Here is a 52432-nt window from a genome sequence, read left to right as displayed (position 1 = left end):
CTCACTTCTCCTTTTTAACCAGGTGTTGATTCCTAATAAATAATATAATTAATTCGTATTTGGACCCTGATTCCCATTTATAAACTTACCATTCTCTGAAAAATCTGCGTTTGCTATTGGGCATCGCGATGCTCAGACGTTTGGGTGACTAGTATAGACTTTGGATTGTCTAGACGCTGGTGGGACGAGTATTAGCTATTCATTGAAATAACACATCTATATGTGCGAGCAGTAGGTGTTTGCTGAAATGCCCCAGACGAGTTGCTTTCTGAGTAGCCGACTCATACTTATTTCTGGGGGGTGTAGGTAAATCTGTGATCATGGTTGTTCAACAAGCAAAAATAAGACCGTGACAGTATGATGGAAATGTGTTGTTCCAGATAGGCTATTGACTATCGAGCACTATAGTGATCCGTCAATAACATAATGCTATTTCCCTGAGTGTAGCCTGTGCATTTTTACTCTTTGCTGTGTGTCGAGTTGGACATGGTGCACAAGTTTGAGTGGCGGATCATTATCAGCTGATTTTCATTCCTGAAGAGCATAGGCACTCTGGGTGTTATTCTTGAGAACATCAAAGTGTATTATCGATGCATAATTGCCATTATAGAATGGGTAATGTCTCGTGATTGAATTTATAATACTCCCTCCGTCCCAAAATGTAAGACAATTTTTGGTACTATCGTAGTGTAAAAAATTGTCTTACATTTTGGGAGTTGGGACTGAGGGAGTATTTCTGATGCAGAAGCAGTGGCATATCATTCAGTATACTTGTTTATTTTTTATATGTGAATATTTTAAACTTTTCTTAGGATATATCTGACACAAATGACTAATTGTACATCACGCAAGTGCCCAAATACCTTTACAAGTACTATAACTTGCTGCTTATATATCCATTCTTGTTGAATATTCAGTGTGACAGGAGGATCCAAATGTCATGATCACTGCTTTCTATTAAGTAAGGTGTTCTCCGATGGCTCAATTCATGGATTTGCGGGCTTTCATTTTGCGTGCGCGTGTCCTCAAATTTTATAGGCAGGCACTGCGTATGACTCGCCGAGCCCCTGCACATGCTCGTGGTCTGTCATGTTTAAACCTTGCTCTTTTATCTGCTGTGTGGTGTTATCTTTGAAGTTTGCTAATTATGTTTGTCATTCTTTGTCCAGATGAGTTGAGGCAGACAGTACGGGCGGAGATTGAAAAAAATCGCAATTGTGATGATAAGCAAAAGATTAAGTTTTTAATTAGTGAAGGACTACAGAGATTGAAGGGTCTTGATGAGATGCTTGACATGACAGGAAACGGATAATTTGAGATGTATCATGGGGACTGTTTCAATATTCAGTTATCTCCATTGAATTCATGGAAACAATTGTTTGACTTGGTTCAGTTTTCATAGACAGCAGAAGCTGAAAATTAGGCGTGCTGGACTTTTTGTGCAAAATCTGTGCAACCTTTTTTTTTGAGAATGCAGATCAGGTCAGATGGGCAGCGATAGAGAATGCACTTGTGGAGAGTTACAAAACAAGGTCCCGATTACTTTTCTTGTAAAACACTGGGATTGAACCTGCAATTTATCGCGACAACCCTTTCTTATTTGTAATTTAATAGCCTGATGAGTGTTTCCTCTGTGTGATGTATTTGTGTTCTTTCTATTGAAGTCAGATGCCAGACAGGTTGTATGGTTGTATGCTGGTGTGCCCTAGGCCTCTCGTGCCCTTCAGTTATGTCATCGTATTTACAAGCCTGCTGCGTATGCGAAGTATTTCCATGTTCAGAAATATTGTAACCGGTTTACCTGTGAAATCTGCTAGGGATGCAATGCTGGGAATCTTCTGCAACGATGGCAGTTGGTTTTGTTGTTCTTTGTACCATTATCAGACTGGGAAATTCTAGCTTCTACTGCATATATTGTATCGTACATGCATAAATTAGTGTATTTGCCATCATGTCGCTGTAAGAGGATACAACAAAAGCTGGAAATTACTTATTTTAGTTGGATTCCTTGCATAGTGCTGAATGTTCATATACTTTGGATCTTTGTTGAGTTATACTACCTTAGAACTGCAAAAAAGTACATGTTATATTAATGTTCTGCTCTATCTGTGTGTTCTGCCCTTCGTCTAATTCCACATTTACCTTCTTTATTTTGTTTTAAGTACTAGACCTGGAATGAAACTTTTTTTTTATTGTACTTCGTTCAGCTTGAAGGATAATCCTGGATGAGAGTCAAATATTTCCTTGGGGTTATCACACAAGCAATTTTTTCTCAGATTGGTAACAAGTTCATGATGCTCTTGTGCCATTCATCCTTCTAATTTCTTTTGGCAATCTTTCTGCTTAGCTTCTGTGTTCTACTGTTCTCTCGTAAATTCCTGTATGGCCAAGAACTCAAAATTACTACTCCCTCCGTTTCAAAATAAGTGTCGTGGTTTTAGTTCAAATTTGAACTAAAACCACTTATTTTGTTATGGAAGGAACATGTTTTAGATTGCAAAAGGTGTATTGTCATTTTGTTTTTGTTCATGACTATTTGCTTGATTTCACATACTAGCACAAACCCCATCAGTTCAGTAATTTGTTGGAGAGTATATCATGATTTGGTGCTCCGAACTTCAAGCACGCGTACGTGCACTCCTATCATGCATATAATGGGTGTCATCGAAGGGCAGTGATTCAAATAAATCACGACTCATATATGTTAGAACTTGCATTTTACTGGTAATGGATATTTTGAGTGTCTGCTGTCATGAGCAGAATATGCATTCTAGTCAATTAGCTTGTGATGATGCTTTGGGGACCAACAAGTTCTTGTAGTCTAAGCAACATAAAAGAGCTTCATTAAATTCACTGCATCCCCAAACATACTACTTGTATCGTAAATGATAAGGCTGTTCCATGCTTGACTCAAGAAGTACCCTTTTCATCAAACTTATTATCTGACTCAAACTCATATTGAGACGCATAAGGAAAATGCATCCCTATGGTTCACATTATCCTTGGTATCAGCATTTAGAAGATCCCGAAAGCAGTCACGTTCATCTGGTAAACTGCTGGCGGGGAGCACCTAAAATGCATCTTCTGCGGAATATATCCGGTGTTCTCCTTCCAACTGCTGTTGTCATCAATGGATGCTACTGCTGGTTGATTTAGATATGCATAACTGCTTTTCCTCCACCTGCACTTTCATAATTTCAGAAGTTAGTATGCACTTCCAAAGTTTCAGTTTTGCATCCATTTTTTCGAACCATGCAGGAGAGCCAGACATTGTTAAGGTGTGCGCACCATATCAAGATCACCAGTAGAGTGAAGAAAGAGAGATAGCGCGTAACATCAGGAGATGGGAGCTTACCAATCCTTGATGCCAATTTGTATCTCGATGTTCCTGGCGATCTCTCCCTCCTCCATCATCTCGGCTGTCTCTGTTTTCTCGCCTATAATCCCGTTTATCCTTTGTTCAAAAAGCATGTATTCTTCTTGCTGCTCTTAACACAGTTTGACCGACCCAAATTAATTATACAAACACAAACGGCAAAGGTATCAAAATGACTCGGCCATACAATATTCTTTCCATGTATACTTGTATAATACTCCAGTCTCATACTGAGGTTTAAAGAGGTTATGCAGTTTTTATTTTTGCGATTAAAAGAGGGTATGCAGTTTAGCTGTATAAACTAGGTAGTGAATGAAATGGGATCATCAAATTATTACACAGATTATTCTTGACCGATGAGAGGTAAAAGTATACTTGCCTTGAGACTCTTGGCTTTGATCCTTGCTGCCTCCTTCTCGTCATCGAGCGGGAGTTCCTCTTCCTCCAGCTTCTTTCTGCGCCAGAAATGGTCGATCTCTGCCCTGGTGATGCTCTGGACCGGGCCTGCCATCCTTCCCCGACGAACACAAGGACCATGAGGCTGACACAGGGGCGCACTGCTCGCCATCTTCATTGCCGCGCACCCTTTGATCATCTTCTCCCTCTCTCTAGAGTTGAGCTCAGCTCAGCAAGCTTATGAGGAGAGTGACATGTCAGGTGCCTATCCACTCTTCTCAACCATCAGTCTCTTGAGCATCTTTTGCTTGCTTTGGGAGTTGGGAGTCACCGGTGGAGAGCTTCTGTTCAGGAAGGCACTCTGCTTCGCCACCCCCTCTCCCCGGCTCCCCTGCCGCGCCGCCGCCGGAGGAAACCGCCGGGCGAAGCCCGCGCGGCGGACGGCGGCGGCGGGGCTTCCCGCTCGCGCGCGCGGCGTCGTTCCACGACGGCGACCGCTCCAGGTGGGGAAGGCTCGGCCTCCGGCGCTGCGGCCGTCGCGGCGCTCCCCGGCGGCCCTCTGCTTCGTCTCGCGCTTCTCCTTCTCTGGGTGGGTGGAGTGGCGTGGCCTGGAGCTTGGCCGGCCGTGGCTGCGGCGTAGGCGTGCGGGTGCTTAGGCGCCAGATTTAGTCAGCGCCCGATCTGGCCCGCCGGCTGCTGTTGGCGGCGAGGAAGGGATCTGGCGTGGTGGTGACGCCCCATAGCGCCGCCGCCGCACCCCTCGCCTCCCCTCCCTATGCTGCCGCCTAAGGGCCTCCCAATGATGCGATTTTGATGGTCGGGATCCAGATCGGGGGAAACCCGGGTCGGCTACGGCCGGCCGCGACGACGCCGCCGCCTGCGGGCGCCGATTTCTTCATGGAGACGTCTGTCAAGGTCTGCCCTTCCACTCCCCACCACCTAGCTTCTCGGGTGAAAACCTAACTCCGGTGGGCGGCGGCGGCGTCTTTGGCGCCGTGACCTTCTTGAAGGCGCCGCCTTGAGGGCTGGGTGGTGGCGGGCGCTGTTTGGGGTGGGTAACAGCTGCTGACGGCGTGCCCTTCTTCGCCCAAGCCTCCGCTTTTCCTCCGACGCGTCCAGGTTCTCCTGGGGGTGCCGTTTTGGAGTAAGCGTTGGCTGGGGGGAGGGTGGAGCGGTGCTCCATCTCACTCATTGATGGCGGCGGATGTCGGCGGCGAGGCGCTGTGGAGGCTCGACGTCCGATGCACGGAGATGGACTCGCGCAGGAGGAGGTTGCTGTTTGGCGTCATGGTGGCGTCAATGGCGGAGTGGCCAGACATGGTAGATGCCTCAATTTGATCTGAAGACGGACCTGTGGAAGATGGCGGCGACGACACACGAGTGCGTCTGACCGGATTATGCCCCAGACCAGGCATGTGGCTCGACTGGGGCTTCCGAATGTGTTTCGGCTTCCGGCTATTGATGTTAGGATTACGTGAGTGGTCTGGGTAGTGGCCCGGCTAGCTCTCTTTCATCATATTGGATAGGAGTAGTGGCATATGTTGCCAAGATGATGGATTCAGGCACATTGGTGTAATACTTTGTATGGTCATCGTGAATAATCAATAAAGTGGCCGTATGCATCTTCCAGATGCAGAGGCCGGGGGTCATCCTCCTTTTCTAAAAAAAAGGAAGGCACTCTGCTGACATGAACCCCCTCTAGCAAGCACCAACCACTGTATGTGTACTATCCAACTTCCGTCTCCTAGTTAGTGGAATGTTGCTAGCGGGATGTACATGTACGTACCGTTTGGAGCACTCTATTCTAAACTCTTTCACTTTCGCGTAATGATTTCATCCGAGTTTGGATCATGAGTATGCAATTGCTTGTCCTTATGGGCATAGGATATAAGGTTGTCGTGAGTGCGTTAGACTGCTGATGTTGAATTGTAGCCATGCCACTGGGTCATGGACTTCATTGTAAAGATTACCAGAAATATCTTAATACGGGCTCCTTTTCAAAAAAAAAATCTTAATACGGGCTAAATACACATCCCCACTGAAAGTGTGCTGGATAATTATCAAGAAATGTACACCCTCTGATGACCATGCGGCATGAATGATGAGCTATTTCAAAAAACAATGAACAATACTCGCCCTCGATGAATAATACAAGCGCCGGATCATCGCCACACAATGCTTTGCAAAGTTCACATGCTAACACGAAAGTTCAAGGGCGACAAAGGTCTGTCTGTTAATCCATAATTCGAGAAGCTTTTAATTCAAACCGCCTTATCCAGTTTGTAGGAGTATTTGTTAAAAGTGATCGTCTTGATCTATGAATGATAAGAACAGCCGCTCAGGAATCCTACTTCCCCACTTCAAAAACAAGCTCTACTTCAAGCCGATCAGTGAGGACATTGGTTAGTGTAACAGAATAATACATCATGCAGAAGTATGACTGTATGAACTGTACCATTGGTGATCAAATACCTGATTAAAAAGCATCTAAGATTCCCATTTTCAGTAGTCAGTACACTTAGCTGAACCAGCGTTCATTTATCTGAGCTAGATAAGTCTATGTCGTTCGCCTAACAAAGCAGGCTGCAGATTGGCTTATTAGACTGAAAGAATAGCACGGGAGGGCAGGCTGACAAAGCAGCAACATGTCCAAAACCAAGAAACTTCAGCATTGCCTTCTAAGAGCTCATGAGCTCCATGACTCATTCACACAAGTAAACTAAATTCAGAACCATCTGACCATACCTAACAAACCACAGATAGTGATGCCCAATTCTGAACAAAAAATGACATTTGAGGAAACCCAACATTATGTAAAGGAAATTTAAGCTTCAAGCTCTGCTAGTACTCATAATTCATACATATCACAAGATAACCAATATGCCACAGAACAAGAAACAAGAATCGAACTATGGAGCATTTGATCTGAAAATTAATCCCAAATTAACTAAAGCAGAAGAGTAACCGCTGATCTTCTCATTAAAGAACCATGAAGGCATAACTCTAGCACTGTTGCAATATCAGGTTGCAAATGTTAGTAGACGCTTCAGATTCTGAACCTCACGTTTGCAGTATGTTTTCAACCGACAGCTCAAAGGAAGAATCAAAATTGACAAAATCAGAATTGGAGAACGTCGGATTAATAGGATCGATGTGCTATCCAACATCAGTTTGTTATCTTCACAGCATATACTGCTTCTCGTTCATCAAACAGACCCAATGCGGCCAAATGTGACGATCTGATAGAAGAAAAAAGACCCAAATCTGCAAAAAGTCTACTCATTTCTTTCTAGAATCCTAGTAACTACATGCAGTCTCCCGTCCAAGAATGCTATACACAACCATGTAGCAGACAAGGACTCACAAGAACCGCTCTCCTGAGCCAAGAAAACTAACTAGAGTTGGTCAAGAAGGCTTCTTAATCAGAGGTTCAGAGGCAGACCAAGAATCGTCAAGAACCAAGAACGCGCGCGCGCCGCGCCCATGTCAGCACCCTGGACCCGGAGCAGTCTTGGCCGCCGTCGGCGAGGCCCGCGGCGACTGCGGCGTGGCCCAGATGTTGCACACGGGGCAGCGCGGCGAGATGGCCAGCCACCGGTCGACGCAGTCCTGGTGGAAGGCCCGGTTGCAGCCGGGGAGGACGCGCACGGCGCGGCCGGGCTCCATGGCGTCGAGGCAGATAGGGCAGAGCGCCTCCTCCTCCTCCTCGCCGTCCGCTGGCTCCGGCTGGACGACCCCGCCCAGCTGCCTCAGCTCCGCCTCTGATAGCCCGTTCTTGTCGTCGTTGTCGTCGTCGACCGTCTCCGGCGTCTCGGGCGGCGGGGCGGGAGGCGGGCCCAGCGCCACAGCCTGGAACAGGTAGCAGAGCCAGACGCCGAGCACCCCGAGCATGCCGATGGCGAGCGACCCCACGGCCAGGAACACCGCCCAGACCTGCGCCATCTCTGTTCTCCTCTCGTCGAGCGCGTGTTGGTGGCAGTTACGGGCTCAGGCGCGTGGCAGACGTCGTGGAAATAGCACGGATGCAGAGGACGCAGGTGTGTGTTGCATTTAAATGCCGTAGCACTGGGCTGTCAAATCGTATGGGCCGAAAAGGCCAGGTAGAGGCGAAATGAGCACCCTGTTAACCCGGAGCAGTCTTGGCCCATCCCACCTACGGCCGAAATTTTTATTATTAATAATTAATAATCCAGTAATTAAGAAACTGGTGACGGGGCAGCCGAAATTTTAGAAACTAGATGATACCCCGCGCGCTGCTGCGGGTACCTATAGTATAGGCCTCCTTTGGTTCATAAGATAGGAATTTCGTAGGAATAGAAAAAGTATAGGAAATGAGGTGGCATGCATCTGAAATCCTACAAATGCTCAGACTATAGGAATAGAAAACAAAATGTCATTTGGTTTACGGGATAGGAACACAGATAGGAAACATAAAGAAATAATGGCATTTGGTTCATGGTTAATAATAATGTGAACAATCTCTCCCTAATAATAAAGCACGGATTGACTTTGTCGGGTTCACCGTCGCAATACGCTTTCTTCTCATGTCATAATACGCTTTTATAATTTATATGGACAAAATCGTAATACAAACGAGGTGATACTAATTTGGGGTCCGTACGTCTTGTGCAAAAAAGGGTCACGATCCTATAATACATACAAATTGTAAATATAGACCCTGCCAGCATAGTATATTGTCATGTAATTGGAGTATGAACCGAGCAACTAGTGCAGGCAATCATCAACTGAGTATACAGGCTAGTGCAGACAATTAAAATACAAATTGGGTGCTAGTTCATGGAGTCTGAATACACAATAGCATACTTTTTTTTGGACAGCAATACTCAATAGCATACTAGTGCAAGCATTCGGTCTCCAAAATTACAAACCGAACAATCAGATTGGGGGCTGGAATTGGTACTCGTGATACGGACACACAAATCCCTATGAGTCTATGACATTCGTAATTAACCATCTACCTCCACCGATTAGCACTAGGTCTAAATAAGAGAAGATAAAGGCAAGATGGATCCATAGACAGAAGGCAAGTTGGATTCAAAGCTGGATTCTGTAGGCTTGCCGGTCGGCGGTAGATGCTCTCCAGCTTGCCGGTGGTCATCGCCCGTCGACTGGATGTGGCCGCGTCCCTCGCCCGCCTTCGTCGCTGCCGGGGAGCTATGCCGTTCAGTGTGAGGAGGGAGGGTTGGACACAGATTTGATTCAACTTTTATTTCTTTCCCCCTCTTATCTACACGCGAGTGAGCGAAAACAGCAGGGACAGTTATCCGTGCGCATGTCGTTCGCCACAGGAAATTTTCCATCAGCTCGGACCTAATGTTTCTGACCCTGTGAAATCTGAAGGAAAGGAATAAATCCCGTACGGGAATATGATTCAATTCCTGTAAATCAAAGGCCTCCAAAGGAATTTTTCCTACAACAATCCTATCCTACAAGATTCCTATGAAATTCCTGTAAACCAAAGGCAGAATATTGCAGATATGCTAGTAAGAGTAGACATTTAAGTAATATAATGTAGAAAAAGAGCTAAAAAGAGTTTTTCTTGCTAAGTTCTTAGTGCTTTGCCACAATGAATAACTTTAATCTGCACAAAAGTCCTATTAAATTTTCTAATGATTAACTTTGCATACAATAACCAAAATGTAACATTGAAATGTGCCTTAAATTTAATCTACACACAATTAAAAAGGTTCGATCTTATTCTTTACTTTTGTTTCTTGGGAAAGGGTCGCCATGTATCTCTTGCTAGGGGTCGGGTATTTGACGATAAACGAATTGCTCTAAGTCATTAAAAGGGAGCAATTGCCTCCAATTAATTTAGCAAGCAAGTAGTGGAATAAAATAGGAGAGGAGAAAAATACAACACGGCTACACATATTATGCCCCAAGCGTGGATCTTCATTCCTATCAGTTGGAATCTCTTGCTTGTAAACTGCAGCAAAAATGACCTATTGATGCAAAATCAAAGACAATGAAAAAACATCATGCTCGTTAGATGGTAAAAATCTAAACTAATCAAACCCGAATTATGGAGGGTGGCATGCTGCTTGCTTAATCTCCGTAGCCGACTGGTCGTCTGCCTCATCAGTTTTGTGTAGATGCACCTAGTATAGTGACTTGTGAGGAGAAGAAGGGTCAAATTTGGCTGGAGGCCATGTAATCCCTGGGTTGTGGAAAAGTATGAAGCGTTATAACAGCAGTAACTATAGGGAAAGTATAGGACAACTCGTAAGTAGTACTCCCTCCGTTCGGAATTACTTGTCTTGGAGATGGATGTATCTAGAACTAAAATACGTCTAGGTACATCTATTTCTGCGACAAGTAATTCCGAACGGAGGGAGTAGCTCTCAAGAAAACTAAGACAACAATGAATGACGTGGCTTCACCATCATTGATGAAAGGAGTACCTTGGACGGCTTCCGTCCACAGCTGCGGGACCTGAGCTTGCTGAAAAAGACTACCATCCCTGCAGTAGAAGCTCCGCTCTAAATCAGCTGGGGCAGCACCCAGTTGAACGCTTGTTGGGGAAGGTGGATGAAGCGGCAAATCCTATTTGACGCCCGCAGGCGTCAAAAGGAGGAGCCTTCGCTGAAGCAAGTCGCCACTTGGGCCGGCCCAGGTACGGATTTTCGTTCGCTGCTGTTTTCCCTGTTTCTTGCGGGGGGTTTTCGTTTTTCTTCTATGGTTTTTTTGCTTCCAGTTTTTTCACGGTTTTGGCCGGTTTTCAGTTGTTTTGTTTCGTTTTTTTATTTTTCTGTTTTGATTCCTTTTTGTCCTTTTCATTTTCTTTCATTTACATTTCCTTTTTTATTTCATGTTTCTGTTCTTCTTCTCATTATTGTGTATTTGTATAAAAAGTTCACTGTGTGTTACAAAAATCTTCAATGTATTAAGAAAATGCTTAGTTCACCTTGCACTGTAAAATTGTTCATTGTGTATTACAAAAATGTTCATTGTATATTATTAAATTGTTCAACATATATTAGAAAATGTTCATTATGTATTACAAAAATGTTCATTATGTATTATTAAATTGTTCAACGTATATTAGAAAATGTTCATTGTGTATTACAAAAATAGTCATTGTATATTATGAAATTGTTCAACATATAATTAGAAAATGTTCATTGTCTATTTAAGTTTTGTTCATCATATATTAAAAAATTGTTTAGCGTACACCCATCAAATGTCCATTTTAGTATTTTAAATTTGTTCAGTATTTTTTTTCAAAAACGTTCACTGTATTTAAAATGTCTTCAACATATATTATAAAAATGTTGAACGTTTTTTTAAGGATTTGCCCCTGTACATTCTACTTTAAGATTGGCGCTGCATGTAAAATTGTCGTGGTAGCTAGCTCAGCTGGTTAGCCTCACTTGATTCGAGCATGAGGTCGTCCGTTTGATCCCACGCTTTTTCTTTTTTTTTTTTCGTTTTTTCGCTCACAGCTAGATGATTGGGCCGGCCCGTGTGCGCGTCGCTTCAGCGAAGTCACAACGATCGGACGCACACGGGCGGCGTACAGGGGCTCCCGGATGAAGCGCTCCTCCAAACTGTCTGCTGTGGACGGAGGCCCTGCCCGGTCTTTCGAGGCCGAAAAGAAAGCCAGGTCCAGACTCCAATCCTGCCACCAACCGGTTCGGTCCCGCTGGAATCGAACGGAACAAATCTCCAGTGGTGCCGGAGATACCTTTAATGGACGACCAAGGCGCCGCGACCGCCAACGATGTTAGGAATCACACCAGCGGCACGACATAGCCCGATAGAATACCAGAGAGCAGCAGAAGTGATACAGACCGACTCACTCGTGCTGGGGGAGCTCCCTGGATTGGAACCCTTTCGCCGCTACCTACAGAATATAGAGGGGAAGAGCTTGGTGTTGGAGGTAGTGAGGGGTCATCGTTTTATTTATTTCTGGGGAGATAGAGGAGTCCTTGGTTTGCGCCTGGAAACGGTTGAGTGTTAATGAAACGTCATGCGTTCGCTTTGTTCTAAGACTGTGGTTTAGGCTAGTCATAGTGGGAGTAACTTAGGTAGTAACATAACACATTTCAAGACAATTTTGCTTATGTGTCATGGAGTTAATGAGGAGAGAGATGCTTGTGGTAACATATTATGTTACTGTAACATAACACACCCCGAGGTAAAATGAGCCTATAGCTCAATTAATGAAGGCTTGCATGTTATCATCTATATGTTACTACCCATTATGAAGGTAGTAACATAGACTAGTAACATGCCCCCACTATGACCAGCCTAAGGATGGGGGCTGATAAAAGAACGACGTGCTTTGGACTATGTGCATGTTGAGAGAATGCTTTGTAGTGGGGATCAACTTCTTAAGAATGTAAAATAGGGAGGACGCAATGCACAATGACTGGATACTATCAAGGACAGCGTCCAGGTCTGGACGCTACTACTAATTGCGTCCACTCAAGTGGTTCGCCCATCCATTAGATTCGACTAAACCGAGTCATTTCCTAATGACAGATAGAAGTTCCTTGAGGTTGTAAACTCTAGTATGCATGCAATCTTTACTCTTGGACCTTGCCGTACGGTAAGTAACCTCTGGCAACCGAGAACACCGATCATTAACCTCTGGCAATCGAGAACGTCGATCGTCACATGAGTAGCCTGGTCTCATCATCTGCTCGTCATTAGGATCCTCCAATGGATTTTGTGCTTGGTTCATGCTAGTTCTTGTACGGTCCTGAACCTCCTTTGTCTGAATCTTCTATGCAATTGATTCAATGGTTTACAAGCAGATGGGTTGTTATTCCTGTATTATGGTCCTTAATTTGCTAGTCTATGAGAAGTCGTGATATCCACTTGTTGCATGCTCGTTTTTGTAGGTGAATATAAGAACATGTTAATCATTTCTGGTTTACGTGGATGGTGAAGTGCAACATGGATCCACGGGTGTAGAGTATACGTTCCTCCGAAATTAACATTTACAGCATATGAGAAAACCACTTTTGAAGATATCAAGAGTGGGAGATGTAGAGGACTTGGACATGTTAAATGTCAGTGCTCAAACCAACCTGAATATACAAGCTCGTATTGATACTAGAGCACCTGGACCACATTATCTTCACTTAATTACAATATATGAGGAAAGAGGATGGAACACTATTATTGAGAAGACCAAGTTCCGAACAACGTGATAAGTGAGCAAGAGAGCAAGAGCTGCTGCTCCCCAATTATACTCTGTTAGTTCTCCTAAATTTTTCATTCAATGGAGACACATAGCAAGCACTAAATCTCCAGATGTATCAGTAAAGACTATGGAGCCAAGGATTTCTAGGACAAGTGCTCACGCATGCTAGTTAATCTCAAGTACTTATGAAACCAATGACAAATCATTAAAGCTGCAGCATCAACAATATCAATCATGTCCTCTCAACTGCTTACAAGTACACACTTACACTCATGAAAATTCAGGAATAGGCATTATTTTGTTTTGATGTAGTATCGATACCAATCTATTAATCAGAAGAAGAGACAAATACCATGCAATAAGCAGAAGATATTTGCTAGCATCTACTGTAGTGTGCTATTCAACTGGAGATTAGGAAGAACATACAGTTTCAGAGAAAAATTACAGTGCCTACCACGATGTGCTCCAGCTTGGGTGATGATTGACCCTGGGAGCAATGCTAGGACGAGGAACGGAACAGTGTGGTTACCACGGTGGAGCCGAGAGAAGGGTCGTAACTCTGTCGCGCTCACCGCGGTGGCGCAACCTAGTTCGACCGTCAGGAGGTGGACGAGTGGATGAGGCAGAGATGGGAGGCTACCATGAGGTGTTGCGCGAGGGGATTACGCGGAGGTGGCCTCGAGGAGGTGGGCGAGAGATGAGGTGGAGGGCGGAGGCGGTCGTGGAGAGGTGGTCGAGGGGATGAGAGGTGGAAGGCGGCAGCGACCATGGAGAGCTGGCCGAGGTGACGACAGGCCGAAACCATAGTCAACCAGCTGCTGGATTGCGATAGGTGGACGTGATTGATGCTAGCGTCTAGATCTGAACGTTGCTTGCACTAGCGTCTGCCTGTGGACGTTATAACGCCCAACGTCCTGAATATTTCTTAAATTTGCAATTAACCTTTCCTCTTTCCATAATTCCGTGATTTTTAATTACTATTAATAAAAAAATAGGCCTACGGGGAGCAACTAGTTGACGAGCCCTCCTTCAAGGGGAGCAACTAGTTAACAAGCGCTTCTTCGCGAGCCTCATAATGATCAGCGCCACTTGGCGTGCTCTCAACGCTCCCTCTGAATTTTTTATTTTTCCGCACGCGTTTTCAGCTTTTTAAATATTTTTTCCGGTTTTTTGACGTTTGGGTTTTTCACCGGTCTTCCTTCACTTTTGGACCAAAAATAATTTCGTAAAAAAAATTCTGCGTGAAAAACCGCATTTTCTTCTTTTTTCTCATCCACCAAAGGCACGGTTTTGCTTCCGTAAGAGGCACGTTTTTGCTTTCGTGAGAGGCACGACCATGACTTTCGGAAACAGAAAAAAAAACATGTTTTATGTTTTCTTTTTCATCTGCCAGAGGCATGGTTTTGCTTCCCCGAGAGGCACTTTTTTGCTCTCGCAAGAGGCACGGCCATAACTCTCGAAAACAAAAAAAGACGTGTTTTCTAATTATTTTTTTCCGCTAGAGGCACGGTCTTGCTTCCGCGAGAGTCGCGATTTTGCTTTTGCGGGAGCCACAGTTTTGTTTCCACGAGAGGCATGATTGTGCTTTCACGAGAGGCACGACGCCTTCCCGAAAACTGAAAAAGAATCGCGTTTTCTATTTTTTTCCTTTCGCAAGAGGCATGGTTATGATTCGCGAGAGACACGGTTGTGCCTCTTTCGGAAAGGAAAAAAACCATGCTCCGGGTTCAGTTTTCTCGTTTGTTTTTTTTCGTGAAAAATAGTTCGTCAAAACCAATCAACATGGGATCTAGTTTTGAAGATCTCGACGCGAGAAATCCAACGGTGAAAAACGGTTTGAGATTTGAACGCTAGACACACTCTCCTCTCTCGTTGCTATGCATCTCCTTGATAGATCTTGCGTGTGCATAGATTTTTTGTTTGTTTTCCATGCAACATTTCCCAATAGTGTCATCATGAGCCAGGTCTATGCGTAGATGATATGCACGAGTAGAACACAAAGAGTTGTGGGCAGTGATAGTCATACTGCTTACCATCAACGGCTTACCGTCAACGTCTTATTTTGATTCAGCGGTATTGTGGGATGAAGCGGCCCATACCAACCTTACATGTCCATGCACATGAGACCTGTTCCACCGACAGACATGCAACTAGTTTTGCATAAAGGTGGCTGGCGGGTGTCTTTTTCTCCTACTTTAATTGAATCAAATTTTACTACGGCCGGTCCTTGAAGAAGGTTAAAACAGCAAACTTGATGAATCACCGTTGTGGTTTTTGCGTAGTTAAGAATGGTTCTTGCTAGAAGCCCATAGCAGCCACATAAAACTTGCAACAACAAAGTAGAGGGCGTCTAACTTGTTTTTGCAGGGCATGTTATGATGTGATATGGTCAAGACGTGATGTGATATATGTTGATGTATGAGATGATCATGTTTTGTAATATCGACAACCGACATGAGCCTCAGGGTCGTCTCTTTATTGTATGAGATGCAGGCGTCATGTAATTGCTTTACTTTATCGCTATGCGTTAGCAATAGTTGTAGAAGAAATAGTTGACAAGACGATCTCGATGCAACGACGGAGATCAAGGTGTTGAGCCGGTGACGATGGAGATCATGATGATGCTTTGGATATGGAGATCAAAAGCACAAGTTGATGATGGACATATCATGTCACATATTTTGATTGCATGTGATGTTTATCCTTTATGCATCTTATTTTGCTTAGAATAGTGGTAGCATTACAAGATGATCCCTTCACTTAATTTCAAGATAAAAGTGTTCTCCCTGAGTATGCACCGTTGCTACAGTTCGTCATTTAGAGACACCATGTGATGATCAGGTGTGATAGACTCTACGTTCACATACAACGTGTGTAAGCCATATTTACATATGCAGAATACTTGGGTTAAACTTGACGAGCCTAGCATGTACAGACATGGCCTCAAAACACTGGAGACCGAAAGGTTGAACATGAGTCATATAGTAGATATGATCAACATAGAGATGTTCATCATTGATGACTACCGCATCTCACGTGATGATAGGACATGGCTTAGTTGATTTGGATCATGTATCACTTAGATAACTTGAGGGATGTTAATTTAAGTGGGAGTTCATCAGTAATTTGATTAACTGAACTTAAATTTATCATGAACGTAGTCAAAATGTTTTTGCATATTATGTTGTAGATCAATAGCTTGCAATGTAGCTCCCCTCTTTTTGATATGTTTCTAGAGAAAACTAAGTTGAAATATGATGTTATCAATAATGCAGACTGGATCCGTGATCTGAGGATTATCCTCATTGCTGCACAGAAGAATCATGTCCTTGATGCACCGCTAGGTGACAAACCTATTGCAGGAGCTGATGCTGATGTTATGAACATTTGGCAAGCTCGATCTGATGACTACTTGATAGTTTAGTGCACCATGCTTTACGACTTAGAATCAGGGCTGCATAGATGTTTTGAACGCCATGGAACATACTACAAAAAATGACATATCTGTGACATTTTGGGCCGAACGAAAAAAATTATGTCATGCTTATGACACTTCTATGACGATAATTATGACAAAACCCGGTATCATCATAGATGTGGTGGGTTCCTATTTTTATGACAGAAAATGGGCTTTTCGTCCTCGGCGGGCCGGAGACGCACATGCATGATATTCTTTGGGCCGCCCATGATGGAAAAAATCATGGTAGAAGCAAGGGCGAGCAAAATATCGGGGAGTTCCCGGTTACGGTGGGTGGTCGGGGCCGAGCGATGCACGGAGGTTTCCGCGTTTCTCTCATGTATGCGAATATGTTCGAGGCATTGGCTAACTGAACTCGAGCGATCACACGTTACTGAACCCGAGTGATCGATACCTTGGTTGTTAACTGAACCCGAGTGATTCATTCGCTACTGACTGAACCCGAGCAATTCCTTCGCTGCTGCTGCTAACTGAACCCGAGCGATCGATCACTGCTGCTACTTACTGAAGCCGATCAAGCCCCCGTGTGAGATGTAGCTAGTCGGTGTTGGGTTGCCTCTCAATGAACAGTGACCTTTGCTATCGTGCGTGCAATACGTAAGACGAGTTGAGGCGTGGTGAGTCGAGTTGGTTGGTTGGCTGTGGATGAACAGTTCCCGGTGGGGGTTGGATGAACACGACCCCGTGGTAGTAGGTCGTTGTCGCTGGATGAACAGGACCCTGAGGTGGCAACCGCACCCCAGCCGGTTGGGGTGGATGAACAGGACCCCGTGGAGGCTCTATGAATGGCAGCCGGTGGAGGCGGGATGAACAGTAGTCGTGGATGAATAGTAGCCCATGGAGGCTGGAGGAGGTCGACGGTGGATGAACAGTAGGCCGTGGAGGATGGAGCGAGGCAGTAGACGGTGGATGAACAGGACCCCGTTTCGACCGTAGGCGCTCCAACACAAGTCTGCTTCCTCCATTTCGCGATACGCCACACCCCTCCTGATCAACAGGACCTCGTTTCGACCATAGGCACTCCAACACAAGTCTGTTTCCTCTGTTTTGCGGTACGCCAGACCCTTCCCAATGAACAGGACTCCCTTCTGACCATACGTGGTCGAATAGAAGGCCTGTTTCCTCCATTCTGCGGTACGCCAGACCTAGTTTCGGCTGTTCCGTCCAAGCCGGTTGGCTCCCGATGAATACGATGCCATTGTTGCCATCCGTTGCTCCATGTAGACAAGCCCTGGCTGTACGTAAGCACAAGTAGGCGTTCGAGACCCCCCCGTATGTACGTACGTGGCTGTATTTTTTGGCATCTGGTTGTATGTACGTGTACACATTTTAGAAGGGACTGCCTGAACTGCTACATCGGGGGCATGCCGAGTCTTCCTCCGCCGCCAACTCGACGTCGTCTACTACTACATGTGTTGCTGGTTGCTCGGCCGCAGTTCATCGTTGCAGAGAGACCGATCGACCAGTATGTACGTACACGTTCGCGACAACTCTACACACGCTTCGACCGGGTGGGTCCCAGCTGTTAGGGAGGATAAGGATGCACTTTCTTGCGTGCGAAGATATAGCTAGTGGATCCCGAATGTCAAGGGGAGGGATCATTTTTATTTTGTGAGTAACAAGGAGGCACTTCCTTGGTTTCAAAGATGTAGCTGGTGGGTCCAGCTGTCAGCCTCACAGCCTAAAGTCCACTTCCGATGGTTGTCGTTCGTTGACCTTGTTGACCACGTGCCGCCAAGAGCATCAAGGCAGTGGACAACAGTGAGGCCTAGGAAGGGAACGACGAGGAGCCAGAGAAGATGAGGCACGTGGATGCCCAGGCAGAGGGGAGTACGAGGGTTCACTAGTTCGGCTACGGTGTAAGTCCGCTGTCGCCGGAGAATAACAGGGGGTGTGGGTGAGTAGAGGGAAGGACTGGGCAATCGTAGTATGGTCGGTTCATGAGGCGTGCGTGGCAGCACAACCGGCCACGGGAGGCTGGAGCAGGCGGTACGACGGGCCTGGTTTGGGCGGCTGGAGCAAGAAGACCAGAGATTGAAGACGTAGCATGTCCATTGATTTAACATCCAACGGTCAGTGCAGTTAGAATCGTTTTCACTAAGTTGACAAAGCATGTACGCACCAACTTAGTTGGCCCACAAGTCAGCCTCCAAATCTGGTGGGTCCCAGCTAGCAGGGGAATCATTTTTTTGCTCGTAATAAGGTGGCACTTCCTTGTGTGCGAAGATGTTTTCTGGGTTTTTTAATTTCTTCTTTTTCGAGTTAGAATAAAAAGAAAGCAATGTAGCATCTTTGGTACAATCTATATTTTCACGAAATGGATCATAATAAAGTTGGCGGGTCCCAGCTGTCAGGGAGAGATAACTTTTTTTCCGCGTAATAAAGAAAACACTTTCCTGCGTGCGAAGATGTAGCTGGTGGCTCAAACCTGTCAGGGGGAGAAACCATTTGTTTTCGCATAATAAGGAGGGACTTGCTCGCGTGCGGCCATGGGCCATGCGGGTCCCTACTGTCAGCCACTCCATGTTCATGCCTCTTCCGATGGCTATCGTTTGTTGACAAAGTTGACCACGCCATGCCGAGAGAACCAACACGATGGACGATGGCGAGGCTTAGGAAAGGAATGACTCAGAGCCGACAAAGACACAACAATGAATGCCCATGCGGAGGGGAGTACGAGGGTTTACTGGTTCGGCTGCGGTGTGAGGCCGTCGTCGTCGGAGAATAACATGAGGTGTTGGTGAGTAGAGGAAAGGCCTGGACGGCGTTTGGGAGTAGAGTGGGCCGGTGAAGCCTGTGCGGCAGCACAGCCGGCCATGGGAGGCAGTAGCAGGCGATACTGCTGGCGGTGGTTTGGGTGGCTGAAGCATGAATATCCGAGATTGAAGAAGCACCACAGCCGTTAGATGGACATCCAACAACCACTGCTAATAGAATGGTGTGTTGACTATAAGTTGATAAAGTCTTGCGTACGCGTCAACTTAGTAGGCCCACAAGTGACCATCAAATTTGTGGCAGAGAACATATAGCCCATTTGTGATTTGTTATAATGTACAACCCATTTTTTAATTCTAATGGAATTTACTCAGCCCATTTATTGTTTGTTAAAATTACAACCCATTTTCTAGCCAGGACTTTGTTAATAATTTCAGCCAACCGCTAAAAAAATTAACAAAATTTCTAACATTTTGATGGGATCCAAAATATTTTAACCTGAAATTTGTAGTCAGATTAAATATAATTTCAAAATAAATTTGTATTAGGTAAAAATCCAACGAAATTTTGCGCGCGCAACAAGTAATGAAATTAAAAAATTACCTTTTTGAGAAGAATAAAAAAAATGTACATGTTCGATGCGTTTTATATTTATAGCCAATCTTTTTAATTACAACCCATTTATTATTTCTTAAAGCCCATTTTCTTGGCAAGTCTAACGAGGACCGCAGAATAACAAGATGACCTAGGTTGGGTATTCCACAGAAAAAGAATAGTTGGGCTAGCCATTTTCACATTTAAATTTTAATATCTGGGCTAGATATTTGGTAAACATAAAATAATAGGGGCTAGATGGGCCACAGCCCGCCTAGTTGATACCCTGCTCCTACGAACAACAACAAAAACATCGCTCAAGAAAAACTCTGCTCACACCTCAAAAACACAAATACTGCTAGAGCTGCTGGGTCCCAGCTGTCAGCCGCTCCTTGTGCAATTCTCTTGTTTATTAACTATATAGGTTGACAATGGTGTGGGACCGTGATGTCAGGAATGTTGGAAATATGCCCTAGAGGCAATAATAAAAGCATTATTATTATATTTCCTTGTTCATGATAATTGTCTTTATTCATGCTATAATTGTGTTATCCGGAAATCGTAATACATGTGTGAATAACAGACACCAACATGTCCCTAGTGAGCCTCTAGTTGACTAGCTCATTGATCAACAGATAGTCATGGTTTCCTGACTATGGACACTGGATGCCATTGATAACGAGATCACATCATTGGGAGAATGATGTGATGGACAAGACCCAATCCTAAACATAGCACAAGATCGTATAGTTCGTTTGCTAGAGTTTTCCGATGTCAAGTATCTTTTCCTTAGACCATGAGATCGTGTAACTCCCGGATACCGTAGGAGTGCTTTGGGTATGCCAAACGTCACAACGTAACTGGGTGACTATAAAGGTAGACTACGGGTATCTCCGAAAGTGTCTGTTGGGTGACATGGATCAAGACTGGGATTTGTCACTCTGTATGACGGAGAGGTATCACTGGGCCCACTCGGTAATGCATCATCATAATGAGCTCAGAGTGACCAAGTGTCTGGTCACGGGATCATGCATTACGGTACAAGTAAAGTGACTTGCCGGTAACGAGATTGAACGAGGTATTGGGATACCGACGATCGAATCTCGGGCAAGTAACATATCGATAGACAAAGGGAATAGCGTACGGGATTGATTAAATCCTCGACATCGTGGTTCATCCGATGAGATCATCGTGGAGCATGTGGGAGCCAACATGGGTATCCAGATCCCGCTGTTGGTTATTGACCGGAGAGTCGTCTCGGTCATGTCTGCTTGTCTCCCGAACCCGTAGGGTCTACACACTTAAGGTTCGGTGACGCTAGGGTTATGAAGATATGTATATGCAGAAACCCGAATGTTGTTCGGAGTCTCGGATGAGATCCCGGACGTCACGAGGAGTTCCGGAATGGTCCGGAGGTAAAGAATTATATATAGGAAGTGCTATTTCGGGCATCGGGACAAGTTTCGGGGTTATCGGTATTGTACCGGGACCACCGGAAGGGTCCCGGGGGTCCACCGGGTGGGGCCACCTGTCCCGGGGGGCCACATGGGCTGTAGGGGGTGCGCCTTGGCCTATATGGGCCAAGGGCACCAGCCCCTATAGGCCCATGCGCCTAGGGTTTCCACCATGGAAGAGTCCATGTGGTGGAAGGCACCCCTAGGTGCCTTGGGGGGGAGGGAAACCTCCCCTTGGCCGCCGCCCCCCCTAGTAGATCTCATCTACTAGGGCCGGTGCCCCCCTGGCACCCCTATATATAGTGGGGGGGGAGAGGAGGGATTTTAGACCAGCCCCTGGCGCCTCCATCTCCCCCCGTTACGTCTCTCCCTCGTAGTCTCGGCAAAGCCCTGCTGCTGTGACGCCCTGCATCCACCACCACGCCGTCGTGCTGCTGGATCTTCATTAACCTCTCCTTCCCCCTTGCTGGATCAAGAAGGAGGAGACGTCTCCCGTCCCGTACGTGTGTTGAACGCGGAGGTGCCGTCCGTTCGGCGCTGGTCATCGGTGATTTGGATCACGTCGAGTACGACTACATCATCATCGTTCTTTTGAACGCTTCCGTGCGCGATCTACAAAGGTATGTAGATGCATCTAATCACTCGTTGCTAGATGAACTCCTAGATGATCTTGGTGAAACGAGTAGGAAAATTTTTGTTTTCTGCAACGTTCCCCAACAGTGGCATCATGAGCTAGGTCTATGCGTAGTTCTTCTTGCGCGAGTAGAACACAATTTGTTGTGGGCGTAGATTTGTCAACTTTCTTGCCGTTACTAGTCCTTTCTTGCTTCAGCGGTATTGTGGGATGAAGCGGCCCGGACCAACCTTACACGTACGCTTACGTGAGACCGGTTCCACCGACTAACATGCACTAGTTGCATAAGGTGGCTGGCGGGTGTCTGTCTCTCCTACTTTAGTTGGAGCGGAATCGATGAACAGGGTCCTTATGAAGGGTAAATAGAAGTTGAAAAATCACGTTGTGGCTTTAACGTAGGTAAGAAGACGTTCTTGCTAGAACCCTAATTCAGCCACGTAAAACTTGCAACAACAATTAGAGGACGTCTAACTTGTTTTTGCAGCAAGTGGTTTGTGATATGATATGGCCAAAGTTGTGATGAATGATGAATGATCTATATGTGATGTATGAGATGTTCATGCTATTGTAATAGGATTCACGACTTGCATGCCGATGAGTATGACAACCGGCAGGAGCCATAGGAGTTGTCTTTATTCTTTTATATGACCTGCGTGTCATCGAGAAACGCCATGTAAATTACTTTACTTTATTGCTAAACGCGTTAGCCATAGTAGTAGAAGTAATAGTTGGCGAGCAACTTCATGGAGACACGATGATGGAGATCATGATGATGGAGATCATGGTGTCAAGCCGGTGACAAGATGATCATGGAGCCCCAAGATGGAGATCAAAGGAGCTATGTGATATTGGCCATATCATGTCACGTTTATTATTTGATTGCATGTGATGTTTATCATGTTTTGCATCTTGTTTACTTAGAACGACGGTAGTAAATAAGGTGATCCCTCATACTAATTTCAAGAAGTGTTCCCCCTAACTGTGCACCGTTGCGACAGTTCGCTGTTTCAAAACACCACGTGATGATCGGGTGTTTTATTCAGACGTTCACATACAACGGGTGTAAGACAGATTTACACATGCAAACACTTAGGTTGACTTGACGAGCCTAGCATGTACAGACATGGCCTCGGAACACAGAAGACCGAAAGGTCAAGCATGAGTCGTATAGAAGATACGGTCAACATGAAGATGTTCACCGATGTTGACTAGTCCGTCTCACGTGATGATCGGACACGGTCTAGTTTAACTCGGATCATGTAATACTTAGATGACTAGAGGGATGTCTAATCTAAGTGGGAGTTCATTAATAATTTGATTAGTTGAACTTAATTATCATGAACTTAGTCTAAATATTTTACAATATGTCTTGTAGATTAAATGGCCAACGTAGTCCTCAACTTCAACGCGTTCCTAGAGAAAACCAAGCTGAAAGACGATGGCAGCAACTATACGGACTGGGTCCGGAACCTGAGGATCATCCTCATAGCTGCCAAGAAAGATTATGTCCTACAAGCACCGCTTGGTGACGCACCCGTTCTCCCTGCAGAACAAGATGTTATGAACGCTTGGCAGGCACGTTCCGATGACTACTCCCTCGTTCAGTGCGGCATGCTTTACAGCCTAGAGCCGGGGCTCCAAAAGCATTTTGGGAGACATGGAGCATATGAGATGTTCGAAGAGCTGAAAATGGTTTTCCAAGCTCATGCCCGGGTCGAGAGATATGAAGTCTCCGACAAATTCTTCAGCTGTAAGATGGAGGAAAACAGTTCTGTCAGTGAGCACATACTCACTATGTCTGGGTTGCATAACCGCTTGACTCAGCTGGGAGTTAATCTCCCGGATGATGCGGTCATTGACAGAATCCTCCAGTCGCTTCCACCAAGCTACAAGAGCTTTGTGATGAACTTCAATATGCAGGGGATGGAAAAGACCATTCCTGAAGTATTTGCTATGCTGAAATCAGCAGAGGTAGAAGTCAGGAAGGAACATCAAGTGTTGATGGTCAATAAAACCACTAAGTTCAAGAAAGGCAAGGGTAAAAAGAACTTAAAGAAGGACGGCAAGGAGGTTGCCGCGCCCGGCAAGCAAGCTGCCGGGAAGAAGCCAAAGAATGGACCCAAGCCCGAGACTGAGTGCTTTTATTGCAAGGGAAGCGGTCACTGGAAGCGGAACTGCCCTAAGTACTTAGCGGATAAGAAGGCCGGCAAAACAAAAGGTATATGTGATATACATGTAATTGATGTGTACCTTACTAGTGCCCGTAGTAGCTCCTGGGTATTTGATACCGGTGCAGTTGCTCACATTTGTAACTCAAAGCAGGGGCTGCGGAATAAGCGGAAACTGGCAAAGGACGAGGTGACAATGCACGTCGGGAATGGTTCCAAGGTCAATGTGATCGCCGTCGGCACGCTACCTCTGCATCTCCCTTCGGGATTAGTTTTAAACCTTAATAATTGTTATTTAGTGCCAACTTTGAGCATGAACATTGTATCGGGATCTCGTTTAATTCGAGATGGCCACTCTTTTAAATCTGAGAATAATGGTTGTTCCATTTTTATGAGAGATATGTTTTATGGTCATGCTCCTATGGTGAATGGTTTATTCTTTATGAATCTCGAACGTGATGCTACACATGTTCATAATGTGAGTACCAAAAGAAGTAAGGTTGATAATGATAGTCCCACATACCTGTGGCACTGCCGCCTTGGTCACATAGGTGTCAAACGCATGAAGAAGCTCCATGCTGATGGACTTTTAGAGTCTCTTGATTATGAATCATTTGACACATGCGAACCATGCCTTATGGGTAAAATGACCAAGACTCCGTTCTCAGGAACAATGGAGCGAGCAACCGACTTATTGGAAATCATACATACTGATGTGTGCGGTCCAATGAGTGTTGAGGCTCGCGGTGGCTATCGTTATGTTCTCACCCTCACTGATGATTTAAGTAGGTATGGGTATATCTACTTAATGAAACACAAGTCTGAAACCTTTGAAAAGTTCAAGGAATTTCAGAGTGAGGTTGAAAATCAACATGACAGGAAAATCAAGTTTCTACGATCAGATCATGGAGGAGAATACTTGAGTCACGAGTTTGGCACACACTTAAGAAAATGTGGAATAGTTTCACAACTCACGCCGCCTGGAACACCTCAGCGTAATGGTGTGTCCGAACATCGTAATCGCACTCTATTAGATATGGTGCGATCTATGATGTCTCTTACCGATTTACCGCTATCCTTTTGGGGCTATGCTTTAGAGACTGCCGCATTCACTTTAAATAGGGCACCGTCGAAATCCGTTGAGACGACACCGTATGAATTGTGGTTTGGGAAGAAACCTAAGCTGTCGTTTCTAAAAGTTTGGGGATGCGATGCTTATGTCAAGAAACTTCAACCTGAAAAGCTCGAACCCAAGTCGGAAAAATGCGTCTTCATAGGATACCCAAAAGAAACTATTGGGTACACCTTCTACCTCAGATCCGAAGGCAAGATCTTTGTTGCCAAGAATGGGTCCTTTCTGGAGAAAGAGTTTCTCTCGAAAGAAGTAAGTGGGAGGAAAGTAGAGCTTGATGAAGTATTACCTCTTGAACCGGAAAATGGCGCAACTCAAGAAAATGTTCCTGAGGTGCCTGCACCGACTAGAGAGGAAGTTAATGAAAATGATCAAGATACTTCTGATCAAGCCCCTACTGAAATTCGAAGGTCCACAAGGACACGTTCTGCACCAGAGTGATACGGCAACCCTGTCTTGGAAATCATGCTGTTAGACAATGGTGAACCTTCGAACTATGAAGAAGCGATGGCGGGCCCGGATTCCGACAAATGGCTGGAAGCCATGAAATCCGAGATAGGATCCATGTATGAAAACAAAGTATGGACTTTGACCGACTTGCCCGTTGAGCGGCGAGCCATAGAAAATAAATGGATCTTTAAGAGGAAGACAGACGCGGATGGTAATGTGACCATCTATAAAGCTCGGCTTGTCGCTAAGGGTTATCGACAAGTTCAAGGGGTTGACTACGATGAGACTTTCTCACCGGTAGCGAAGCTGAAGTCCGTCCGAATCATGTTAGCAATTGCCGCATTCTATGATTAAGAAATATGGCAAATGGACGTCAAAACGGCATTCCTTAATGGTTTCCTTAAGGAAGAATTGTATATGATGCAGCCGGAAGGTTTTGTCGATCCTAAGAATGCTGACAAAGTGTGCAAGCTCCAACGCTCGATTTATGGGCTGGTGCAAGCATCTCGGAGTTGGAACATTCGCTTTGATGAGATGATCAAAGCGTTTGGGTTTACACAGACTTATGGAGAAGCCTGCGTTTACAAGAAAGTGAGTGGGAGCTCTGTAGCATTTCTCATATTATATGTAGATGACATACTTTTGATGGGAAATGATATAGAACTCTTGGACAACATCAAGGCCTACTTGAATAAAAGTTTTTCAATGAAGGACCTTGGAGAAGCTGCTTATATATTAGGCATCAAAATCTATAGAGATAGATCGAGACGCCTCATAGGTCTTTCAGAAAGCACATACCTTGACAAGATATTGAAGAAGTTCAATATGGATCAATCCAAGAAGGGGTTCTTGCCTGTGTTGCAAGGTATGAAATTGAGCTCAGCTCAATGTCCGACCACGGCAGAAGATATAGAAGAGATGAGCGTCATCCCCTATGCCTCAGCCATAGGTTCTATTATGTATGCCATGCTGTGTACCAGACCTGATGTTAACCTTGCCGTAAGTTTGGTAGGAAGGTACCAAAGTAATCCCGGCAAGGAACACTGGACAGCGGTCAAGAATATCCTGAAGTACCTGAAAAGGACTAAGGAAATGTTTCTCGTTTATGGAGGTGACGAAGAGCTCGTCGTAAAGGGTTACGTCGACGCTAGCTTCGACACAGATCTGGATGACTCTAAGTCACAAACCGGATACGTGTATATTTTGAATGGTGGGGCAGTAAGCTGGTGCAGTTGCAAGCAAAGCGTCGTGGCGGGATCTACATGTGAAGCAGAGTACATGGCAGCCTCGAAGGCAGCACATGAAGCAATATGGGTGAAGGAGTTCATCACCGACCTAGGAGTCATACCCAATGCGTCGGGGCCGATCAAGCTCTTCTGTGACAACACTGGAGCTATTGCACTTGCCAAGGAGCCCAGGTTTCACAATAAGACAAGGCACATCAAGCGTCGCTTCAACTCCATTCGTGAAAATGTTCAAGATGGAGACATAGAGATTTGTAAAGTACATACGGACCTGAATATAGCAGATCCGTTGACTAAACCTCTCCCTGGAGCAAAACATGATCAACACCAGAATTCCATGGGTGTTCGATTCATCACAATGTAACTAGATTATTGACTCTAGTGCAAGTGGGAGACTGTTGGAAATATGCCCTAGAGACAATAATAAAAGCATTATTATTATATTTCCTTGTTCATGATAATTGTCTTTATTCATGCTATAATTGTGTTATCCGGAAATCGTAATACATGTGTGAATAACAGACACCAACATGTCCCTAGTGAGCCTCTAGTTGACTAGCTCGTTGATCAACAGATAGTCATGGTTTCCTGACTATGGACACTGGATGTCATTGATAACGAGATCACATCATTGGGAGAATGATGTGATGGACAAGACCCAATCCTAAACATAGCACAAGATCGTATAGTTCGTTTGCTAGAGTTTTCCAATGTCAAGTATCTTTTCCTTAGACCATGAGATCGTGTAACTCCCGGATACCGTAGGAGTGCTTTGGGTATGCCAAACGTCACAACGTAACTGGGTGACTATAGAGGTAGACTACGGGTATCTCCGAAAGTGTCTGTTGGGTGACATGGATCAAGACTGGGATTTGTCACTCCGTATGACGGAGAGGTATCACTGGGCCCACTCGGTAATGCATCATCATAATGAGCTCAGAGTGACCAAGTGTCTGGTCACGGGATCATGCATTACGGTACGAGTAAAGTGACTTGCCGGTAACGAGATTGAACGAGGTATTGGGATACCGACGATCGAATCTCGGGCAAGTAACATATCGATAGACAAAGGGAATAGCGTACGGGGTTGATAGAATCCTCGACATCATGGTTCATCCGATGAGATCATCGTGGAGCATGTGGGAGCCAACATGGGTATCCAGATCCCGCTGTTGGTTATTGACCAGAGAGTCGTCTCGGTCATGTCTGCTTGTCTCCCGAACCCGTAGGGTCTACACACTTAAGGTTCGGTTACGCTAGGGTTGTAGGGATATGTATATGCAGTAACCCGAATGTTGTTCGGAGTCCCGTATGAGATCCCGGACGTCACGAGGAGTTCCGGAATGGTCCGGAGGTAAAGATTTATATATGGGAAGTCCTGTTTCGGGCATCGGGACAAGTTTCGGGGTTATCGGTATTGTACCGGGACCACCGGAGGGGTCCCGGGGGCCCACCGGGTGGGGCCACCCATCCCCGGGGGCCACATGGGCTGTAGGGGGTGCGCCTTGGCCTGCTTGGGCCAAGGGCACCAGCCCCACAAGGCCCATGCGCCTAGGGTTTCCAAGGGGGAGGAGTCCTACTAGTGGACACAAGGACACGTTCCGCACCAGAGTGGTACGGCAACCCTGTCTTGGAAATCATGTTGTTAGACAACGGTGAACCTTCGAACTATGAAGAAGCGATGGCGGGCCCGGATTCCGACAAATGGCTAGAAGCCATGAAATCCGAGATAGGATCCATGTATGAAAACGAAGTATGGACTTTGACTGACTTGCCCGTTGAACGGCGAGCCATAGAAAATAAATGGATCTTTAAGAAGAAGACAGACGCGGATGGTAATGTGACCATCTATAAAGCTCGGCTTGTCGCTAAGGGTTATCGACAAGTTCAAGGGGTTGACTACGATGAGACTTTCTCACCGGTAGCGAAGCTGAAGTCCGTCCGAATCATGTTAGCAATTGCCGCATTCTATGATTACGAAATATGGCAAATGGACGTCAAAACGGCATTCCTTAATGGTTTCCTTAAGGAAGAATTGTATATGATACAGCCGGAAGGTTTTGTCGATCCTAAGAATGCTGACAAAGTATGCAAGCTCCAACGCTCGATTTATGGGCTGGTGCAAGCATCTCGGAGTTGGAACATTCGCTTTGATGAGATGATCAAAGCGTTTGGGTTTACACAGACTTATGGAGAAGCCTGCGTTTACAAGAAAGTGAGTGGGAGCTCTGTAGCATTTCTCATATTATATGTAGATGACATACTTTTGATGGGAAATGATATAGAACTCTTGGACAGCATCAAGGCCTACTTGAATAAAAGTTTTTCAATGAAGGACCTTGGAGAAGCTGCTTATATATTAGGCATCAAAATCTATAGAGATAGATCGAGACGCCTCATAGGTCTTTCACAAAGCACATACCTTGATAAGATATTGAAGAAGTTCAATATGGATCAATCCAAGAAGGGGTTCTTACCTGTGTTACAAGGTGTGAAATTGAGCTCAGCTCAATGTCCGACCACGGCAGAAGATATAGAAGAGATGAGCGTCATCCCCTATGCCTCAGCCATAGGTTCTATTATGTATGCCATGCTGTGTACCAGACCTGATGTTAACCTTGCCGTCAGTTTGGTAGGAAGGTACCAAAGTAATCCCGGCAAGGAACACTGGACAGCGGTCAAGAATATCCTGAAGTACCTGAAAAGGACTAAGGAAATGTTTCTCGTTTATGGAGGTGACGAAGAGCTCGTCATAAAGGGTTACGTCGACGCTAGCGTCGACACAGATCTGGATGACTCTAAGTCACAAACCGGATACGTGTATATTTTGAATGGTGGGGCAGTAAGCTGGTGCAGTTGCAAGCAAAGCGTCGTGGCGGGATCTACATGTGAAGCGGAGTACATGGCAGCCTCGGAGGCAGCACATGAAGCAATATGGGTGAAGGAGTTCATCACCGACCTAGGAGTCATACCCAATGCGTCGGGGCCGATCAAGCTCTTCTGTGACAACACTGGAGCTATTGCACTTGCCAAGGAGCCCAGGTTTCACAAGAAGACAAGGCACATCAAGCGTCGTTTCAACTCCATTCGTGAAAATGTTCAAGATGGAGACATAGAGATTTGTAAAGTACATACGGACCTGAATATAGCAGATCCGTTGACTAAACCTCTCCCTAGAGCAAAACATGATCAACACCAGAATTCCATGGGTGTTCGATTCATCACAATGTAACTAGATTATTGACTCTAGTGCAAGTGGGAGACTGTTGGAAATATGCCCTAGAGGCAATAATAAAAGCATTATTATTATATTTCCTTGTTCATGATAATTGTCTTTATTCATGCTATAATTGTGTTATCCGGAAATCGTAATACATGTGTGAATAACAGACACCAACATGTCCCTAGTGAGCCTCTAGTTGACTAGCTTGTTGATCAACAGATAGTCATGGTTTCCTGACTATGGACACTGGATGTCATTGATAACGAGATCACATCATTGGGAGAATGATGTGATGGACAAGACCCAATCCTAAACATAGCACAAGATCGTATAGTTCGTTTGCTAGAGTTTTCCAATGTCAAAGTATCTTTTCCTTAGACCATGAGATCGTGTAACTCCCGGATACCGTAGGAGTGCTTTGGGTATGCCAAACGTCACAACGTAACTGGGTGACTATAAAGGTAGACTACGGGTATCTCCGAAAGTGTCTGTTGGGTGACATGGATCAAGACTGGGATTTGTCACTCCGTATGACGGAGAGGTATCACTGGGCCCACTCTGTAATGCATCATCATAATGAGCTCAGAGTGACCAAGTGTCTGGTCACGGGATCATGCATTACGGTACGAGTAAAGTGACTTGCCGGTAACGAGATTGAACGAGGTATTGGGATACCGACGATCGAATCTCGGGCAAGTAATATATCGATAGACAAAGGGAATAGCGTACGGGATTGATTAAATCCTCGACATCGTGGTTCATCCGATGAGATCATCGTGGAGCATGTGGGAGCCAACATGGGTATCCAGATCCCGCTGTTGGTTATTGACCGGAGAGTCGTCTCGGTCATGTCTGCTTGTCTCCCGAACCCGTAGGGTCTACACACTTAAGGTTCGGTGACGCTAGGGTTATGAAGATATGTATATGCAGAAACCCGAATGTTGTTCGGAGTCCCGGATGAGATCCCGGACGTCACGAGGAGTTCCGGAATGGTCCGTAGGTAAAGAATTATATATAGGAAGTGCTATTTCGGGCATCGGGACAAGTTTCGGGGTTATCGGTATTGTACCGGGACCACCGGAAGGGTCCCGGGGGTCCACCGGGTGGGGCCACCTGTCCCGGGGGGCCACATGGGCTGTAGGGGGTGCGCCTTGGCCTAGATGGGCCAAGGGCACCAGCCCCTATAGGCCCATGCGCCTAGGGTTTCCACCATGGAAGAGTCCATGTGGTGGAAGGCACCCCTAGGTGCCTTGGGGGGGAGGGAAACCTCCCCTTGGCCGCCGCCCCCCCTAGTAGATCTCATCTACTAGGGCCGGCGCCCCCCTGGCACCCCTATATATAGTGGGGGGGGGGAGAGGAGGGATTTTAGACCAGCCCCTGGCGCCTCCATCTCCCCCCGTTACGTCTCTTCCTCGTAGTCTCGGCGAAGCCCTGCTGCTGTGACGCCCTGCATCCACCACCACGCCGTCGTGCTGCTGGATCTTCATCAACCTCTCCTTCCCCCTTGCTGGATCAAGAAGGAGGAGACGTCTCCCGTCCCGTACGTATGTTGAACGCGGAGGTGCCGTCCGTTCGGCGCTGGTCATCGGTGATTTGGATCACGTCGAGTACGACTACATCATCACCGTTCTTTTGAACGCTTCCGTGCGCGATCTACAAAGGTATGTAGATGCATCTAATCACTCGTTGCTAGATGAACTCCTAGATGATCTTGGTGAAACGAGTAGGAAAATTTTTGTTTTCTGCAACGTTCCCCAACAAGGAAACCAGGAGGAAGGAACAAAAATTATAGTTGTTTATTGTCGGATTTCGGGTTCCGGCAGACCCTCTAGGTTCGAACTCTGGGGTGCACGCGGAGATCGCACCTCCTACCTACCTACGTCTCCTCGCCTCGCAAGGATCTAAACTACACGAAGAACAACACAAGGGACACGAGGTTTATACTAGTTTGGGCCACCATTGTGGTGTAATACCCTACTCTTGTTTGTGGTGTGGTGGATTGCCTCAGGGGCGGATGATGAACAATACAAGGAAGAACTGCCTCGCGAGGGGTGTTCTTGTGTTGGTGGTTCTAGCTAGGGTTCTACTGCTCGATCTCTCTGCTCGATCTCCTGATGCCTCCACCCTGGGGATGGCTAGTCCTATTCATAGGCGGAGGCCCTGGGCCTCTTCCCAAATATTGAGCAGGAAGGGCGCCAACAATTGGCCATTTTGAAGGGGAACATCTAGTACACTTATCCTGACTAAAGTTGGTCCTCGCCTGCCAAAGACTCTGGCGGTGACGCCGGCTTGGGCTCCACGATGACCTCCATCCTACCATTCTGCTGGTCTTGGTCTTGTTGCACCGAAATGGTTGCCTTTGCTTGATACTCTTGCCCGCACTTGCTCCCTTTGCACCAAAGAGGAAACAAGGACTCTGCGCAGGCCGGCACCCGCCTGGCTTTGGTCGTCATGGCTTGCGTCATGGGCACCTCGTGAGGTACCCCACCTTGATCTCTCCGCCTCCTCGCGAGCCAGCCTGATGAGGCCGTGCCTGAGGAAGCTTCCTGTCATCCGCCCCGTGAGGCTTGGCCCCTCGTGAGGGTCTTGAGCTCATGTTGATGAAGATGGGCCGTACTGGGCCACCCTTTGAGCCATGCCGCAGGCCGCAGGTAGGCAAGTCTGGGTACCCCTATTCCCAGAACGCCGACAGTAGCCCCCGGGCCCAAGGCGCGCCTGGACTTGGCTTAGTAGAGAAGTGAAGGGGCAAGTGCGAAGCGCCACGGGCCCCAACAGCCCGCGGCCTTGGGCACCGCGTGGCGGTTGATTGTACGTGGGCATCCCTGTTCCCCACGCCTCCTTATATTGCGCCTGGCTAGGCGGACCCGCAGTTGTACACAGTCATCCCTCTTCTCGTTGCTTGTGCGTCCCCTGCTCTCCTTCTTCCAGAGCTCTAATCTCCGCTTCCAATCCAATCTCGAACCCTCCCCTTCCTGTCGCCATGGCACCAACAAAGAAAGGGAAGGGGAAGAATCCGGTGTCCTCGCCCCATTTGCTGCCGTCGACGGCTCCCGCCGTCGACCAGTCGATCATACTCAATTTGGAAGCTTTGGGCAAGGTCAGTTCCGCCCTTGCCACCACCTTCAACGAGTGTGGGAGTATGACAATCTGGCTCGCATCCCACTTTTCTATTGACAGGATAGCCACCGAGGTCCGGTACTTCGCCGATGCACTGTGGGTGGGGCTAGTTCCTCCTTTTTCTGATTTCTTCAATGCTGTGCTTTCCCATTACCAGATTCACATGATGCATTTGGGTCCTGAATCCATTACCCTCCTTGCCGTCTTTGCTTTTGTCTGCGAGGCAATGATGGGCATTCCTCCTTCGGTTGCCTTGCTGCGCCACTTCTTCTCTCTGCGCCTCAGTAATCCCTCCCAATGTTCAGGATGCGTGAGCTTCTTTGCCGCACCAGAGGCAGCGGCCTCGGGGATTGACTTCAGCCTTCCTCCGCCCGCGACTAGGTTCCGAGAGTGATGGCTGTATGTGGATGTTGGAGTATTCAGCCCCCTGCTCTCGGAGCCAACCTTGCCTGCTGTCCCTAACTTGGGATGGGGCCATGAGGCGCTCACGAGCCCCCGACTCGCCTTCGTCTGGCGTCGCTTCGCGAGTTTGAGGGCGCTTGGTGTGACGACACCCAAGGTGGTGAAAGAGTTCCTCCAACGCCGCATTGCCCCCCTCCAGCGTCATTCCCGCCGGATGTGGGCCTTCGGGGTTGTGAAGACCGCATGAGGCTCCAGAAGGAGGATCTGGCACCTGAAGTGCTGAGGAAGGTTCTCGTGATTCTGACCGGGGATCCTTCCCCTGGCAGCGTCTGGCAGGGGGGTGCCTTGCTGTATCTTTGCTCAGGCAGGGATGATTTCGTGAGGCAGATGCCCAGCTTCAATGAATGGGGGCTGCGCCTAGCAGGCCTCATGGGGCCTCGCGAGAACCCAGTTGCGGTGGTTGCCCTCCCGGTCGCCCGTGGCGGTCCTTCCTCGAGTGGTGGAGCTAGGAGGCAAGGGCCGCCAGGGGCTGAGGGAGCTGCCGTTGGGATAACTGCGCCACGTGGAACCCCCGAGGTGTCGGCTCCTGAGGCTGGCCCAGCTATGACTGAAGGCGTTGAGCTGCGCCCTGCGGCTTCCGTGGTTGGGGCCCCTGAGGCCCCGGCCACCCTCATTGGGGCGGCGTCTGGTGGTGTGTGCCAGGGCGACGTCCCCGACGCCGGCCACCTCGGTGCTTCTTCCTTGCCGCAAACTGATCCTTGCGCCGAGCTCCTAGGCCGCTTCCGCATGGACTCCGAGGCTCTCCGAAAGAGAAGGGAGGCCTTGGGTGGCGGTGATTACCCCTGCCGCCTACTAAAGCGCAGGAAGTACTTCGCCATCGACGAGTAAGCCCGCTTTTTCCTTAATCCTTTACTTTCTCGTTGCTTCATCTGACCATTGCTCTGCTGGGCCCTCCGTGCCGAGTTCACGGAGATGGCAGAGGAGACATCTCCCCAGGCCCCGCCCTCTCCATCGACTCCAAGTGTTCCGAGCTCGAGTGCTACCCCGAAGGTGAGGTCGGCTGGAGAGGTGGGCCATCTTGCGGCGCGCCCTGACCCTGTGTTCCTTGCACCCCTCCTTCGTGAGCCCTTCCGGGGCATAGCCAGCCTGGCCCGGGCCTTGGTTGTGGACGGCGACTGGCTGGGGTCTTCCTCGCATCCTTCCCGGGAGGGCGAACGGGCTCAGGGCCAAGCTTCTGGCGGGGTGCGCCCGGCCATCACGATGGCGCCAGCTCCCAGCCCCCTGCCCAGAGGGGGTATGTCGGTTCGTGGCCCTCCGCATAAGCCGGGGGCGGAGGACGACGTGGAAGACGTGCTTGAGCGCGCTCGGGAGCGCTGCGCCCTTCGCCAAGGGTTCCTTCAGAGGGCGTCCGACGTAGTGAGCCAGCTTGGTGTAGAGCTTGCCGTTGAGGATGCGCGCCTTGAGGCCGAGGGCCTGCGCCTTGTTGAAGAGAGGCACAAGCTGAAGGTGGCCGTTGCCCTTGCGCGCTACCGAAGCGACCTTGATGATGCGAAGGCCAAAGCATCACTGGTGGCTACTCGGGAGGCCTGCTCCCAAGCCGCTGAGGGGGCTCGGGAGGCTGACCGGCGACGCGAGGCTACAGAGGAGCGTGCGCGGGAGCTCCAGGCCCGGAGTAACTCCCTGGAGCAGCAGGTGGAGCTGCGTGAGGCGTCTCTTGCGTCGATGAAGGGGGCGTCGGTCGACCAGGCAGAGCTCCAGAAACGTGAGGAGGCACTGATGCTGGAGGCCCCTGAGCATGCTCGCGACCTGGAGCGGCTGGAGACAAGAGAGCTCCTGGTGGCGCAGGCGGAGGATGACGTCGCCGCGCGAGAAGCCCGAGTCCTGTAGGAGGTTGAGCACCGGGTGGCGGAGGTGCGCTCGAACCTCAGGCGTGCCTACGAGGAGAGGCTGGAGCTGACCAGGGTCGAAGCAGAAGGCAGGACCATCGCCCTGAGGGCCAGGCTGGACGAAGCGACGCGTGCGCTGATGCTGCCGGGGCCGCCCTTTGCGCGGCACAGGGGGAGCTGGCCTCCTCCTGCGGCAAGGTGCTTCTTCTCCAGCAGAGAGTTGATGCGGCTGAGGCTGTTGCGCAGCGGAACGAGGACGAGATTCGCCAGCGGCAGACCTTGGAGCACATGCATTTCCCCATGCTCCTCGCGCTTCGGGAGAGAGCCAACAGGGCCCTGGGCAATATCTGCGAGGCAGCCGTTGAGCAGCCTCATGTGGTCAACTATGCTGGCAACCTTCAGTTCTTCACTGATGTGGTGACGCAGCTAGAAGCTCGATCGGGCAGGGCCAACAGGTTGGTGGAGGAGAGGAGCCGTGCCCTGCTTGGGCGTGCCTTTTCTCGCGTCTTCAGTCATCTTCAGAACATGGATCCCCACTTTGATTTTGATGTCGCCATCGCCCCAGTACCCCTGGCCGTCCGGGACGACCTGGCGCACTGGATGGAAGACAACGTAGACACCCTCGTCAGGGCCTTCACCGCTGATAACAATGGGGTGGTCGTGGTTGCTGATGAGGGCGGCGTGGTGAACGGCCCGGACGCTGTCGATGGCTACACAAAGAGTGATGGCAAGGCCAGCGATGCCAGCGACAATCCAGGTGGCGCCCTTGAGGATGCATTGGGGGATTTATCCGATTGACCGCGTGCTGCTCCTGTTTTTTTATCCTGCACAAAGAGAGAGCTCGGGCTTGGCCCTGAGGGTAGTAAGAGCATTTTGGGGAGGGGGAGCCCCTCGTGTAAAAAACTTGCGGTTAGCGTAATTGTAGACATGACGTTGCCTGTATGATTGCGCCGAGCGATTGACCTTGCGATGAGTCAGTTTGCTTGCTTACCCTTGACCTACGTGGTCCCTGAGCGAGCTCGGGGGAGGACCGTGGTGTCCTGAGTGCCTTCAGAATGACTCCATTGAACCTGTAGCGAAAGCCTCCTAAGAAGGCACGATGGCGGCAGTCCGGGCTGCGCGCATGCTGGGCCTAGCCCGACTCGCGAGAGGCTCGCGAGGGGAGGCAACTTAAGTTGGACGGGTGCAAAGCGGCAGCCAGAATACAAGAGATTGCTCGAACGAGACTAAACACCCCTTCCCCAACACACGCAAGTCTCAAGCTCAAATCCAACTTAAATTCAAACAAGGGAGAAAACGACAAAAAGGCAAGAAAGAAAGCAGAAAGGCCGCGTCCGGCACCTAGTCTAGTCTTCGACGTCTTCTCACCAACGCGGAGCTAAGTGCTGCCACTAGGCGTGGGCGAGAGCCCCCGAGGCCCGAGGGCGGCTCTCCGGAGACCCCGGGGCGTGTACAGCCCCACTCATTATTACGTGAGAGTGTCACGGGACGGCGAGCTTCACAGGCACTGGGCCTTCTTCACAGGTACCGGCCTTGCTTCATATCGCCAGACGAGGGGCCCGCCTTGCGCCACACTCTATTTCCATCGACGATGGCCGGAGACCGAGGACGCCGCCGATGGGATAGAGCGGTCGCCAGCGGTTTCCCCGACGACCACGGGTCCTCTGCCGGGGGCAGGCCCTGAGGCACCTCCCCGACAGAGGGCCTACCTCCTGAGGACGCCTTGCTCCAAATGCCGCGGTGGTGATGCCGGATCTTGGCCCCTTTCCTGCCGCCCCCGGTGCCCTCCTCCTGAGGGGTAGGAGGCTGCTGGATTGGGGCAGCCATCCGCCAAGATGACCTGTACCTCCTGTGATCCATGGTTAGCGTATGCCTGCTCCTAAGGAATTAACAGACCCGATAACCGCTGCCTCCAGCGCGGTCGATGGGGCTTTCCCGGGGCTCCTCAAAGAGCTCAGCTTCTGGTGTTTCTTCCCCCCAGCTTGGGTCGAGGAACGAGCCATGGTCTTCCTCATGCGCATGCCCTTGGTCCATCATGTGGGGCACGTACGCTTCGGGGTTGCCGCCCCGAATGCTTCGCCGTAGTGCCCCGTGTGCCATGCAGTCCTGCTTGATGTGCCATCCTGGGGGTGGTAGCGCGGTGGTCCACTGGGACCGTGGGCTATGGCGAGTCCTCCTTCGCTGGCCGGAGGCGAAGGTGGTGCTGTTGTTAGCCCGGTGCTGATGGCCAGGTTGGCGTTGGGGTAGCCTTGGAATCTTCTCGGGGCTGCGCGGGCACGTGCGGGACCCTCATGCGGTCCGCCCTGGACCTGAGGCTGCGGCTGGGTGCAGAAGGGGTGAGCCCTCGAGGCGGCAAAGCCCAGGAGCTCTGCCACCCGCTCCAACAGCACGTCATGCCCGCCCTCCAGCAGCCTGCATTGCAGCAACTCTCGAGCCACCGTGAGCGCAGCCCTTGAGTTCGCCTGCTCTTGTCAGATGTATGTCGCTGTGGCCGCGGCGAGGCTTGAGGCCCTCGCCGCTGACCGCACCTGCCGCGACGTGAGAGCTGACGTCGCCTGACCGCATCGCCCGTGGCCCGCAGCGCCCTGCGGACCGCGGGCTGCCTGGGGCACAAGGTTGAGGTCGCCCTGGGCGAGCGGCTTTGCGCGGGCGGGCCAGGCTGCCCAGGGATCAGGATTGCCCGCTGGGTCGCCGGACATGATGATGGCGATGCGATGGGACGCGAGGTGGCGGGAGAGGGATTCTGGTGCACCCCTACCTGGCGAAGTGTCGGATTTCGGGTTCCGGCAGACCCTCTAGGTTCGAACTCTGGGGTGCACGCGGAGATCGCACCTCCTACCTACCCGCGTCTCGTCGCCTCGCAATGATCTAAACTACACGAAGAACAACACAAGGGACACGAGGTTTATACTAGTTCAGGCCACCATTATGGTGTAACACCCTACTCTAGTTTGTGGTGTGGTGGATTGCCTTAGGGGCGGATGATGAACAATACAAGGAAGAACTGCCTCGCGAGGGGTGTTCTTGTGTTGGTGGTTCTAGCTAGGGTTCTACTGCTCGATCTCTCTGATCGATCTCCAGATGCCTCTACCCTGGGGGTGGCTAGTCCTATTTATAGGCGGAGGCCCTGGGCCTCTTCCCAAATATTAAACGGGAAGGGCACCAACAATTGGCCATTTTGAAGGGGAACATCTAGTACACTTATCCTGACTAAAGTTGGTCCTCGTCTGCCAAAGACTCTGGCGGTGACGCCGGCTTTGGCTCCACGATGACCTCCATCCTGCCATTCTGCTGGTCTTGGTCTTGTTGCACCGAAATGGTTGCCTTTGCTTGATACTCTTGCCTGCACTTGCTGCCTTTGCACCGAAGATGAAACAAGGACTCTGCGCAGGCCGGCGCCCGCCTGTCTTTGGTCATCATGGCTTGCATCATGGGCACCTCGTGAGGTACCCCGCCTTGATCTCTCCGCCTCCTCGCGAGCCAGCCTGATGAGGCTGTGCCTGAGGAAGCTTCCTGTCGTCCACCCCGCGAGGCTTGGCCCCTCGCGAGGGTCTTGAGCTCGTGTTGATGAGGATGGGTCGTACTGGGCCACCCTTTGAGCCACGCCGCAGGCCACAGGCAGGCAAGTCTAGGTACCCCTGTTCCCAGAACACCGACATTTATAATAAGGATGAACTTGTGTATGTATGGCCATGGCCCTGGTGGGTCCCTATTGTCGCCCTCTCCAAGTAAAGGCATCTCCAGATTCCTCATGTTCGTTGACCATGTTGACAATGCTCGGTGCAACAGTGAGCGCAACAACTCGAAGGACGACAGAGAGGGCCTCGCGGGCCTTCGAGATGATCTGATACAGCGTCCGCTGCTCATTCATGAATCTAGGATCATCAGACACCTATGAGCACCTTCGAGAGATTGAGCCGGCATGAAACGGTAAGGCCGCGTCTGGGAGCTCTGGATTGTTTCACACCTGTATTAAGATACAAGTGTAATTTACTCGTCACCAGAAACAACGCGTAGAATACAGGCGTAATGAAACCGACGGCCCGAGGTCTGTAACGAAAACCGGCGATTTACGCATGTAATTTGTGAGATCAATGTATATTTTACTAGTCGAAATCGACCAACCAAGTGCTTCGCCCAAGACCATCTGCTTTTATTTACAAGCTTCAGTTTTACAAGCGGTTTTGGTTGGAAAACAATGATTCAATCACGGCCTAAGATGATGAGTTGGTCGGAAGATCATATGATTTCACCTCTAACCTACCCGAGTTGTCGTATAGGCTATGAATGAAACATAAGATGATGAACTTCTTAAGCACGGAAACAACAAAAGAGGATGATCTTCTTAACATGCAAATCACTGGCATTAGATCAACATGCAAAACAATATGAAGCATTATTGCCAGGAGGCACGGTGAACAACTCGTGATGCCGCATGCCACAACATTCCATGCTCAACTTTGCAATCAAACTCACAAGGCCTTGCATTACATAGACAACATTCAGAACAAACTCTTAAAATATCTTACATAAGTCAACATTCATGTGACTATGCATCTCACCAGAGTAAATATTTACTTCTGAACTGAACACATGAATATGAAAAAATGATCGACGCTGCTCATAGCATAGGGCGTCCCACAAAAAAATATCAAATGCATGTCTTCTGGCTAACGTCAATGAGCAAAATTTGACAAGGTTTTCCAATTCCAATATATTAAACTAATGTCTTCTTGCTAACATCAATGATTAAACTTTAACAAGCTTTTCCCATTCAAAATATGTAATGTCTATGATTGTGGAACATGCCAGGTTTGTCATCAGTTTGCACATTGAAATGGCACATGGAGCTGGATCAACCAGCGCATCTTTTTGTGCAGTTCAACTGAAATCAAACAATGTCTTCTGTAGCACGATGGATTTCGTATTTATATGCTGCAAGAAAATAAAGACACATCAACACACACATGAATATTGGCTCCGATGTCAACCCACCAATCCGTGGACTGACAAACTAAAAGTACGTTAAACAGATTACCATACCTAGATGCCCCATCATTGTTTCTTAGACTGACATTGACAGACTTGGAGTCCTGTCCTGGCTTCTTGTACTTGTTTCGACACTTGTTTGCCCAGTGTTCCTCTGAACCACAAGTAAAGTAGCCATCTCTCCTTTTGTCTTTCTTCTTACCCTTCTTAAAGGTAGTATTCTGTTGGACAGAGTTCTTCCCTTGAACTTGTGGGAATTCTTCTGCCTTGAAGATGTTGGTAGCTCCATTCAGACGGGCATGGTTTGTCATCCGTTTGCACATTGAAATGGCACATGGAGCTGGATTAACCGGCGTATCTTTTTGTGCAGTCCCACTGAAATCAAACAATGTCTTGCGTAGCATGGTGGATTTCGTATTTATATGTTGCAAGGCATTGAACACGTTGGCAACTCCATTCAAGTAGATAGTTCGGGCTCAAGGTGACGACGAATGATTAGAGAACCATTCGATGTATTGTGCATGATGAAGTATTATGGAGGACACAAACCATCTGAACCTTTTGTGCAGTTCCTCTAAAATCAAGCTGAGCATCCCTGTCTACATAAATATAGAAAAAAGCGTGTTGAATATAATAGTGGTACTAGTTGATTAAACATACGCTTACAACTATAATCATCTTCATTATCTTAACAGGAAAATATAGCAATACAATAGCTTGAATTAAACATTTAATCAAAGCAATACAACAATATAAGTAGCACAACATAACAAAGCACAATCATGTGGATGAAGGCCGATACTGACCTCGTTTGTTACAGCTGCGTCGGCAACTGACTTGGTCATACCTTTCCTTGTGGAGTGAATTTTGCACTCCACGTGTTGTCGAGTTGCCTATGCTCTCTACAGACTAGTCATGTCACTAGCGTCTACTAACACTCTGTAAAGCTTCTCGATCATTCCTTGTGTAAAGTAGCGCAAACAGTGACTGCTTCTTTCTGCAAAGTGGAAAGACCAACTAGGCCCAATAATACAACAGTTTTCCTTAAACACACTGGCTCCTTTTGTGCAGTTCAACTAAAATCAAAGTCGAAATAGAACCGAGCAGAAGTTTTGATATCCCTGTATGCAACAATAGGTATAAGGAAACAAGTACTAAGAAATAACGATTGATGACTTATACTCCCAGAAGAAAAAACACCTACCTTATCTTAATGGGAAACAAAGCAGGATAGTAGCAATTCTCAAACAGTGTGATTCATTCATATTAACTGATACATTATCTTAATAATGCCTTGTTTCAACATGAATAAAAACAACAAAGCAGAAAAGTACCATTCCTAAAACAATGCTACTGATTCATATTAACAGAGACATTATCTTAACAATACCTTGGTTAAACATGTAGAAAGAACTACAAAGCAGGATAGTACCATTTGTAACTGATATATAATAACAGAGACATTATCTCAACAATGCATTTCTTAAACATGTACCCCGACCGATGCCTAACAGAAATGGAACTCCCCCGATCCCTAACAAGTGTTACAGTTTTGAACTAAGATTCAGTAGTTAATTCTGAGAGTGGCATTGCTTAATTTTACCAGCGGCATTAGATTAACAAAAAGCATAAACAGTTCCAGGGGAGAGTGGGCGCAACAACACCATGTGCTTCCATCTACTTATAAAGGGGGTGATGCAGAGTTTGTTGTAACAAAGCAACACGCATCATGTCTGGGTTGGTCCCATTTGTGTTCACTTAATGGGAAAAGACAACAATTCAATAGCTTCAATTCAATAATTATTTAAAATGGTACCAATACAAGTAGCACAACATCTCAAAGCACACTGCATGATCATGTGGATGAAGGCAGGTACTGACCTATGATGCAGTTAAGATCACCTACGAATATGCCAACACGAATAGGAAATCCAATCTCGTTTTGTGTAGTTCAACTAAATAAAGCAAAGTCGCCGGTGTGACATTTAAGTTCGCTATAGCAACAAGTTGAATAGATATCTCTGTTTTAATAGAGGCAAAAAAGGAAACAATTACTGGCCAAATAAGGAGGATGAAACATACGGCGACAAAAAGAAGCATCTAACTTATCTTGATGGAAAACAAAGTAGGACAGTAACATTTCTAAAACGGTTTCATTGATTCATATTAACAGACATTCTCTTAAAACAACATTCATGAAAAATGTAATTTACTTTTAACAGTGGCATTGCTTCAATTTTCTAGCGGCGTTATTAGATTAACAACAACAAAATAGTTGTATGGAACATGGGACATAGGACATGCCAGCACCATGTGCATCCACACGTATAAATGGGTGATGTAGAGTATGTTGCCAAGCAGAATATCTGCGTTGGTCCCATATTTGTTCTCTTTGAACCTTTTTCCTATGTGAGGGCAACCAATCTAGTCCTGCACAAACTACCTGACCCCCCAGTTTGTTTCCTTTTTCAACAAAGAGATTGGTTCCTTACATATGTGTGTACTGGGTTTCCCCCTTTTCCCCTTTTCGACCAACAAAGCGGCTAGATAGCTAGTCGATACTACTTTTCCTCCCTCCTTTCCTCATTGAACCACGTCCTAGATTCATGCTCCACCCCACCCCACCCTTCTTCCCTCTTTGAACCAAGACCTAGATTTGGCTACAGAATCGAAAAAGATCCGCATGCAGCTAGAGCAATGACGGTTTCAAAGAAAGTTATACCTTAGGATCGTCGGGATGTGGCTAGGCGTGCAGTGGGAGGCTGGATCTGCCCATACTATGTACGACAGCAAGGAAGAAGGGGTCGATGGCCCTCCCGCACAGGCGCTAGGTGAAAGAGAATAGTGCATGCGGCAGTGGATTGCCTCCCTCGCCGAAGGCGACAGGGTGAACGCTGCACCTCCTCCCCTTCCCGGTGCGACGGGATCCGGATGGCTCCTTCACCAGATGTGAGGGGGAGAGAGAGATAGAGGCCAACACAGTCTTGTTTAGATCTGTTGTTGTTTAGATCTGGTGAAGAGTGTGAGAGACTGTGAATATAGCAAACCCTAGCAAAGGAACGTTGAGCCTCCAGCGTGTATATATATGTAGTGTGGCGAGAGTGTGGAGAGTGCAAACCCTAGCGAACAAGCGCTGAGGCTCCAGCTTATATAGTACTTATATAGTACTCATGTATACTACTAATATATAGTGGAGTGGTTTTCTTTTTCTCTCCATAACAATCGTTTTAAATTGTGTAAGTACGAAACGAAACTCTTTATTTAATGTACCAGTGAAGAAAACTACTTACGATGAACTAACGATACATGCGTCCTAGTCGCACTTCCTGTCCTTCACGTGCGGTACACTACCCTCCGTTAAGTGAGCAACCACACACGCACCAAATTATTGGAAAGGTGTGAGAGTGTGTACAAATAAACAATTTTAATTTCAATTATCAGAAAGGTTTGAGAGTATGTACAGTTTGCCCTTTCTCAATAATTACGGTTTGTTGTTTTCGGCCTAAACTTGGTCAAACTTAACAAAGTTTGACTTCAGTCAAATCTAATATGCAGAGTAAATAAAAATGAGGGCTACTACGTCCATCCGGGTTTTTAGTCCACACCATATTTTTAGTCAAAGTCTAACCACATATTTAGTTAATAGCTGGACAAATAAAATTACAGGGGAGCTGAAGACAAAGTTGTGAGAAGGCTTAGAAATAAATACAAAACTTATGCTCTTAGTACCAACATCGATGCTTCTTTGAGGAAACATTTGGTCCATAGCCAATTGTGTGATAAAATTGCACCACGTGAAAGACGACTGCGTCTCCAATGCAACGAAGGTGAACTGATGAAGGATACCATCTTTGTGGGTAACAAGCAAAGAGCATTGATGTAAGACAACTTGTTTTTCATCAAAAATCGATCATCTTCACCAGTCGATGCAACCATGAGACGCAACCATGAGCATCGATAGGTCATCATGGTGATGCATCATCCATTTGGCATCAAGTTTGGGTGAGGCACCTATGAAGTTCGACAAATCCTCATTGTGGTCTATTTCTTCTCGGTAATCAAGATCGAGGAATAAAGAACCACATGGCAGAGGACAGTGAGGCAGGACAACAATGGCCATCCAATTTTTGTGCAGTTCCACTAAAATTGAGGAAGACATGCCCAGGTATGGAGATACACATCACTGTTTGCAAAAATATAAAAAGGGATATAGTGTAGTTACTTAGTTTTGGCAGTGGTACAAGATTAACAGTGACATATCATTTGTCAATAAGAATTAATGAAAAGTACACCAACAAATAGAAGCATCATGATTATCTTGATGGGAACTAAACCAAGATACCCGAGAAAAAAAGTAGGAGAAGCATTTATAGATGCCTCTGGATTGACATCAACATTACTTAAAAGGGACATCACTTTACCATGGGCATTGCTTCATAACTAGTGATAGTATTAGATTAGCAGCAGCAATAGGAGCATATGGACAATGACCGCACAACCACCATGTACTTTTTGTTAAAAAAACATGTATACCTCCACCGAGGCATAAACCAGGACAACTTTTTGAGTGGCCTTTCCTCTATAATAGTAAAAAATAGGTGATGTTGGACCAGTCGACGAACCCTAGATACTGTACATGGGGAGGTGGGGAGTAGTGCAAGAAAACCCACAGAAGCGACCTGGGGAGCTAGACCAGTACAATGAAGCATGAAATCCAAAAGAAGTTATACCTCAAGTGGGCAAGATGTTGCTTAGGCGGGCGGGTGGGATTAGCCCACACGACGACAGCGAACAAGGGCGCGGAGGACCTTTGTCTGCGCCAGCGCCGACTCAGAGAGGACGGTGCGCATCGGCTTCCTCCTTTGTCGACGACAACAACATCAATGCTGCACCTCCTCACCTCCCGCAGCGGACGAGATTTGACCGGATCTGTGACCACTAGTGAGGAGAGAGATAGAGGGGACACTGTCATCTTATTTAGATATGGAGAGGGTGAGAGAGTGAGATGCGAGAAACCCTATCAAACAAGAGGCTATATATACAATAGAGTCAAAAAATCTCTCCATATCAGTGGTTTTAAATAGAATATGCGTGTTCCAAAAAAAAGAAACAAAAATTGGAGGACAAATCTTTTTTTAACGTACCAAGAAAGAAAACTCGATCAAAAACACGCCCCCGCTTCCAGGTCACAGTTTGTATCGCTCACGTGTGGTCCCCGACCCTCCATTATTAAGTGAACAAATTAAAGGGTAAAATTATTACGTACGTAAGCTGTCTCTTTGTGTACAAATGCGCTCCATCATGTACTTGCAGGTATCTCGGAGGCGGAGTGAGTACGTGTACATTTCTTCTTGTATGTTGTACTCCATTTAGCTCACTTCATACTGTTTCCCACTCCTATGACATTCCTATCCTAGGAACAAAATGAGGCGGTACTAAGTTTGTGTGTGTAGGGAGAACGAGACATCAATGATGTGTACGAGTAGTCGCGAGAGTCGTCGTGCACACACACATAAATATAGACATGCATATCTGTGTTTACATAAAATTCCATCTCCATCTCCAATCATATTTGTCCAACTGTCACATTATTTACGTTATTAATTATATACGCAACAATATTTACATACAACATCTCTTGTTTGCGGGCGTCCGGACCGCTGACACGCCCGCTCCTGACCAACCCAAACCTTCTTCGTCACCCGCGCGTGCTTCCCGCCCGAAACGGCCAGTGCCGCATTCATGCCCAGCCAGAGCGGATGCAACCTCTCACTGGTGCCGGCATTGAAGCGGTGCACCGACCGAGAGTGCGCCTTCCGCGCCGCTTCTCGGTGCACGCGACTGCTCCGCGTTCAAAGGTCGCCACGGCCGGCCACAACATACATGTAAAAAGTTCTTGGGAGTCAGTGCTACAGCTAGCTATTCCCCCTCCTTGTCAATCTCTTCCAGTAGTGCTAGTACTCCATGGCGCGATCCATCGACAAGCGACCGTGTGGTTGGTTTGCGGTGAGTGGCATGCCGAGCGATCATGGCGGGTGGAGCCGTGGAGGAGGGTGAGACACAAACACGACATACATGATTTAAACGTTGGTTTTGCTCGATGGCGTGATCCAACAAAATGAAATGTTGGTTTCTCCCTGTTTCCATTTTTTCTCCGGAAAAAGGGAAACTTTTCACTCCATTTTCATTTCTACTCCAAGGTTGCCCCATTACAACATTACATCAAATACAAAGGAAAATAACACGCATGCTGATGCATCTCAATGATTCACATATCATAGCCAATATTTACTTCACAACTAAAGACAAAAGTTTTGAGAGTGTGTACAAAAAAAACTACTGATGGGGTCACTATGACGTAAACTCTAAACCCTAAACAGGATTTAATTTCCTAGCTAGGTAGAACCTGTCGAAGGAAACATGGCTAGCACCCTCGGATCATACGATACTTTTGTGTAGTTCCACTAAAATTGAGCTGAGCATCCCTGTTGGCAAAGATATTGAAGAAGTGTGATTAGAATAATAGTACTGGCACTAGTTCATGAGACATAAACTCATCACAAATACAAGCCGGTAGAAGTAGAGAAAGATCCACATGGTGATGGAGCTACGTGGGGAGCTGCGGCAGTGGAGCAAGCCGGCTCCACAAGGAAGTTGTACCTAGGACGTTGGGCTGTAGCTAGAAGGGCGGTTGGGAGGTGGCATTAGCCCATACCGCGGGACCCCGATTTGGACGCACCGACAGTGGGTTTTCTCCCTCGCTGCTGTCGACCGCGTCTACGCAGAACATCGTCCCCTTCCCCCAGCGGCGGGATCAGGCCAGATCTGTGACCAGCGGTGTGGCCACCGTTTTTCTATTCTTGTGAAGAGAGCACCCCAAGCAAGCAGGCTTGTAGCTTAGGCTCCTGCTAGTGTATATATAGTGGAGCAGTTTTCTTTTTCTCTCCATATCAACCATTTTATATTGCGTACGTGTCACTGAGGAGTGAAATGATGGTTGCTTCTTTCGACTAACTTACTGTGTGATTTGACTGCTCCAAAGTGGCCCCTAAACATACTCCCCCTACGTGTATGACCATTCCTGATTCTCACTTGTACTTATCTCTATTTTCTTGCATGACACATAGACATGATCCGCGTAGAGGAATTTTGTTACTGCACTATGTTACGTAGTACTACTAGTACCTACTCCCTCCTTCCGGTTCACTACTAGTAATCCCTCCATCCTGGCTTATTGGTCCCCTTTGTACTCAATTCATGGGCTCGTTTTCCTCAAGAAATTATCTTTACCAATGTATTAATATAGGGAATGCATGCGTAAACAACGAATGATTAAACCTTGCATGCAATGTTTTGACAAAGCATTGACTTATGAACATGTGAATGTGAGGGACTACAACCTCGTGCATGCATGCAATAGTCACACGTACACATGGACGCAAAAACGCGTGCCACGCCCTAATGCATGCATGTCCGAGGACACGACGGAACACACAGTCACGCTCAAGTGCTCAACCTACATGTGCATACACACACATACTCAGCCAGGGTGAGCTAGTGACCGTATAAAGACCAAAAAATGTATATATTGAGCGCAATGAGCGTATTATGAAGTCCACTACCGTATTTTTACAAATGTACAGTGACAGACAGTGTATTTATCTCATTTCAAATTATGCCATATTAACTAGAAAGGAGGCTGAGGGAGTCCTGGATTAGGGGGTGTCCGGATAGCCGGACTACCATCATCAGCCGAACTATCATCGGCCGGACTATCATCATCGACCGGACTCCAAGACTATGAAGATACAAGATTGAAGACTTCGTCCCGTGTCCGGATGGGACTTTCCTTGGCGTGGAAGGCAAGCTTGGCGATACGGATACGTAGATCTCCTACCATTGTAACCGACTCTATGTAACCCTAGCCCTCTCCGGTGTCTATATAAACCGGATGGCTCTAGTCCCTAGGACAACAACAACAACCATTACAATCATACCATAGGCTAGCTTCTAGGGTTTAGCCTCCTTGATCTCGTGGTAGATCCACTCTTGTAAACATCCACAATATCAATATCAATCAAGCAGGACGTAGGGTTTTACCTCCATCAAGAGGGCCCGAACCTGGGTAAAACATCGTGTCCCTTGTCTCCTGTTACCATCCGCCTAGACGCACAGTTCGGGACCCCCTACCCGAGATCCGCTGGTTTTGACACCGACATTGGTGCTTTCATGGAGAGTTCCTCTGTGTCGTCACCGATAGGCTTGATGGCCTCTTCAATCGACAACGACGCAGTCCTGGGTGAGACTTTTCTCCCCGGACAGATCTTCGTATTCGACGGCTTCGCACTGCGGGCCAACTCACTTGGCCATCTGGAGCAGATTGAAAGCTACGCCCCTGGCCGTCAGGTCAGGTTTGGAAGCCTAAACTTCACAGCCGATATCCACGGGGACTTGATCTTCGATGGATCTGAGCCACAGCCGAGCGTGCCGCGCTGTCACGATGGGCATGACCTAACTCTGCCGCCGGACAGCACCTTGGAGGCTGCACACGAATCCGCTCCGACCCATAGTCCGAAGCCGATCGCTCAGATCGAGGACGGATGGCTGGACACCGCCTCGGGAGCTACAACTTCTACGGCGATGGAGCCGAACACTTACCTTGTCCCGCATAAAACTCATGACTCCGAGGTGCCGGACTCTTTGCCGGACTCCGAACCTCCTGCGCCCCTGCCAGTCGAATCCGATTGGGCGCCGATCATGGAATTCACCGCTGCGGACATCTTTCAGCACTCACCCTTCGGTGATATCTTAAATCCGCTGAAGCATCTCTCGGTATCCGGAGAGCCCTGGCCGAACTACGGCCAGGATGGTTGGGACGCGGACGACGAAGAAATTCAGAGCCCACCCACCACCCACTTCGTAGCCACCGTTGACGATCTAACCGACGTACTCGACTACGACTCCGAAGACATCGACGGTATGGACGACGATGTCGGAGACTATCAAGAACCAGTGCCTACAGGACACTGGAAGACCACCTCGTCATACGACATATACATGGTGGACACCCCAAAAGATGGGGACGGTGAAGAAGCAACGGAGGCCGATTCCTTAAAGAAACAGCCCAAGCGCCAACGTCAGCGGCGCCGCTCTAAATCCCGCCACAACAAGAATGGAGATTCCGGCACAGGAGATAATAACACCCTAGAAAGTGCCGAAGACAACCCCCTCCAGCACGATCCAGCGCAGAAGGAGGCAGAAGCAAGCCCTCACGAGAGGGCGACAGACGAAGAGGTCGAGGATGATAATTACTTACCTCCCTCCGGAGACGAGGCAAGCCTCGACGACGACAAATTCGTCGTGCCTGAGGATCCCGTCGAACAAGAGCGTTTTAGACGCAGGCTAATGGCCACCGCAAACAGCCTAAAGAAAAAGCAGCAACAGCTTCAAGCTGATCAAGACCTACTGGCCGATAGATGGACCGAGGTCCTCGCGGCCGAAGAGTATGAACTCGAACGCCCCTCCAAAAGTTACCCAAAACGCAAGTTGCTCCCCCGACTAGAGGAGGAAGCGTACAAACCTGCATCACCAGCGCACAATACGGCAGACCGACCACCTCGTGGCCGTGACAGAGAGGCGTGCAAGCCCTCCACCAAAACCGTACCCCGACATTGCTCAAAAAGCATGAAGCAACGGGGGAACGCGCCGGACTTGCGTGATATATTGGAGGACAAGGAAAGACAATCCAGATCTATCTATGGATCACGTGGGCGCCCCAAGACCCACGACGAATACCGTCGCGCAGGATACAACTACTCCGGCCGGGCCGAACACAGCAGACAACGCTCTCTCGAGCTACGTCGCGATATTTCTCAATACAGAGGCGCCGCGCACCCACTATGCTTCACTGACGAAGTAATGGATCATCAAATCCCTGAAGGGTTTAAACCCGTTAATATCGAATCCTACGACGGCACAACAGACCCCGCGGTTTGGATTGAGGATTATCTCCTCCATATACATATGGCCCGCGGCGACGATCTTCACGCCATCAAATATCTCCCGCTCAAGCTTAAAGGACCAGCTCGGCATTGGCTTAACAGCCTGCCCGCAGAGTCAATTGGATGCTGGGAAGACCTGGAAGCCGCATTCCTCGACAACTTCCAGGGCACGTATGTGCGACCACCGGACGCAAATGACCTAAGCCACATAATCCAGCAGCCAGACGAATCGGCCAGGCAATTCTGGACACGGTTCTTAACAAAGAAAAATCAAATCGTCGACTGTCCGGATGCAGAAGCCCTCGCTGCCTTCAAACATAACATCCGCGACGAGTGGCTGGCCCGGCACCTAGGACAGGAAAAGCCGAAATCCATGGCAGCCCTCACATCACTCATGACCCGCTTCTGTGCGGGAGAGGATAGCTGGCTAGCTCGCAGCAACAACCTCAGCAAAAACGCTGGCAGTCCGGATACCAAGGACCGCAATGGCAGGTCGCATCGAAACAAAAACAAACGCCGCATTAACGGCGACAGCAATGAGGATACGGCAGTCAACGCCGGATTCCGAGGCTCCAAGCCCGGTCAACGGAAGAAGCCATTCAAAAGAACCACTCCGGGCCCGTCCAATTTGGACCGAATACTCGACCGCTCCTGTCAAATACATGGAACCCCCAAAAAGCCAGCTAACTACACCAACAGAGATTGTTGGGTATTCAAGCAGGCAGGCAAATTAATCGCCGAAAACAGTGACAAGGGGCTACACAACGATGACGAGGAAGAGACCCGGCCGCCGAACAACAGAGGATAAAAGGGATTCCCCCTTAAGTTCGGACGGTAAACATGATATACGCAACGCATATACCCAAGAGGGAGCGGAAGCATGCACTAAGGGACGTATACGCGATGGAGCCAGTCGCCCCAAAATTCAACCCATGGTCCTCTTGCCCGATCACTTTCGATCGAAGAAACCATCCGACCAGTATCCGCCATGGCGGATTCGCCGCATTGGTTTTAGACCCAATCGTCGATGGATTTCACCTCACGAGAGTCCTGATGGACGGCGGCAGTAGCCTGAACCTGCTTTATCAGGATACAGTGCGCAAGATGGGCATATACCCTTCAAGGATTAAACCTACAAAGACAACCTTCAAAGGCGTCATACCAGGTGTCAAGGCCAGTTGTACAAGCTCAGTTACACTAGAAGTGGTCTTCGGATCCCCGGATAATTTCCGAAGCGAGGGGTTCATCTTCGACATAGTCCCATTCCGCAGTGGCTATCACGCTCTGCTCGGACGAACCGCGTTCGCCAAATTCAACGCGGTGCCGCATTATGCATACCTTAAGCTCAAGATGCCAGGCCCTCGTGGAGTCATCACGGTCAATGGAAACACGGAACGCTCCCTCCGAACGGAGGAACATACAGCGGCTCTCGCGGCAGAAGTACAGAGCAGCCTTTTAAGGCAATTTTCGAGTCCGGCCGTTAAACGTCCGGACACGGCCAAACGCGCCCGGAGCAACATCAACCAAGACCACCTGGCACGTTCCGAGCACGCGTAGCAATGCGGCCTCAACCCCAGCCCTCGCACAATTGTAAGACAAACTCTCCGTGTACATAATTACGCCCTGGAGACACCATAGGCATAGGGGGAGAGGCACAACCACAACAGACCCAGAGTGCGGTTCGACCACACCAGGGGCTCCCAAGTGTGTCGCTCTTTTTATCTTTTATTTCTCTCTTTTTTATACAGAACTCTGTCCGGCGGCGAACCTGCCGAACTCGTGATGCAATAGCCAGGGAGGGACAAAGGCTGCGACGAACACTCAGGTGGTCTCCATTACGAGCATTAAATTTGTTAAATACACCATTCCGCGGCCTACCCCTGGAGGGAGACGCCTTTAATTCGTCCAATCCCTTGCTTTCCGCACTATTTGTATCATTCCGCACTCATAGCAGATCTTCTCGAATAAAATGCAGCACTTTTTGCCCATAATTGCATT

At 47.9% G+C, this 52432-nt stretch overlaps 3 protein-coding genes across 3 annotated transcripts; 1 reads left to right on the top strand and 2 right to left on the bottom strand.

Annotated features, from left to right (window-relative positions):
* Nucleotides 1-899: 899 nt before the first annotated feature.
* On the top strand, nucleotides 900-1691 carry LOC119323595. The gene is made up of 2 exons (XM_037597289.1): nucleotides 900-1082; nucleotides 1170-1691. Exons 1-2 carry the CDS (start codon nucleotides 977-979, stop codon nucleotides 1310-1312), a joined length of 249 nt encoding a protein of 82 aa, XP_037453186.1. The 5' UTR covers nucleotides 900-976; the 3' UTR covers nucleotides 1313-1691.
* A 1153-nt stretch (nucleotides 1692-2844) lies between these two features.
* LOC119326679 lies at nucleotides 2845-4534 on the bottom strand. Its single transcript, XM_037600304.1, has 3 exons — nucleotides 3756-4534; nucleotides 3356-3483; nucleotides 2845-3181 (listed from the first exon to the last, which is right to left on the bottom strand). Exons 1-3 carry the CDS (start codon nucleotides 3969-3971, stop codon nucleotides 3016-3018), a joined length of 510 nt encoding a protein of 169 aa, XP_037456201.1. The 5' UTR covers nucleotides 3972-4534; the 3' UTR covers nucleotides 2845-3015.
* A 2724-nt stretch (nucleotides 4535-7258) lies between these two features.
* On the bottom strand, nucleotides 7259-7714 carry LOC119324254 (E3 ubiquitin-protein ligase ATL23-like). The gene has a single exon (XM_037598017.1). It carries the CDS (start codon nucleotides 7712-7714, stop codon nucleotides 7259-7261), a length of 456 nt encoding a protein of 151 aa, XP_037453914.1.
* Nucleotides 7715-52432: the final 44718 nt, after the last annotated feature.

This window comes from Triticum dicoccoides, chromosome 6B (genome assembly GCF_002162155.2).
Source record: "Triticum dicoccoides isolate Atlit2015 ecotype Zavitan chromosome 6B, WEW_v2.0, whole genome shotgun sequence".
In the NCBI taxonomy this organism is placed as follows: Eukaryota; Viridiplantae; Streptophyta; class Magnoliopsida; order Poales; family Poaceae; genus Triticum; species Triticum dicoccoides.
This window is presented reverse-complemented; position numbering and strand designations above follow the sequence as displayed.

Coding starts and splice junctions, on each gene's coding strand:
- LOC119326679 (XM_037600304.1), bottom strand. CDS start 3,971: ATGATCAAAGGGTGCGCGGCAATGAAGATGGCGAGCAGTGCGCCCCTG. Junction 3,484..3,755: donor TCAAAGCCAAGAGTCTCAAG/GCAAGTATACTT, acceptor TGTTAAGAGCAG/CAAGAAGAATACATGCTTTT. Junction 3,182..3,355: donor CAAATTGGCATCAAGGATTG/GTAAGCTCCCAT, acceptor ATGAAAGTGCAG/GTGGAGGAAAAGCAGTTATG.
- LOC119323595 (XM_037597289.1), top strand. CDS start 977: ATGGCTCAATTCATGGATTTGCGGGCTTTCATTTTGCGTGCGCGTGTC. Junction 1,083..1,169: donor AGCCCCTGCACATGCTCGTG/GTCTGTCATGTT, acceptor TTCTTTGTCCAG/ATGAGTTGAGGCAGACAGTA.
- LOC119324254 (XM_037598017.1), bottom strand. CDS start 7,714: ATGGCGCAGGTCTGGGCGGTGTTCCTGGCCGTGGGGTCGCTCGCCATC.